We start from the raw sequence: 72089 nt of genomic DNA on the forward strand, positions 1-72089 counted from the left end.
CCTGGGTCAATGACTGAGAAAATTGTCCTCCCCATGCCTCACCCCCTAAAGGTAAAATGAAAGTTATTTTAAACCAAATATCCTGCATCCTTCTATGATCCTTCCCATGCCTCCCTGGCAGAGCTCTTCCCTTACTGTGAGATGGTTTTTAAAAGGCAAGCATTGCAATCTCCTGAAGGAAAAGCCACATTTACTTGGGAAACTTTAGTGAAATAGAAGAAGACTGCAAATTGTTTGGTTTGGTGTTATCTGATAGCATAAAAGAAGGGGCTTTGTTCAGTCTATGATGGATCCTTCTAGTGTATCTCCATTTCCATTTTTCATTTCTGTTTATTCATTTGATTTCTCGCCTTTCAACCAAAAACATCAAAGTAATTTATAATAAAATAAGACCATACTAAAATTCATTTCAATACAAAAAGAAAAGAAAAATAGACACCATATATAACCAACAAATATATTTTTGATCATGATTAAAATGGCCTCTCTTTTGCTGAATCTCTCAAGAAACTGCTTTTATGGTATTCACTGTTTGGAATTTTGGCTTTTTCCACCCTTCAGAAGCCCAAACCTATTTGGATGTATGAAGCCCTTAGTGCTGTAACACATTTGCCATAATCATTAAGGGCCTTTTCAAAAATGACTCTTTCCTATTAGGAAAAAATCCTTCTTGTATAAGGCCCTAAGAAATCCTAAGAAAACGAGTTTATGAAAATACTCTAGCTCTGGTTTTATTTATATGTCACAATACATGATAGAACAAGACCGAAGAGAAATATTTAACTTTAAAGAATTGAATGGCACAGGCTTTGAAAACAAATGCTATTCTACTTCTGGAGCTGAAAAGCAAATAATTTCCAGTTAAGAATGATTTATATAGACTCTTTCTAATATGCTTTTTGCATGGCACAGCTGATGAGAATCTGCTCTAGAAACTGGTATTTTTGACATATTTATCAACAGACTTCATTCTGCTTACAGCTCTTTTCAAGCTTCTAGCACATAAATAACTACAGAAAGCTGCAGGGGCTACAATTTATAGATTAGAAATGGAGAATGCAAAAAATGAAGAAAGTATTTGTTTTTTCTTTCAGAGTCATTTCAGAAGAAATCACACAGCATAGTATAGAAAGATTCATTTATGCTGATATTAATGATAAACTGTAATAAAAAAAATGAATAGGGAACTAAATAATTTAAGAGAAATGGCAAATCATCACAGATATTTTCATCTCTAGATCACCTGTTCAAATCCAGTTCAGGATGGCAGGGACTTAAAAAGGCAGCCCTTGTGCAATGAGTGAGTGCTCTCTGTCTAGGTGTCCATCATCACTAAACTCACCATCGCAGATTGGCAACCATGGGCATCTTTGCTGGCCATCTCAGGAGTGAACCCAAAGGTTGCAGAAGCACTGAAGTGTAATGACATTGTCATCCTTAGAAGTGGTCTCTCCAGAGACTGTTGACAGGGCAGTGTAACGAAAACCTGCACTACTGCTGCCTCGCTGGACCTATTCTGTGGATAAATGATGCTGTTAGAAATGTAGATAGCAGGGTGGCTGGTGGATGTGAGGGCCGCCTGGTAACTTGCCTGCCTGGTGCAAAGGTGGCAGACCTCATGCGTCACCTAGATAAGATTATAGACAGTGCTGGAGAGGAGCCTGCTGTTGTGGTACATGTGGGCACCAACAACATAGGAAAATGTGGGAGAGAGATTCTGGAAGCCAAATTTAGGATTTTAGGTAGGAAGCTGAAACCCAGAACCTCCAGGGTAGCATTCTCTGAAATGCTTCCTGTTCCACGTGCAGGTCCCCAGAGGCAGGCAGAGCTCCAGAGTTTCAATGCGTGGATGAGACGATGGTGCAGGGAACAGGGATTCAGTTTTGTAAGGAACTGGGGAAATTTTTTGGGAAAGGGGAGACTTTTCCGAAAGGATGGGGGTCCACCTTAACCAGAGTGGAACCAAGATGCTGGCACTAACTTTCAAAAAGGAGATAGAACAGCTTTTAAACTAGAACAAGGGGGAAAGCCGTCAGTCACTCAGCAGTGCATAGTTTGGAGAAATGTATCCTTGAAGGATACTAATGAAACAGGAGAGTTAGGGCATCCCAACAGAGAGGTTCCATTAAAAGCAAACAAGTCTATGTGCCTATATGTAAAAAATCACCGAAGCTAATGATTTCCGAATTATCCCTAACAACTGAAAAGCAAGTTGTTAATACAAACAAAAAACATACTTTGAAATGTCTGTCTGTATGCCAATGCCAGAAGTCTAAGAAGTAAGATGGGAAAGTTAGAGTGTATAGCAGCAAATGATAAGATTGACATAATTGGCATCACAGAGACTTGGTGGAAGGAGGATAACCAATGGGACAGTGCTATATCAGGACACAAATTATATCACAATGATAGGGAGGATCAACTTGGTGGGGATGTGGCACTTTATGTCCAGGAGAGTACTGAGTCCAACAGGATAAAGATCATACAAGAGACTAGGCGTGTGCATTCATTTGAAACGTATTGGCAATCCGCAACGTATAGGGCCATATTCGTTGTATTCGTGGGGAAGCGAAACGTATCACGATTCCCCACAAATACAACGAATCTTCACCGAATTATTTGGCCATCTAAAGGAGCGAATTTAAACAAACCCCCCACCCTCCTGACCCCCCCACAAGACTTACCAAAACTCCCTGGTGGTCCAGCGGGGGGTCCAGGAGCCATTTACTGCACTCATGCCGTCGGCTGCTGGTATTCAAAATGGCACCAATAGCCTTTGACCTTACTATGTCACAGGGGCTACTGGTGCCATTGGTCAGCCCCTGTCACATGGTAGGAGCAATGGACAGCCGGCCTGGAGGTCCAGCGGGGGTCCGAGAGTGATCTCCAGCACTTGGGCCATCAGCTGCCAGTAATCCAAATGGCGTAGATAGCCTTTGCCCTTACTATGTCACAGGGGCTACTGATGGCACATTGTGTGTCAGGAGACGTGCTAGAAGATGTAGAAAAAGATGATGGTTTTCCCAATAGTGCTTGTAAATCAGCATCAGTAAAGCTCAAAGTCTTCAAGGGAATAGGTGCCTCAGATTCCATGACTCGAAAGAGTGAACCACAAATTTAATGTCAAGGAGAGTCAATACGGCAACCCAAATGATAAACTTAGCAAAAAAAGGGGCCAAACTTTTTTACATATAACAGAAGCCTAAATGACGGTGTCAGCAAGCCTGTCATTGTGGTTTTTATAAAGAAACCCAACCGGTCTTCTCAATCATTCACCATCATTATCAAAATTTTTATTATTTCCAAAAAATCTTTTTGTTGTGTACTTTTCTTTTTTTTCTTTAAAAATGTAATAAACTTTTGTCCGTGAGAGATATGTGACCAGCAGTCTCTTTGTCAGAATAGTAAACACAGCCCTACACGGCCGGTGTTTCACAGTACACTGCTTCTTCAGGGGCATATGAAGACATTGTTACAAGAGTCTTTGCCTACAAATGTTAAGAATAGTGCACTTAGTAGAATATTATAAATTGGAAATCCAAAAAATTACTTATCTGAACACCGGAGGCTACCGATTTCAAAATGGACCCAAAGTCTCTGTAGTTGTCTTCTCAGAGGAGAGGAAACAAGGCTGACGTGGAATGTCTCGTTATATACTCACGGTGTGATGTCACACAATGATGTCACTAAAATGCAAATCTCAAGTTCATCATTTGCTCATCGAAAATGGCTCTTTCATTCCCGTCCTGATGAAGACTCTTCAGTATATACATGTATTCTTCCATTTTCCACTGAAGCTCATACCATTCGTCAGTCTATTTTTAAAAACCGGCATGTTTTGCAGATGCAAGAGATTTTCAATCTCCACCACGGATTACTTTTTCTAGAGCTCCCAATTTGAGAAATGTATTGGTTCATTCTGATTTTTCCAGTTTTCTTAATACTGATAATCTTCTAACTGGATCCCACCACCCATGTAACAACTGCTGTGTTTGTATATCTTCAATGACAATATCTAACAAATTTGTGTTATCTACAGGTTACACAATTTTTTTGAAGTACATGACATCATGTTTGTCCACAATGGTTGTTTATCTCATCCATTGCCCTTGTGACCTAGTATACATTGGAAAAATTAAGCGGGCACTGAAGACACGTATGATCGAACATCAGTCTAATATCAAGAATTTACGTGTTGATGAACCTCTGGTGACACATTGTGTTGCACATGATCATCGTTTTGAAGATTTATCATTTTGCGCTATTGACCACATACCAGAGCACTGGTGAGGGTGTGATCGCGAATTACAGCTCCTACAATCCGAGCAGAGATGGATTTACCATCTTGACACTGTCAGCCCGAAAGGGCTAAATACTGAGCTTGATTTACACATGTTTCTCTGATGTATTTTGTCATATTGATTAATTCAATTGACATTTTGAAAGCAAATGATGAACTTGAGATTTGCATTTTAGTGACATCATTGTGTGACATCACACCGTGAGTATATAACGAGACGTTCCATGTCAGCCTCGTTTCCTCTCCTCCAAGAAGATGACTACAGAGCCAAAAAATATCCTTCAAAAATTGGAAGAAGGATCCATCTGAAGAAAATAGGATAAAACATAAGCATTGTCAAGTTAAGTGTAAAACATTGATAAGACAGGCGAAGAGAGAATTTGAAATGAATTTGAACTTAGAGGCAAAAACTCATAATAAAACCTCTTTAAAGTATATCCAAAGCAAGAAACCTGTGAGGGATTCAGTTGGACCATTAGATGACCGAGGGGTTAAAGGGGCTCTTAGGGAAGATAAGGCCATTGCAGAAAGACTAAATGAATTCTTTGCTTCCATGTTTACTAATGAGGATGTTGGGGAGATACCAGTTCCGGAAATGGTTTTCAGGAGTGATGAGTCAGACGACCTGAACGAAATCACTGTGAACCTGGAAGATGTAGTAGGCCAGATTGATAAACTAAAGAGTAGCAAATCACTTGGACCGGATGGTATGCATCCTAAGCTACTGAAGGAACTAAAAAATGAAATTTCTGATCTATTAGTTAAAATGTGTAAACTATCATTAAAATCATCCATTGTACCTGAAGACTGGAGGGTGGCCAATGTAACCCCAATATTTAAAAAAGGCTCCAGGAGCGATCCAGGTAACTATAGACCAGTGAGCCTGACTTCAGTGGAGGGAAAAATAGTGGAAACTATTTTCAAGATCAAAATCGTAGAGCATATAGAAAGACATGGTTTAATGGAACACAATCAACATGGATTTACCCAAGGGAAGTCTTGCCTAACAAATCTGCTTCATTTTTTTGAAGGGGTTAATAAACATGTGGATAAAGGTGAACCGGTAGATGTAGTGTATTTGGATTTTCAGAAGGCGTTTCACAAAGTCCCTCATGAGAGGCTTCTAAGAAAACTAAAAAGACATGGGATAGGAGGCGATGTCCTTTCGTGGATTACAAACTGGTTAAAAGACAGGAAACAGAGAGTAGGATTAAATGGTCAATTTTCTCAGTGGAAAAGGGTAAACAGTGGAGTGCCTCAGGGATCTGTACTTGGACCGGTGCTTTTCAATATATATATATATATAAATGATCTGGAAAGGAATACGACGAGTAAGGTTATCAAATTTGCGGATGATACAAAATTATTCAGAGTAGTTAAATCACAAGCGGATTGTGATACATTACAGGAGGACCTTGCAAGACTGGAAGATTGGGCATCCAAATGGCAGATGAAATTTCATGTGGACAAGTGCAAGGTGTTGCACATAGGGAAAAATAACCCTTGCTGTAGTTACACGATGTTAGGTTCCATATTAGGAGCTACCACCCAGGAAAAAGATGTGGGAGTCATAGTGGATAATACTTTAAAATCGTTGGCTCAGTGTGCTACAGCAGTCAAAAAAAGCAAACAGAATGTTGGGAATTATTAGGAAATGAATGGTTAATAAAACGGAATATGTCATAATGCCTCTATATCGCTCCATGGTGAGACCACACCTTGAATACTGTATAATTCAGGTCACCACATCTCAAAAAAGATATAGTTGCGATGGAGAAGGTACAGAAAAGGGCAACCAAAATGATAAAGGGGATGGAACAGCTCCCCTATGAAGAAAGGCTGAAGAGGTTAGGGCTAGGGATGTGAATTGTTTTTGAACGATTAAAATTATCGTCAGATAATTTTGAAATCGTCCAAAATCGTTAGAGTGCAGATACAATACAAATGCCCCCGATTTATCGTCAGGGGCATTTGTATTGTATCGTTAAATAGGGTGCGAGAAAACCGGCACACCAAAAAAACCCTAAAACCCACCCCGAACCTTTAAAAGAAATCCCCCACCCTCCCGAACCCCCCCAAAATGTTTTAAATTACCTGGGGTCCAGTGGGGGGGGGGGGGGGTCCTGACGCGATCTCCCTCTCTCTCTCTGGCCACGGCTGCATTGAGAAATGGCGCCGGTGGCCCTTTGCCCTTATCATGTGACAGGGCAAAGGTAGCGCCGGCGCCATTTTGTTTCCTGGCTCCCGACGTCACGCCTGCTGGAGATCGCCCTCGGACCCCCACTGGACCCCCAGGGACTTTTGGCCAGCTTGGGGGGGGCCTCCTGACCCCCACAAGACTTGCCAAAAGTCCAGCGGGGGTCCGGGAGCAACCTCCTGCACGCGGGCCGTATTGCCAATCTTCAAAATGACGCCGGCACTACCTTTGCCCTCACTATGTCATACGGGCGACGGTCGCCCGTATGTCGCCCGTATGACATAGTGAGGGCAAAGGTAGCACCCGCGCCATTTTGAAGATTGGCAATACGGCCCGCGTGCAGGAGGTCGCTCCCAGACCCCCGCTGGACTTTTGGCAAGTCTTGTGGGGGTCAGGAGGCCCCCCCCAAGCTGGCCAAAAGTCCCTGGGGGTCCAGCAGAGGTCCGGGGGCGATCTCCAGCAGGCGTGACGTCGGGAGCCAGGAAACAAAATGGCCCCGGCGCTACCTTTGCCCTGTCACATGATAAGGGCAAAGGGCCACCGGCGCCATTTCTCAACACAGCCGTGGCCAGAGAGAGAGAGGGAGATCGCGTCAGGAACCCCCAATGGACCCCAGGTAATTTAAAACATTTTGGGGGGGTTCGGGAGGGTGGGGGATTTCTTTTAAAGGTTCGGGGTGGGTTTTAGGGTTTTTTTGGTGTGCTGGTTTTCCCGCCCTCCCCCAATTTACGATTTTTAACGATTTTTTAAAACAAAAAAACCCGACGATAAGATTTCCCTCCCCCCCAGCCAAAATTGATCATTAAGACGATTGATCACACGATTCACACCTCTAGTTAGGGCTGTTCAGCTTGGAGAAGAGACAGCTGAGGGGGGATATGATAGAGGTCTTTAAGATCATGAGAGGTCTTGAACGAGTAGATGTGACTCGGTTATTTACAATTTCGAATAATAGAAGGACTAGGGGGCATTCCATGAAGTTAGCAAGTTGCGCATTTAAGACTAATCAGAGAAAATTCTTTTTCACTCAATGCACAGTAAAGCTCTGGAATTTGTTGCCAGAGGATGTGGTTAGTGCTGTTAGTGTAGCTGGGTCCAAAAAAGGTTTGGATAAGTCCATTAACGGCTATTAATCAAGTTTACTTAGGGAATAGCCACTGCTATTAATTGCATCAGAAGCATGGGATCTTCTTAGTGTTTGGGTAATTGCCAAGTTCTTGTGGCCTGGTTTGGCCTCTGTTAGAAACAGGATGCTGGGCTTGATGGACCCTTGGTCTGACCCAGCATGGCAATTTCTTATGTTCTTATGTTCTTAACACCATTCAGAAGCACTAAAATTTGCTAAAATAAAAAATGGACATGGTGTTTTACCTGATCTAAATTTTTACTGCATGAAGGCCAAGCTTCAGGCATGAGGAAAGTTTGTTTTAAAGCATTTTACAAAATAGAAAAAAATACATTAAATTTTTGAATTTTGATTTTGCACATTTTGTTTTGGTCCAGTGTGAAAATTTCAGCTATATACAATCATTTCAGTGTTCTCTTCTGTGAAAAACATATATTTTGTGTCCTAAATTAAGATCCATTTAATGAATTTTCAGTCCACAGTTACTAGAGTATATTTATTTATTTTCTATACCGACATTCATGACACAAGTCATGTCATATCATATCAGTTTACATCAAACCAGGGTAAAATTCACATTAGATATTTATAACAATATGTATATGATATTTATAACATTTGAGCAGATTTAAAAGGATAACAATTGATTAAAACCATGGAAAGTCATTCCTTTGGGGCAAAAATTCACCATACAAAAATTAGATCTTTAGATTTATTTATTCTAATGTCTATTTACAGTGCCAATATGGCAAAAGTCTCAATTGAATTGTGTTTTTGCTTTATCTACTATTATGGAATCCTCTCCTGGTAGAGACCAGGCTGACAACTGATATTATTCAATTTAAAAAATAGTTAAAATGTGACTATTCTCACAGGACTTTGCAGTATAATTGGTTTATAACTTGTTAGGCGTATATTTGATTATACTCAAATGACTATGTGGGCTTGTGGGATGACTGAACAACTTCAGGTTGGAGACACACTCCACACTGACTCCAGCTTCTTTCACAAAAGATTCCAGCTTTATTATAGCATGTCAAACAGTATTCACAACATAGCATGTAGACTGCGTACCTTTATCAGTGTACTCACAGCTTCAACTTAGTTCAGAAATATTATGGGAGCTGCCTTCTCCTGGAGATGCAGGGCCCCCTGATCCCAGCAAGCCTCTGTCTCATATCCTGCCCAGCTGGTCCTGCCCACAGAGCTCTTCCTGCTCAGAAAGGTTACGCCCACAGAGCTCTCTCCTTCTGCAAGGATTTAAAGTGGACCAGGCATCGACCCTGATCCCACACAGGTTAAGGAGAGGTAATAAGGCAACTCCTTCACATACCCTCCCCTTAGCTTGAACCTGTTGGGGCTAGAGTCTTCACTCATCCTGAATCCCATTTTGGGAAGTGGCTTCACTCTCCAATAGAATCTTTCTAGCCTCCCACCAGCTAAACTCTTTGTTGAGGCTACAGGGACATGCACCCCACCTCTTGCTAGGCTTATCTCAAATACCAGTCTTACCACCACCCATTATGCCCTTTGCCCAGTGTCTACCCCCAGTCTTTCAACTGAATCCATTTGTTGCAGTGGGGTCCACTCTTTCCCAGGCTGGACTCTCTGGACTTTACTTGAGAGTTCCTGTGGTGCTTCTTCTTCTTTCTTTCCATGGCATCTTTTGACTCCTCTGCGCCATCTCCAGCTGCAGTTTCTCCCTCTGACCATTCTGCAGTGGTTGCATCTGGGCACTCTACAGCACCTCCAACTGGCTCCTCTGCAGCAACTCCCTCTGGGATCTCAACAGAGCCTATCTCTGACTCCTCTGCAGCAACTCCCTCTGGGATCTCAACAGAGCCTATCTCTGACTCCTCTGCAGCAACTCCCTCTGGGTTCTCAACAGAGCCTATCTCTGACTCCTCTGCAGCAACTTCATCAGGTCAGGCAGTGCTGCTTCCAACCAGCCACTCAATACTGCCTCCTTCTGCCTCAGTCTGTGTTGCCTCTTTCAGGCTGGGCTGTAAAGCTCTACTATGAGCTGTCTTGTATCTCAGTCACAATCAGTGCATGTTCAATCAGCTGATTCTCATTTTCTTTTTGTAAGTCGGGCTTCTCTTCTGCGACCTATTCCCATAGGGGTAGATTCTAAAAGATGCGTGAGTGCATCCATGTGGGCGCGCGGTTCCTGGCGTGCGTACATGGATGCGCTAATTTTATAACTTGTGGATGCCGGCGCACACGTTATAAAATTTGGTGGCTGCACACACGTGTGTGCAGCCACATGTGTGTGTGCAGCCACCAGATTTACAATCCGTGCGGACGACGCATGCAAAGGGGGGGGGGGGGTGAATGTTTGTAAATTATGCGTGGCGATGCAATCGGGCCTTCCCCAGTTCCCTCCCAGTCTGCTCCAATTAAGGAGCGAAGTGGGAGGCAATTTTCCTACCCCTGTACCTAAACTCCCTTCTTCTTCCCCTCTCCTCTCCTCTCCCTAAACCCTTCCTATCCCTTATTTTAATTTGTTTTTTATCTTACTTCAGGGCCGGAGCTGAAGTAAGTTGTGCATGCCAGCTGCCTGCCGGCGCACGAGTCATCGGGACAGCTTACAATGGCGCTGACCTGGCCCACCCCCTTTTTAAGGGCCCGGCACTTGTGCGCATATCAGCAGTTGCACATGCGGTTGGGCCCTTTTGAAAATGCACGCAACACGCGCAGGGCCTGGCCACGGACATAACTGCCAGAATTTGCGCGCGTGGCCGATTTAAAATTCAGCCGATAGCGTGCTCACTGGCTCCATGCCAGGTTTTCTTTTTACACCATCCACAGGCTGTGCTCTGTCAGCAGCACCTTTGCTGCTTTTAACTTCCACTGAATATTTATCCCTCTGAAGGGAAAAACACCAGTCATGTGGTTCAAAGAACTGCTGTGCCTTCTTCACTTCCAGCTTCACCTCTGTCAGACTGACAGTTATATGTACCTAGGTTGCTTCCTGTTTTTTCTTTTTTTTTTTAACTCTTTATTTTCAGAATTTTTCACAATTTTACAAGTCAATAAAATAGACATCCAGAACATGGATAACAAAATAGAAGAAAAAGAACAGAGAAATTCAAATGCCATAGAGATGTATATCCTATGAGACCTCATAGTGGGCACCTGTTTAAATATAACTGAAAAATTAAGAAGAAAAGCACAAAATTATTTTAACTCGTGACACTGTTAAATCAAATTGCATCATTTAAGGAAGAAGAGGGGATGGTCTTTCATGATTTTGAAGAAAACTGTCCAACTGATCAGGATCAAAGAAAATGTGTGACAAATTTACAAGGAAATCGCAATAAAAATGAAGCACCAATATCTAATACACGTTGCTTTTCCCCCCAAGAATAACTTCCATCTCAATTGGGTCACCTTAGCGACATCAGAAAATAAGGCCAGTTGCTGTCCAAGAAAACTCTTGTTAGGGGAACGAAAAAACATTTTCATAGTCCAAACATGATCATGTTCCACGGAAAATACTACAAGTATAGTAGCAGTACCCTACCCTGTACTTCAATCTGGGATTCTTGCATCGGCATGTAAGTGCAACTGACCACTAACATTACCACTCTGTTTAATAGGTAAATAAATGCCTTAGTAATAGGAGGAACCGATTCATGGGGGGCTTTAAGAATCTCAACATAGAATTTCTTTAACAGTTCAATAGGAGAAATAATAGAAGATTTAGGAAAATTAAGTACTCTCAAATCAAGCTTCCTAGAACTATTCTCAAGAGCTTCTAACCTACGTTGTATAAATTCCTGACCTTTAATCAAAGACAAATCACATTTCCCAAGAGACTCACATTGTTTTTCTAAAGAAGAAATACATTCCGTATTGTTAATTACTTGACCATCTGCAGATACAACTGAATTAACATTGCCTAAATTAGACATCAAACACTGTTCTAAAGCTTTAATAGCAATGGTTATCTGTGGAGGAATCTCAAGAGCTGAAACTGAAGAAACAGTTCTCATAATGGGGTTTGCCAGAGTCACATTGATATTCCCATACAGTTCTTGAGAACCTATCAAAGCAGGTGGCCCCACCACTGGAGAACTCAAAATACACTGAGGTCGAAGCGCCACCTCCAGAGAACTTGCTGAAGCCACAGAGTTCAAACGAGGTGGCAGGTGAGAGTCAGGGCTGAGGGAGATGCAATTCCCCAGAGGAGCGGCATGGACTCCCAAGCCGAGCTGAGCAAACCCTGACGGAGTACTAGGGCTGAAAGACTGCATAGAAACTTTCAATTAACAGCTGAGAGGAAGAGGATGGTCCTGCAGGCATTTGGTGGGGGGTAAGCAAACAGTTCCCTTCCTCTTTTTCCCCATTCAACTAGAAGGGATAACAGGTAAGGAAACAAAATCAGAAAGAGAGAGAGAGAGGTCTTATTCTGGATGAGTCAAACCTCAAAATCCAATTAAGAGGAAAATACAAAGCCGCGTGCCCCTTTGGCGACGTGCCGGCGGTGGCAGGGCACCACTGAAGAGGTGATTTATAAAGGCCCATCTGACGTCCCCAACGGTTAGCGTCAGACGCAGGGACCTGCAATGAAACCTCTGCCACTGCGACCACAAGGAGGAAGGCAACTCCCACGATGTCCCTGGGCATACACAGAGTCTTAGACAGCTTGTCCTCTCTCTGCTACTCCCCCTGGTTTGTTTTTTCGTGAGATTTGCCCAGAACATCTGGTTCCTCTGTCCTTCCTGGAGGCTCTGGATTATAGCTTCCAGTACTTGCTCATTCATGCTTGTTGCTTCTGTTCAAACTCCCAGCAACTCTGGCAGCTTCACTTCTCTTTAGGGACCATGCCCTGTTCAAACACAGTCTCTCTGCGATACTGTTCCCCCTTTTTTTTTTTCTTGAAAAAAGGCAAAAAAAACCCTTCCTGCTTTTCCAGCCCCTTACTCACTGTTAGTACTGACTACATAAAAGGAGCTGACCCCTCTTACTTGCAAACAAACATTTAAAAGTTTTTACCATTTCCTTCAGGCCCAAGATACAGCTCTCTGTACTGAAGAAAACTTTTAAACTGCTTGGCTTTAATGTGCCCTTTCCTGAGCCACAGTCTTTTACAGTCCTCAGTGCTCTGTGCCCTTCTGTGCTCTGTACGCTGTTTAGAGCCACAGGTCCTCTGCTCAAATCTTTGTGTTCAAACAGAAAGTTTTGGCAGCTGTTTTACTTCTGTATGCTCCCTGAGCCACACTCTTTTCAACTCTTCAGTGCTTTGGTGCACACACAGCCCTGCTTTGCCCCCAAAGTGCTTCTTTGGCAGGCCAGACATACAACAAAACATTTTCTTTTTCTGTTCCTCCCCTTGGAGATTTGGTTTTTCTCTGTGCCTTCATAATGAAAAAGTCCATGAACTGACACCATATGTGGGATAACCAAGCAACTTCAGGCTAGAGACACATTCCACATTGACTCCAGCCCCTTTTATACAACGTTCCAGCTTTGTTGTAACAATTCAAACAGTATTTACAACATAACATGTAGACTGCTTATCTTCAGCAGTACACTCACAGCTTCAGCTTAGGTCAGAGATATTACAGGAGCTGCCATCTCGGGTATGCAAGGCCTGCTGATCCCAGCGGGGCTCTGCCTCTTAACCTGCCCAGCTGGGTCCTGCCCACAGAGCTCTCTCCCTCTGCGGGGATTTAAGGTAGACCAGGCATCTAGCTGGTTAAGGAAAAGTAGTAAGGCCACTCCTTTACAGGGCTACTTACTTACTGGGATTTAAGCTGTTCTGAGTTTTTTCTGACTGCTATTATATGATTATTTACATGTATTTTAATTTTGGATTTTATTATTTGTATTTGTTTTATGAAGAATGTTTTATTTTCTTTATTCTATGTATCTTAGAATGTGGTTATTCATTGTGATTTATGTTTATTGTAGATGTTGTTAAATTTATATATGATTTGGAATTATTTGTAGTACTATACCATGCTCTGAGATGTACTTAGTAAATAAAACTGTTAAATTGTTAATAGACTAATGATACACTCGTATGTTGCTAGTAATGTAACAGCCGTCACAACTAGCCATGCAATTTCATAAGAATATAAAATATGCTATGCTGGGTCAGAGCAAAGGTCCATCAAGTCCAGTATCATGCCTCTGACAGTGGCCAATCTGGGTCCCTAGGAAGCATCTGACAAATTCCAAAATGTTCCTCACTCCTAGTGATAAGCAATGGCTTTCGCAAGTCTACCTGGCTAATAAATCTTTCTGGACTTTTCCTCCAGGAGCTTGTCCAATAGTGATGTGATTCGGTAGAACCTTTCGGTTTGGCCTTCGTTATTGGCCCACCATGGGAAATTTTGTTTCCTGCGGTTCGGACCAATTTTCTTTCATACTCCCCCCCCCCCCCCCCCCCGAAACGAAGCCTGAAACCCGCCCCGAATTAGAATGGGGGTTGTAAAAAAAAACAAAAAACCCCAAACCCACCCCAACCCTTCAAATTTAATTAATTGCACCCTCCACCCTCCCGAACCCCCAAAACCTGCCCGACTGACCCCCCCAAGACTTACCGAAAGTCCCTGGTGGTCCAGCAGGCGTCCCGGGAGCGATCTCCTGCTCTCGGGCCATCAGCTGCCAGTAATCAAAATGGCGCCGATAGCCCTTTGCCCTTACCATGTGACAGGGGCTATTGGTGCCATTGGCCAGCCTCTGTCACATGGTAGGAGCAATGGACGGCTGGCGCCTTCTTAAAAAATGGTGTGGGCCATCCATTGCTCCTACCTTGTGACAGGGGCCGACCAATGGCACCGACAGCCCGTCACATGGTAAGGGCAAAGGGCCATCGGCGCCATTTTGACTAGAGGCAGCCAACAGCCCGAGAGGGGGAGATTGCTCCTGGGACCCCACTGGACCACCAGGGACTTTCGGTAAGTCTTGGGGGGGGGGGGGTCAGGCAAGTCTTGGGGGGTCGGAAGGGTGGGGGGTTGCAATTAATTAAATTTGAAGGGTTGGGGTGGGTTTGGTTTTTTTTTTTTTATGTGCCCTTTCTCCCCCCCTGAAATACGATAAGAAAGCCACATGAAATTTTGTGGGGTTTCCTACAGTTTTGTTGCCCTGCCGAAACGCGACGAAATAGGAAATATCGTCTCTATTTCCTATTTCGTCGCCAACGAATGCACATCCCTATTGTCCAAACTCCTTTTAAACCCAGCAATGCTAGATGCCTTGATCACATCCTCCAGCAACAAATGTCACTACTAGATTGCACATTGAGTGAAAAATGTCTTTTCTGATTTGTTTTAAATCTGCTAATTGTTAGTTTCATTGAGTGTCCCCTGGCCCTAATACTATTTGAAAGCGTAAACATTTGTTCTCTATTTAACTATTCCATCCCACTCATGATTTTATAAATCTCTGTCATATCTCATCTCAGTTGTCTCTTCTACAAGCTGAACAGCCCTAACCTTTGTAGCCTTTCATTAGTCCCTTTATTATTTTTGTTGCCCTCTGTTGTACCTTTTCTAGTTCCACTATATCTTTTTTTGTGATGGGATGATCAGAAGTGCACACATAGTGCAGTTGCATCATGGATCAACACAGAGGCATTTTGAAACTCACAGTTTTATAATCCATTCTTTTCTGAATAATTCCTTTTCTGAATAATTCCTAACATTGAATAATAATAATAATTGAATAATAATAATAATAATAATAATTGAATAATAATAATTCCTAACATCTGAATAATTCCTAACATTCTGAATAATTCCTAACATTCCTAACATTGTGTTTGCTTTCCCTGGGTGGTAACTCCTAGCATGGAACACCAATTGTGTGCAGAAAGCTGGAGGGGTACTGGAGGCCTTTCATTAAGCAGGTTTGATGGGCAGGAAAAAGGATCCAGACCTGGACTCAAAGAATATTTTTATTTTAATTTGATGGCAGCTGCATATTAAAAACAAAATGAAAGAAAAACGAACAAAATTGTGTTTGGTTTTCTATCATTCCATTTTGAAAATTAAACAAAACACAAAAGGAAATGTCATTGATATTTCCTTTTTCATTTTAAATGACAGCATATGCCTAAGCCTTCTGCAGTTCCTCACTGTTTTAATAATTTTGTATCATCTGCATATTTTGTCTCCTCACTTCTTAGCTCCCTTTTCCAGATCATTTATGTTAAACAACACAGGTCCCAGCACAGATCCATAGGGCACCCAACTATTCACTTCTTTCCATTTGGAAAACTGTTTTCTATCTTTTAACCAGCCAACCCACAGTAGGATATTGCCTCCTATCTTATGACTTTTTAATTTCCTGAGCAGTCTTTCATAAAGGACTTTGTCTATTGGCCTCTGAAAATCCAGATATACTATATTGACTGTCTTGCCTTTTTGAACAAGTTTATTTACACCTGCAAAACATCCTAATAAATTGGTATGGCAAAACTTCCTTCTGCTGAATCCCTGTTGGCTTTTCTATCCAATTGTAAGGGAACTCTCAAACCTGTCCCTTACCAGTGTAGGAGCCCTATAGTTTACAGTCAGTGAGTTCAATAGACCCTGCCCCTGTCCTGTGCAGGTAGGAGTGTGTTAGGAGATGTGATACTCCCCAGCAGGAGGGGTCTTAGTTTTAATAAAAATCCAGCACTCCTGTGATGTTGGATATAGCTGCACTGGAGAAAGTTCAGAGAAGGGTGACCAAAATGGTAAGTGGCATGGAATGGCTGCCCTATGAGGAAAGGCTAAAGAGGTTAGGGCTGTTCAGGTTGGAGAAGAGACGACTGAGGGGGGATATGGTAGAGGTCTACAAAATCATGAAAGGACTTGAACAGGTTAATGTAAATCAGTTATCTACTCTCTTAAATAATAGAAGGACTAGGGGGCACTCTATGAAGTTACCAGGTAGCTCATTTAAAACAAATCAAATTATTTTTTTTTTCACTCAGCGCATAGTTAAGCTCTGGAATTCATTGCCAGAGGATGTGATTACAGCAGTTAGTGTAAATGGGTTTAAAAAAAGGTTTGGATAAGTTCCTAGAGGAAAAATCCATAAACTGCTATTAATTAATAAGCAATAGCAGCTTGAGATGTTTTTAATGTTTGGGTACTTGCCAGGTACTTGTGACTTGGATTGGCCACTATTGGAAACAGGATGCTGGGCTTGATGGACCTTTGGTCTGACCCAGTATGGCATCTCTTATGTTCTTATGCAAGAGGATTCCAGAGACATTGGAATTGGAGTAATAGCCAATCTGCCAACCACACTCTGAGGGTTTCACATCCCATGGAGTGTGCTAATGGGTCTTTCCTTGCATAGAGTAAGTACCTGGGAAAGGAATCTTCTTTCAACTGGAAAAGAAGAATTCTTGTCCAGTAAAGAAGGCTTGGGCCCAAGTTGGGAATTCTCAGTACTTACAGAAAGGAAAAAGGTCCTGGGGTTCAACAGGGAGAACCCTAAGAGATAAGAAGAGGTTACCTCAACTATTAACTATTGAATTTAGCCTTCTTTGCTCGGTGAAAGCCAGGTAGCATTCATATGACACCGCACAACATTTCAGTTTGCCTTTCAGGTTTCTAACTTTAAACCCTATCTTGATCAGGCTACTTCACATTCTATATTCAGACTTTTAATCTGATGGGGCTTGCCCTGGTGTTCTGATCTGAAACATTCCTTTACGTCTGAAAAAGCAGGCAAAAGGATTTCTACAAAAGAGACTGATACCATAGAAATCTCAGTCTGACGGCTTGTCTCAGAGAACCGCAGAAAAGATTTAAAATCTACTGAGGTGGTTTTCAAAAGGATTTACATGCATAAAACTGGGTCACGTGCACATAAATGGACTTTACGCACATAAACGGGCTTCTGAAAATTTCTATGATATATGTTGCTCTTGCACGCATAGGGGCGGATTTTCAGAGCCCTGCTCGCCTAAATCCGCCCAAATCCGGGCGGATTTAGGCGAGCAGGGCCCTGCGCGCCGGTAAGCCTATTTTACATAGGCCTACCGGCGCGCGCAGAGCCCCGGGACTCGCGTAAGTCCCGGGGTTTTCAGAGGGGGCGTGTCGGGGGGCGTGTCGGGGGCGGGCCCGACCCGCGTGGCGTTTTCGGGGCGTGTCGGGAGCGGGCCCGGGGGCGTGGCCGCGCCCTCCGGACCCGCCCCCAGATCGCGTCCCGGCGTGCTAGCGGCCCGCTGGCGCGCGGGGATTTACTTCTCCCTCCGGGAGGCATAAATCCCCCAACAAAGGTAAGGGGGGGGGTTTAGACAGGGCCGGGCGGGTGGGTTAGGTAGGGGAAGGGAGGGGAAGGTGAGGGGAGGGCGCGTAGATACTGAAATCCAGCGTACTTTTGTTGGCGCCTGGAGCGCCAACAAAAGTATGCCTATTCGCGGTTTTTGAAAATCTACCCCATAGGGGCGGATTTTCAGAGTCCTGCTCGCCTAAATCCGCCCAAAACCGGGCGGATTTAGGCGAGCAGGGCCCTGCGCGCCGGTGAGCCTATTTTACATAGGCCTACCGGCGCGCGCAGAGCCCCGGGACTCGCGTAAGTCCCGGGGTTCTCCGAGGGGGACGTGTCGGGGGCGGGCCCGGTCGTCGCGGCGTTTAGGGGGCGTGTCGGCAGCGTTTTGTGGGCGGGTACGGGGGCGTGGCTACGGCCCGGGGCGGTCCGGGGGCGTGGCCGCGCCCTCCGTACCCGCCCCCAGGTCGCGTCCCGGCACGCAACAGGCCCGCTGGCGTGCGGGGATTTACTTCTCCCTCCGGGAGGCGTAAATCCCTGGAGAAAGGTAACGGGGGGGGGGGGGGTGTAGACAGGGCCGGGCGGGTGGGTTAGGTAGAGGAAGGGAGGGGAAGGTGAGGGGAGGGAGTTAGAGGATTCCCTCCAAGGCCGCTCCGATTTCGGGGCGGCCTTGGAGGGAACGGGGGTAGGCTGCGCGGCTCGGCGCGCGCCGGCTATACAAAATCAATAGCCTTGCGCGCGCCGATCCAGGTTTTTAGCAGATACGCGCGGCTCCGCGCGTATGTACTAAAATCCCGCGTACTTTTGTTTGCGCCTGGAGCGCCAACAAAAGTATGCCAATGCGCCTTGTTTGAAAATCTACCCCATAATTCCTTTGAGAATTCACCCCTAAGCATCTTAGAAATAAAGTTTCTATGACACCTGAGTAGGACCTAGGTTGTTATTATCGACTATTACAACTTTTAAGTGGCACCTGTGTTTGCCTGATGTATTTCCACCAACAAATAGGAAAAGGTCAAGCAAGAAAACATTTCATTTACATTTGGTTTACATCAAATGGGTATTGTACAGAGCAATGGTTCTGGTAGCTGCTTACCTGAATCCTGTCCTCCCTATTTCTGTTATAAGAATATTTTGTTTATAGAAAGCACATATATTCCCCATTGTGCTTTTGAATGAGGAAGAGGTTTCTGCTTGCTGCTGTGCTAATGCTCCATGCATAATTACAGGGCCTGGTTTTAAAGGCTCAATGCACTGGGTACTTCCAGCTGAGCAGGACTGGCCACCCTTAGAGACAGGATGCTGGGCTCAATGGTCAGCTTGTCTGACCCAGCATGGCACTTCTTATGTTCTTATGCTGACTCTTCTGTCACTGAAGCTGAAATTAGAACCTGTACTGCTAGAAATAATTTCATTTTCAAGTGTTTTTTTCCCCTCACATTCAGATCAATACAGTAAAGTGCGGCCGCGGTTACCCTGCTCCAAACCTGCTTTCAACCCACTTTTCGGCCGCGTTAGTCCAACCCGCGATACACTATCCCCTTTAACCTACTCTTACCGCGTCCTTAAATCACCGGGTAACCCCTTCCGCCCGCGCATGTATATTACATGTAAACGATCGAATTAGCTATTCCCTCCCATACAGTAATGCGCGCCCAGACTATCGCTTTTTTTACCCTGCTGTTTTGTCGCGCATTTAACCTGCTAACTTACCGCCTACCCGTACCCCTGTGTTAGAGGCAGGGGTAAGGGTAGGCGGCAAACTTTCCCCCAGCCCCCGCTCACCAGCCCTGGCCGCGTCCATGGGTGCTGGTCTCCGGGGCAGCCCCAGTCCTCTCCCCTCCTCCCGAAGCAATGAAAGCAGAAAAAAGCGAAAAAGCGAAAAAAAAAAGCGAAAAAAAAAGCGAAAAAAAAAGTTGCAAGAGAGAGAGGGGAGAGAGGATGGGCAATCCTATGCTCGGGATTGCCAGTCCTCTCTCCCCTCCTCCCGAAGCAAGGCTGCTTTTCGCGCCTTGCTTCGGGAGGAGGGGAGAGAGGACTGGTAGTGTAAAGCAACGAAGCGACTTACTTTTTCTGCAGCCCCCCTCCGGAGACGGACATCGGCGAAGACGACCACGGCTCCCCTGCCTCCAGCTGCCCGCAAAGATGGACGCCTGCACGGGCGAAAGCGGCCCCTGTGCGTGCAATTGGGCCGCTCAAGGCGTGACGTCATTGTTTTACATACAAATCATGTACTTTATGCTTGTATTTTTGTTACCTGCCCTGAACTTTGAAGCATGTGGGATAAAAGTAATTTTAAATAAATAAATATATACAAAATAATTCGAAATAATTTGCATCATTCATATCCAAGCCCTAATGGGATCTCCATACCACTGTAATTAGCATATATATCTGCATTCCTATTTGAAAGTTTGCCTCTTTCAGTTTAATTGTTGCAACTAAAGTCTTTTTCTTGCAGGTCCGTAGTTTAGAACAGCAAAATGCTATCCTTAAGGCTCAGATTTCCATGTTTAGCAGCAATGACCAATCGGGGCCAGCTAATACTGCAGTGGTAGCAGCCACAGCCACGGCTGGCTACAAAGGTCAGATTGACACCCTGACGCTTACCAAGGAAGCTCTTTTAGCAGAAATAAATCATTACAAACAGATTATCGAAGAAATTCAAGACAAGTAAGTCTTCCCTGTTCGCTATTACAGAACTCCCTTTTGATATAATAAAGTTTCAGGTGCTGTAATTACTAAATACAGTGATCCTGCTTTTCAAACCAGTCTTACTTAAAACAAACTACAGTCTTCTTCCAAAAGTCATTTTTGCACATTATATTCTGTAAGTCAAATCATGAGGAACACAAAAATATATTAAAACCTGTTGCTTTCCAAAGCATTTTCAGTTTATTTGAACACTTAGTTTTCCATACAAAAGAAATAAAATTCATGCTGAAATATGGGAATTGTAATGATTTAACAGTCAACTAAATTATATTTGACAGTTTTTAGTAATGATTCTTTAAAAATGGTGATCATAGATGTGAATTTTCTAAAAACATTTGGAAACTAATTTGGTGAACCTGCAAGTATTTTGGGTTTTTTTTGTAAAACTCCAATGTGGATTTCTGTGATTTAGCAAATACACTTTGGATTTCAAGTGACTTGGCACCTGGAAATTCACAGCAGGCAGATTTAATGTGGACTTCCACAAATCATTCCCCAGATTTGCTGGAAAAAAAATCTTCCTGTCCCTCCATGTCATTTACCTGACCTCTCAAACCCTTTTCTACCAGGACCTTCCAAATTTGCAGTATAATAAGACTGAGAGTCCCTGGATGCTGTCATCCACCCACAGTAGAATGACACTGGGAGTCCTTGGGTGCAGTTATTATCCAGTTAATAAGCTGGAGAGTGTATGGGTGCAGTGCTCCATACAATGCAGGACTTAATTTGTGGGGGAACAGACTGGAACTGAGTTCTAGGGATGTGAATCGTTTTAGGACGATTAAAATTATCGTCCGATAATTTTAATATCGTCTTAAACCGTTATGGAACACAATACAATAGAGATTCTAACGATTTATCGTTATAAATCGTTAGAATCGTGAGCCGGCACACTAAAACCCCCTAAAACCCACCCCCGACCCTTTAAATTAAATCCCCCACCCTCCCGAACCCCCCCCCCAAATGACTTAAATAACCTGCGGGTCCAGCGGCGGTCCGGAACGGCAGCGGTCCGGAACGGGCTCCTGCTACTGAATCTTGTTGTCTTCAGCCGGCGCCATTTTCCAAAATGGCGCCGAAAAATGGCAGCGGCCATAGACGAACACGATTGGACGGCAGGAGGTCCTTCCGGACCCCCGCTGGACTTTTGGCAAGTCTTGTGGGGGTCAGGAGGCCCCTCCCAAGCTGGCCAAAAGTTCCTGGAGGTCCAGCGGGGGTCAGGGAGCGATTTCCCGCCGCGAATCGTTTTCGTACGGAAAATGGCGCCGGCAGGAGATCGACTGCAGGAGGTCGTTCAGCGAAAACGATTCGCGGCGGGAAATCGCTCCCTGACCCCCGCTGGACCTCCAGGAACTTTTGGCCAGCTTGGGGGGGGGCCTCCTGACCCCCACAAGACTTGCCAAAAGTCCAGCGGGGGTCCGGAAGGACCTCCTGCCGTCCAATCGTGTTCGTCTATGGCCGCCGCCATTTTTCGGTGCCATTTTGGAAAATGGCGCCGGCTGAAGACAACAAGATTCAGTAGCAGGAGCCCGTTCCGGACCGCTGCCGTTCCGGACCGCCACTGGACCCGCAGGTTATTTAAGTCATTTGGGGGGGGGGGTTCGGGAGGGTGGGGGATTTAATTTAAAGGGTCGGGGGTGGGTTTTAGGGGGTTTTAATGTGCCGGTTTTGCGATTTTACGTTTTTTTCACGATTTTTCACGATATTTTACCCCCCCAAACGGCAACAATACGATTCCCTCCCCCTCCCAGCCGAAATCGATCGTTAAGACGATCGAGGACACGATTCACATCTCTACTGAGTTCTGCCATTTTTTTTACTGACTTAAGAGGCAGAATAGCAGGGGTGTTCTGCTCCAGCCCCCTCCCCTCCAGGGTTAGGAAAGAAGAGGAAAGGGGTTGAGCCTGGAGGAGACAATGCAGAGGACAGCCACCCTGTTCCCTATAATCCAGCCCATCCTCCTATTCTGTTGGGAAGAGGTGAAGGTGAGTGCGATCATGAAGCAGAGCAAAGAACAGACACAAAAAGAAGTTTGAAACTTGCAAGCAGCAGTGCCAATCATCAAAATTTCAGCCCTGACAATTGATGACTGGTAGTACTGCTCACCAGTTCCAAACTTGTGTTAATCCAACACTTTTTTGTGTCTGTCACTCAGGCCTTAATTTCTGGCAGAATGACCCACAGCAGATGTTTTGCCACCTTTTTCTGGGACCTGACGAAGCAGGGCAGAGCTGGCAGTGTAAATCTGTTGTGGCTCCCCTGCAGAAATGGAGTGTGAAGAGTGTGTTTGCACACATATATGTGTAAGAGAGAGAGTTCACACCCAGCCTGGCCCTACTCAGGGCTGGCGCAACCGACTGTGCAAGCCGTGCACTTGCACAGGGTGGCGGCCTGGAGGGGGTGGTGGCCTGAGGCCGAGTGAGCTGCTGTCGCAGCGAAGAAGAGGAGAAGCACAGGGCCAGGTGGCTGTTCCCAATCTGCCGCACGGTGAAGAAGAGGAAGAGGACAGGGCCGTGTTTGTGAGTGTGTGTATGTGTGTCTGAGCATGTACAAGTGAGAAAGAGGAATCTTGTGTGTGTGTGTGTATGTAAGAGGGAACTTGTGTATGTGAACATATGTATGTAGGAGGGATTATGTGTGAGTAAGTGTGTGAGAATGTGTTTGAGAGAGAGGGAGCATATGCATGTGAGCATGTGTATGTAAGGGGAAGTGAGCAGGTGCGTGTATGAGGGAGAGGGCATATGTATGCATGTGTTTGAGAGAGGAGAAAGATTATGCATCCCTTTCTCACTGATCCACAATAATCTGAATGACTGGAAATGTAAAGTTTCCAGGTTTGGCGAATGTGAATTATTTTATCCTTATTAGTTTTAATTTTTGGATGCTATTTGTGTCTGCTGTTTTGAAATGTTTTATGAATTTTGAATTAATGGATCTTCTGTTCAGCTGTTTTGAAATATTATTTTTATTAGTATGTTTATATTATTATGACTAATGTATTTTTTAAATATTTTTTTATTTATTGTTAATGTCTGAGGATTCACAATGTTTTCTGTTTTTCTATTGTTACTCCTGCATAGAGACTGACTTGTTGCAGTTTTCCTATTCAGTTTTTGCCTGCATGTTTCTATTTATACTTTATGGTTTCTATTTCCTATCTTTGGTGAGAGTCTGCCTGTGTTCTGCATATGTGATTGAGATGAGAGATTCTGCTAGCATGTAGGAATTTATAACAGCTTAGTTTGTTCGGTTTCCTAATATGAGGTGTATTGGTGTTTTAGGGCCTGGTGTAATATTTGCAGTGTTGCCTTTTCATAGGTAGGGTTGTTACATTTTTAAGTGCTGGCAGAGCTGTTTTGGTATGGGAGGTTTATTATATTTTAATTGTGATTTACTCATTGCTTTCTGAGGGTCAAGCCCACACCTAACACACATCACAGTGGTCCTAATGTCATATGGGTTCCAAGTGTCATTTTTTGTAAGGTTTTCTGGTTGGCACCAAAGAAGTGCATGCAAATACTTGTGATATATATATATATATATTTACCTCAGAAGACTACTTTGAATATTCTTTTTCATGTAAAATCTATTATAAATGCATAATTTGTAATTGTGTACTGTGGCGAGAGCAGGGGGTGGGGGGTGCAAGGGTATAAGATTTGCCTAGGGCACCTAATTCTCTTGCACCAGCAATGGGCTCCAGGGGAAGGGTGAAGACCCAGAGGGTAGAGGGTGACAGTATTTAAACTTTAGGTGGCTGGAAGGAACCGGGCTTTTTTTGGCAGACCTGAGACAGAGAGAATGAAATGTGTGTGTGAGGGGGCCGCCACAATAATTGTTCCCACAGGGCAGCAAAAAAGCTAGTACCGGCCCTGACTCTACTCCTCAGATCCGCTTCATTTTTGTCTACAAATTAAGCCCTAATGGAATCAATGTATAGGACAGGGGTCTCCGAGTATAGCTATCTACTTACCGATAGTAACCGCGTACTGCAGCACAGAACCAAAGAAACCTCTGAAAAATAACTTTGAATAGCCCTTGAAGGTCAAGAAACGCAGAGTCTGGAAAGTGGGGGGACTTTTACTGTGCTGCTAAGGAGTTAATGAAAAAAATGCGCAGACAAAAAGCCCCTAAAGACATTTCCCTTTTATCAACCTGACAGCTTGCAGACTTAGCAAAATCTGGATGTTACCTACGTGGCAAATATGTTACTTTATTCTTCTTCTAATTACCCTGTGTTTCCTTACTAACCCGGGGGCTTGGACTTGTCACTGCGATGGGGGCTGGCTGGCTGCCCTGAGCCCGCCGCCAGGCGCGTGCAAGTCGGAGCAGGCTGCGGACGGGGGGAGGGGAGCGGGGGACCGGGCAGAGCGCGAGCCTCACGAACCAGAGCCCCGGGGCCCCCAAGGCCGCGCGCGCGGCCTGGCGGGCCAATGAGCGACGGAGCTGGCGCGTCCCCCCGGGCCGGCGGAGAGTATTTAAGGGGAGCCCCCCGGCCGGAGCAGGGCTCGCTCGCTTCGCGCTCCTCTCTCGGCACCATGGATAGCAAACCGGTGAAAGTGAGCAGCAGCGCTGTGCGCTTCGGCGCCTCGTACGGCGGCAACCGGCTCTTCGCCAGCGGGGGCGGCAGGCTGAAGGCGGGGGCGGCAGGGGGCGCCGGTGCCTACGGAGGAGGTTTCGGCCTCGGGATCTCCAGGGTGCTGGGAGGAGGCGGCGGAGCCGGGTTCGCCACCGTGAGGGCCGGAGGGGTCGGGCTGGGCTACGGAGGGGGGATGGGCTACGGAGGGGGGCTGGGCTATGGAGGGGGGATGGGCTTGCGAGGAGGGGCAGGGCTGGCCCTGGGCTCGGGCATCGGACTGGCCCTGGGCTCTGCCGGGGCTCTGGCCGGCCGCGGGGGCGCCTTCGGCGGGCCCCTGGCGGCCCTGCGGGGCCGCATGAGCGGCCGTGGCTTTAAGGTAGGCAGCTACGGCTACACTCCCGCCTTCCTGTTCGCCACCAAGGCCGGGGGGCCGGCGATCCCCGACATCCCGTCCATTGACCCCACGCTGCCCTCGGTGGACACGGTGCAGGTGACCAGGCTGAAGGAGAAGGAAGAGCTGCAGAACCTCAACAACAAGTTCGCCTCCTTCATCGATAAGGTGAGACAGGCGCAGCTTCTTGCGCTCCCCGGGTCTGTTTTCTCTTAGCAGAAACCGGGGTGCAAAGTTTTCCGGGAGCTTTGGAGAAAGCGTTTCCTTTTTTTTTTTCCTTCCCTCCCAGAAAAAGACCTACATGAGAATTATTCAAAGAAAGTGTTGGACATGAGCTTGCTTTATTTATTTGCATTTCTTTCTCCCCCCTATAATAGTGTGCTCAAGGTTAGTTAAAGTGAAAATAAAACAAGGTAATTCAGTATAATCGACGAATTGCAATAAAATATTGTCAAAGATAAATAATAAGCACATAACTAGGTTAAAAAAAAAAAAAGATAAGTCCCACTAAAATAAAAACTCACCGGTTAGGTGGCTTCTACAAGTTTGACTTCACTTGGTCACACATCTGTAGAAGGTTTATATGATCTTGGAAGCTCATGCACGTTAGGATCTTTGGATGATTCTTATGTTAGCCCTATAAAAATGTCACCAAACCCGAAAAGATCAGAGCAACCAAAATGACCTTGTCAAAATTAGTAGTTTGAGTTAATTTCCAGAAGAGCATTGGCAACCTTTAACTGGACTTTTTCAGCTGGAAAAAATTCTAAAACTGCCCAAAGGTCATTTGAAGTTCGACTATTAAGCATTGACCCTTCATCTATCACTGAAGAGTTATAATATAGTTACATATATCAACTAAACCTCAATAGTGAATCATTTTTTTTCCACTAGTGGATGCTTCAGGATATCAGGTAACAACAAAAGGCGAGGAGTACTGAATACATTCAGGCTGAGGAAATAAGGTGCACCCTGCCTAGAGCACGGGTTTACTCACAGTTGGGTGCATGTTTGGAGCACACAATAATAGCATCTGATGCAGCAAGGAGACTAGCGCATCTGAAATGCATGCACCCTAACAAAAGCATACCAGATAGCATCCATCTTATTTAAATTCCATGTAGATGAAGACACTAGATATTACCTCCTGATGCAGAAAAGCGTGCTCAAAGGCTGGGCACCCAATGCACATTTTTAACGCGAGGCATGTAACTCCAGCTCCAGAGGTGGAGTTAAGTTAAATCGCAGTGAAGGGCTCATGAGAAACATAAAAAATATGGTCCTCTGTGTTGCGATAAATATCCTTCTCTTTAGTATCATCCTGACTCTTGAATTTACTGCTTCCAGTGGAGAAAAAAATATATATATACATTGATTTGATTAAAAAGAAGCACACTCTTATTATGACTGTACAATTTAGATGCTTATAGCAATGGGTGCTTTATATAATAAAGTTTAATATTAAAATCAGCAAAGTCTATGAACCTAAGTTAAATAACCAAAAAGAAGCGCACATAAAATGGATGCTCTTATTGAGCACCCCTTGCAATAAATTCCTTTAAGCACCAGAAATGCACAATTATCCCTCAGTGTGCCTTATTTTACGCCGCCCCGATTTCACTCTTTTAAATACTGTAGCAAGCATAGAGGGGATGTGGATGTGCACGAATTAGGAAACGGGCACTCAATATGTTTTGAGCGTGTGTCTTATTGCATTGGCCCGAGAATGTTTGCTGTATGCTGAGAACCAACAGGTTCTGCAGTTATCAGAGGCTTAGCAAACATCTCTTTTGCTTCAAACTCCAGAGATGCTGTTTTCCCTGAATATGTCTGGAAGTCCAACCCATCCATAACAGGACACATTTTCTTCCTTATCTCCTAGGCTCAGGCCACTCCCTTCAATGAGTTACCTTATGTTGAACCAGCCCTAATCCAACATCAATTTGAATTTCCTGGCTGGGATAATCAGCAGCGGCAGCTCTTTGAATATAAATTATCAACCCTGATATAGTTTTATATCATCTTATTTGTCTACTATTTGCTAACATATGTTTGTTATTTTTATTGTTCCATTTTTTTTTTTTTTTTGCTTTGTTAGGTTGTTTTGTCATTGTTTTACATACAAATCATGTATGTTATGCTTGTATTTTTGTTACCTGCCCTGAACTTTGAAACATGTGGGATAAAAGTAATTTTAAATAAATAAATAAATATACACAAAATTATTTTGGGATAATTTGCATCATTCATATCCAAGCCCTAATGGGATCTCCATACCACTGTAATTAGTATATATATCTGCATTCCCATTTGAAAGTTTGCCTCTTTCAATTTAATTGTTGCAACTAAAGTCTTTTTCTTGCAGGTCCGTAGTTTAGAACAGCAAAATGCTATCCTTAAGGCTCAGATTTCCATGTTTAGCAGCAATGACCAATCGGGGCCAGCTAATACTGCAGTGGTAGCAGCCACAGCCACGGCTGGCTACAAAGGTCAGATTGACACCCTGATGCTTACCAAGGAAGCTCTTTTAGCAGAAATAAATCATTACAAACAGATTATCGAAGAAATTCAAGCCAAGTAAGTCTTCCCTGTTCGCTATTACAGAATTCCCTTTTGATATAATAAAGTTTCAGGTGTTGTAATTACTAAATAACAGTGATCCTGCTTTTCAAACCAGTCTTACTTAAAACAAACTACAGTCTTCTTCCAAAAGTCATTTTTGCACATTATATTCTGTAAGTCAAATCATGAGGTACAAAAAAATATATTAAAACCTGTTGCTTTCCAAGCTGTTTTTTTATAACATGGGTCAGCTAGACATACTAGTAAACTAGGTCAGAGATCCAGAGATTTTCACTTCGAGGTCACTGGTTCAGATGTTGCTCAGCTTGGCAATAACAAAAAGCCATTGCCTTCTGAAATATGTTACATAACCTGTGTTAAATGAATTGGTAGCTGTAGTGCAGTTCCTGGTTGATTTTTTTTTCCACATCACTGAAACCATTATCCCATCTGACACAGGCATGCTTGTTAGCAGTGATGGCAGAGAAACCAAGAACCGAATCAGCTTGAAAATGGAATTAACCTTTCATACCTTGGACGTTGTCCATCAGGAGTAGTTTGGGGAAGTTTTATCTGTTGTATCCGTTCAATGATGAGGAGAATGCTCACTGCTGACATATTTCACAAATGCTGCTTTCAGCTGAAAAGTGGAATAACACGCCTTCATTTTAAAAGTAAAGTTGAGGTCACTATTTTCAGATAAATTCAGCATAAAAAATTGATATGTGATATTCCAGGAATTGCAATGAATGGGTGGGGAGCTGCATCACACATTTTCATTACTCTCCTGCCCTCTATCTCTCTCAACATAGAGTATTATGATGACAGATAAGGACTCAGAGGTCCATCTCATCTACCCAACTCCAGTCCTGCTGCAGTGCCATAGACCCCAGTTGATCTTTGGCTTTTCTGCCATTACTTCAAACCCAGGCATCCTTTGTTCTTGTCCCAAGTTTTGTTTTGTTTTTTAAATTTATGTTTCTACCACTTCCCTGAGGAGAGCAGTCCATGCATCCGCCATCCCTGGACTGCACTTTGTAAACTCGTTGACTGAGAGGAAGGACCCTGGATGACTCCATACCAGGGTCTTAAAAATCTTTAATATAGCATAGTGACCTTCTGATTCAGCTCCGGCTCTGCCAAAATATAAAATCAATGCTATTATCCCAGGGATATCATCTGAACTCTCTCAGGCCATTAGCAAACACAATTAAATATATTCTTAAGGAAAGCCCTGGAAGGTCGGATCCTGGCGGGGCAAATCAGGCTCTCTCTGTCCCATTTCCCATTCGCTTGCTACACGTTTCATTGGTTTCCAATCAAGCACTCATTTAGCATGATATTCTTGATTTTATTTTGAAGGCATTTACCTGAAGCTGATGGCGCTGTCACTTCAGTAGCCCTCATTGAAAAAGCAAATATTTTAAAGAGGATAGAAACATAGGCCATGCTGAAAATATATTTAAACAATAAACAGAGTAATATTCATTTTCAGGTACTTGTGGCACCACCATAGAACTTTTCATGTTCAGGTTTCTAATACAGAACAGTGTAGCCAGAACTCTTCAATTCATCCATTACCTTGTAAATCAGTTGTTTACTTGTTTTCTATGGTTTTCTAGTTCTCAAAGTTCTTGAGATTCTCACATCTTTGGATATTTCAAACTGCAAAAAAAGCAGTATTATATATTGGTCTTTTATTAAGCCTTAATTGTGTCTGTAGTCCATTGTGAAGCACTTTCAGGTAGATTTTAAAAGCCCTGCCTGTGCCAAAAGCGGGAGATGTGCGACACCGAGCGGATTCTGTAAGCCGTCCATGGATGCGCGTATCTCCCACCGCGGAAGGAAAAGGTTTGCAAAAAGGGGCGGCAAGTGGGTGTGGTCTGGGGTGGGGCATGGGCCTGTTGGGGGGGGGGGGGGCCAAGAGATGTGCATGTAAATACTTGCTCGTACCGCGGACCCCTGCCACATAAATGTACTTTTGCTATGGAGGCCGTGTAAGTAGTAAAATAAATATATTTAGGCCAGGCAGTGGAGTTTGAAGGGTCTGGACTAACGGGGGGGCTGGGGGAGAAGGGTGGCTATAAAATTAGGGGGGGTTTGCAAGTCCTATCCCTGACCCGGTGAACTGGGAACGAACTGGGAAAACTATCTATGGTGTCGGCACAGGTCAGTTGTAAAATTTCCCCGACTTACGGGGTAGACGCCTGATTTGTGCGCCCATGCGCGGGCACATATGTACTCGTGTCCAGGTTATTTTATAACACGCGTGAGCCGGTATACGCGCGTACATGTGTGCCCGTGTGGCTCTTTCAAAGTTATCCTGACAGATTATGCGGTATACAAGTTTTAAAAATACAAATAAGAAATAAAAAGCTATCTGGGTTAGCTCGAGAGATGTTAGGTTTGTCCTTAGGGATTTTACTTCTCTACATACCTTAAGCTGCTGAGGGACAGATGAATTAAGCACTTTCCAATAGACACAAAACAAGGAAAAAAGTTAGCAACTCCAGTGTTAAAAGTACGTTCACTAGAATATCATGAACCACCAGATCATTGGTTTAGTAAAAATTTTTAGGGGCAAAAATTTTTTTTTTCATCTTGAGGGATTATTTTTGGGATTCAGTTCATTTAATGCTTATTTCTGTTCATCCACCAAACTGGAATAAACATTAAAATCACTCAGAGTAATATCCCCCTCTCCCCTGTGGCTCTCCCTTGCCCCATTACCTCTTCCATTCATTACCCTTCCTGGTCCAAGGGTGAAAGGGGCAGGAGCTTGTTTTGCAGCCGTATTGCTTTATAGTCATGTTTTATGGCTGTAAAACGTGGCACTGGCCAGGGCTGAAATGGGCACCTTTTTTTGAAGTAGGACTGGGCGGGCAGGAGTAAGTGAGGATTACTCTTGCCTCTTTCACCCTTGGATCAGTGCCATGGAAGGCGGTGGTCGGAGGTGGCGAAGGGTGACTGGGGGATCGTGGGTATTTCTTGGCAAATAGTGAGTCTATTTGCTAACAGCACACACTACTTGCTGAAACATTTGGGGGGTATTTTGGAGCTATTAGGAATTTGCTTTGTTTGAAACAGTCCAAACCAAAAATGGGCATTGTTATTGGTGCAGCTTGCACATTTGTCTCAAATGAATGGACATCCCAACGGTTTAGTGATTTAGAAAGCAGCTTACCTAAGAGTAGTGGGAACCGTGGCACATCATGAGACTTTCATTTCTTTGTTTTCTGTGTGGAAATAAAGGCCAATAAACAAACAAAAAACATTATATAAAGTCACACCTTTTTTAATACATTTCGTGACTTGCTTCTGGGAGTTACACTCCTTTCCTCGAGTCAAAACAGAATGAGCCAGTCAGCGAGAACAATGCCTGATGACCCTACAAGTGAATCGTGGTGATGATGACTATGGTTATTATCATCATGATTCATATAGTGTGTACGACAGATTACATTATGATGAAGGGGGCTGGGGGTGAGGAGGACTGCTGTGTTAGAGGTGACAGAGGAAGCAGAATTAAGTTAAAAAACCCAAGTCCCTGTTAAATTCTTTGTCAGATTTTCTTTGGACTTTCTGTTTAACAGGTAACTAAATCAGTCATTTTTGCCTGTCCTTAATTGTCCCCTGGTTGGATTTACTGCGCCAGAAGGCATTTTGAGTGAAAGGGGAGAGTGAAGGTCAGACAGCCTCTAATTTTTGAAAGGCAGGGGCGGTAACTTTCAAACCGGCATGCAGGTGCGCTTAGCTGCGGGGGCATTGGCAAGCGCCAAGAAACACAGCCATTTTATAACGTGCGCGCATATATACGCGCACGTTATAAAATAGCCTAACCGCACACACATGTGGGCGCGTGCCTAGGTGCTTAAATCTCACTTCTTCCGTGTAAGTTGGGGAATTTTAAAAGGGGCACATGTCCACGCCATTGCCAGTTTAACCAGTTCGTCTACCAGTTTGCCCAGTTAACAACTAGGTCCTTCAAACCTCCCTGGTTTGATAATCTGCACTCCCCCCCCCCCCCCCCCCCCATAACCCTCCTGAGAAATGGCTCTTTTTATTTTTAAACTTATACCTACTCCATTCAGGTGTGTAAGTATTTATACTCACATCTCTTGGCCCTGCCCCATTTGAAAACTTTTGAGATGTGTGTGCAGCAGGAGATACGCAAGCATCTGGGCAGCTTTTAAAATTCAGTGGATGCACACTAGCCCGACTTGTACGTGTATCTCCTGATTTTGATGTGCGCCAGGCTTTTAAAATTAACCTCTGTGTGCAAAAATGTTTTTTTGTCACAAATTTTTATACGTTCAGTACAGATTTGTGTGCTACAATCCAGTATAATGCAAATAATATCAGGATTTTTGGTCCATCCTGTGTCTTGCTGTGTCTGCAGGATTCACAACCTTTGTGCATGCGCACAGCTTAGAGGGAACAGTGACAGTGGTGTATATCTAATTTAGGGGGTCATTTACTAAGAATATCGCATGCAAAAAGTCCCTTATCGCGTGCGATACCAGAATGGGGGCGGAGTCGGGGCGGCGTCAGCCCCGGAAGAGGAGGAGTTGGGGCGACACCAGGGCTGACGCTGTGAAGACTGCGCCGAAAGTGAAAGGTAAGCACCTTTATCGCTGCCGGCGCAGTGCAGTAGAGGTGTGATCGCTGCCGGCTAGCGCAGGACTGCCCCCCGCTTTGCCGCCCCCCGTTACCGCCGGGATTCAAAGAGCCCGGCGGTGTTAGTAAATCCAACCCTTAATTGCTATAAACCTCTTATTTTGAAAAGTTTAATTTTCAGCCTACTGTAAAGCACACAACTTGTAAACATAAATATTTTTTCTACTATAGTTTTCAAAAATACTACTATAATTCTTTAATGCAGAAAAAAGTTTAACAAATAAGTTGTAGGTGATTTCCTTTTATTAGATTTATTTAATAACATGTGTGACTAGAATTTGGGAGTCTGTTTGAGAAAACCTGAGATTTTAAGTGGTTATTAAATATTGTAAAGGTCCATGGAATGCAACAGAGCTGAGTTGTTTCAACATGTGTTTGCAGGTATGATGAAGATATATCCTCAACCAAGGCCCTGGAGGTAGAATGGACTTCGTTGAAAGATGTGAGTTCCATAAGCATGCAACAGAGCAATCAAACTCTATAGCCAAGGATTCATTTTCTATTTACAGCTTTGAAAATTATTGGTTTGCTGTGCAATATGGTTTTCTGTCATCTGGTATAGTACCAGGCCAGTGTATGTGCCTCTTTTCTGAAACCCTGAAAGACAGTTGATTGATTTTCAAGATTTGGCACGCAGCTGAGATTCTGCTGTTGCAGATGCATTCCCAGACCTCCTTTTCTTTCAGTCTCAAGCAAATTAATTGTGCCTCATTTCTTTACAGGATGTCGACCATGTTTATCTGACAATCTTTGAACTTAACACAAAGATAGCAGGCATTGAAGATCAGATTACATTTGCTAAGCAAATTTATGATGCTGTAAGTATCTGACAACAACTGAATTAAGTAGAGTTTTTCACAACTTTATTTCCTATCTCAGATTTAGCCAAGTAGGTTTCAATGCAAGTTCAGTGTACATTTAATTTAGTTTTCACGTGACCTATGATACTGTCTAAAAAATGTTAAGACATATCAAAATACTTTCAGGTTATGATGTTAAAATCAGAAATGTGCTACCAATTACTTGTCACGTATCTGTTGCTCACCGAGACATTAAATAATTTAGCAAGGGTTTCCTTGGAGCCCCCAAAAGCCTCTTCCAGCATACCATTGGCTTTAAATATTGGTCAGGAGAGTGTAGCAGGTGTTAGTGGTAAGGTAGGCAGGTGGGTAAGAGGAAGCAGCAGCGAAGAGCTGGCAGAGACAGCAGGCAGGCAACTTGTCAGGACTTCATGGCTAGATGCAGAGAGATCCTGTTTTTAATGCTTTTCAGTCATTTAAATCAATAACCAAACACAGAGTACAAATTAACGGAAGTGTACTTGAAGAAGAAATATACTAGTAAGTGTTCTTACAGTGTCTATCACCTAAAATACCTAGCATTAGAGCTTTTTTTTCCTGCTGGTATTTGATAGTACTTAGTTCTGGCATCTTTCACCCCACCCCCGCCCAGCGTCGGCCCCTAGGAAATGACAGGAGGAAAGGGGCTGGATTAGAGAGCAGAGTAGCTCTGCTCCAGTCTGGTCTTTGGCCAATGGGACACCAGTCCTGTACGCGGTGATCTGTGATCATATAGAACAGCTCCAGAATCTGGTGACTGTCAATACTATTAACCATCCTGAACCCTGTAATTTTAATTACTACTATTAACACTATTATAATTTTCTCTTTTTTTTTCTCCTTTTCACCACTTTTTTTGTATTACTTTGGCAACGCGTACACATTTTCCTGGGACTAAATCTGAGAAAAGCACCAGTGATGCCTCTCTTTCAATCTCCTTCCCTCCTGGGTGCTTTTCCCATGCCATGACACTGGCAGAGGAGGTACAGCAGGTAAAAGCACTGCTGTCTTATGCCTCCTGCCGGCAGGAGGGGAGGAGAGGATCAGGTTGTGAATGAACCCTGCAACCAGTTTAGGAGCTGGGCTACCTTGGGGGGGGGGAGGGCACTCTTGGGGGGGAGGGCTACCTTGGGGGGGAGGGCTCTCTTGATTTCACTGCCTCCTCCTCCACCCCTCCCCACCCCCTGTATCCGAGTACCAGTGCCTTTCTTTCTAGAAAAAAAAGCACTGTCTAGCATAAGTGGATAATATGAATTAAACCACCACTCATGAAAAGGTAACATAAAGGTCATGCTCCCTTTTAACTGTGCATTAAAAGAGTGACTGGTTTCTTTTTTTCTATGAAAAAAAAATTACCTACAGACGCACTTGAGAGAGTTTTGCAACAAAACAGCTAACAAATGGTCTGTCTTTTAAATGTTCAGCTCTCCTTTAGATCAAATATCACATTCATAAAATATGAGCCTGCAAAATGATTTTATTTCTATTCTGTTCTTTTACTGATTGAACTAAGTGGCCTTTTCTGCTGAAATCTTTGAGTTCCATATTCAAATGCCAAAGGCAATCTGTCTAAATAGCAAATGTGGCATATTCAGCCATTTATCTAAATTATAGTCAGATAAGTAGTTATCTGGCTGTAACTTAGCTGGATAAAAAAAGGGGTGTTCTGGGGGCATTTCTGGGAGGGGTTTAGTTATCTGGCTAATTTAGCCGACTATTGCATGTATCCAGCTGAGTTAGCCGGCCAAGTGTAGCTAAGTCGCATTTGGGCCGAACCAGTAAATCCTGCGGGAGAGCCGGTGCTCCGAGGCGAGCGCCAGCTCTCCAAACGTGCTCCTAGGTCACTCTCCTGGGCGCGCGATCAAGTATTTAAATGAGGTCCCGCAATAAAAAGAGGCGCTAGGGACACTAGCGCGTCCCTAGTGCTTCCTTTTTGACAGGAGCGGCGGCTGTCGGCGGGTTTGACCGCTGACACTCAATTTTTCTGGCGTCTGTTCCTGAGCCCGCTGACAGCCACGGGTTCAGAAAACGGACGCTGGCATAATTAAGCATCCGTCTTCCGACCTGCGGGCACATTTAAAAAAAATTTTTTTTTACATTTTTTTTTTATTTTTAGGGCCTCCGACTTAATATCGCCATGATATTAAGTCGGAGGGTGTACAGAAAAGCATTTTTTTCTGTACATGCAGGAATAACTAATAGTGCAATCAACATGCATTTGCATGTTGCGGGCACTATTAGTTTCGGGGGGGGTTGGCCACGCGGGCTAACAGTGTACGCCACCAGAGCGCACTGTGCTGTATCGGCCTGATAGTCATAAGATCAAAAAAGCTATAAAATGTAGGAGCCTCTGAGGCAATCCCCAACAGTATCTTATGAAGGTTCTCATCTCAGCCCCTCAAAATGTTTTTTGGAGCCAAGGCTCCCTGTCCTGTGTTTTTGTTTTTGTTTTTTCATTTTCACTAGCAGCCTTCCCCCCCCACCCCCCCTCATAAAGAAGAGAAATGGTGCGGATTCCCCCCTTCCTCCTGACACTCCCCATCTCTCCCCCTCCCCCCCCCCAGTACCTTCATGTTTGTTATTGCCAGGAGCCAGGGACACAGGTGGCGCTGGGAGCTTAAACTTGCATTAAGCTTAACTCCTTTGAAAATGACCTCTATAAGTTTTTAGAAAATGCAAAAAGTATTCATGCAGTGCCAAACCCTGCCCATCAGCACATCTTTTTTTTTTTTTTTCTTAAATGGTAAATAAAAAAACCTTGCTCAGCGGGCGCAGCAATTCTTCACAAATACCTCTTCCGGATACTTTATCTGTTTCCTCTGAGAGTTTGAGGTCAATTGATTGTCTTGAACAATCAAGCTACTTTGTTAATTTTGAATGCTTCTGAGATTAAAAACCCTATATTTAGTAATAGAAAAATTTCTTTCATGGGGAGGAAGTTTGGGTTTGTCCAGCTGTGTGTAAACTAACGCAGAGTAGAAGATCTTTCCTTCCGCTGTGTGAAAACTCAACAGCCTTTAAGGGGAGGGGGAAGGAATTTTTCCTTCCATATCCTGTGCAATGATTGATTAAGATGGCTGGCAATAGGTTTTATCTTTCATGAACCCCTTAGTTGAAATCCTTCATGCATGGTAGGATTGCTGTGGTTCCTGCCTCTATTCCAGAATAGGTCTAATATTGGCTGAATTTAGTGGCTATGTAAATGCCTTATTTTTCTGTCTTACTCCATGCCTTTTTCCTGTATTATATTAGGCTTTTTTTTTTTGTATGCTTTGCCTCCTTAGCATTATTGCTGTGATTCCCTGGTCATTGTGGGCTTGGTAGAAGGTATAATTAATTGATTATAGTGCATTTGTACTATGTTCTTACTATTGGTTATGACTGCATTTCCCTATTTTCTATCAAGCAGTTTACCTGTATTGTGAATTAAAATTATAAAGCTAAATAGTTTTGAGAAAAAGAATGTCTCTTCACTCTTTGGGTAGAAGTAAATGCATGCAGGCCCTATGGATGTACTTTTATCCACATAGCAGGCAATTTTTAAAAAGTCCATTTCCGCAGGTAAAGCACTATTTCACACATGGAAATGGCTTTGCTGAGATTTGGGGATGCATCAGCTCTGTGTGGGATACAGGACAGCATAGTTATGGTTTATGTATGCAGTTTACTTACAGCAGTTTTTTGTTTGGTTTTTTTTCCCCCCTGTTTTCAGAAAGTGAAAGAGGTTCAGACTGTACTTACAGGTGGCACAAAAGCTGCAGTTTCCATTTCTGTCGATAACTATGCTCAGGCTGTGGATCTGAAAACGGCAATTGCAGATATGCAGCTTCAGTACGAAGCCCTGGCAGCACAGACTAAGCGGGAAGCATTCAATGCAGTGCAAAACAAGGTACAGTAACTGCTCAGAGGCTATTTATTTGTCCTTTCCCTGAGCCCTTAATAATGAAAAAAGAGAAGGACCATGAAGTCGTCTTATAGTTTTCCTCTGATTCACTAGAGAAGATACAATATTATCCAGTGTAAGTGATCAGGCTCTGACACCCCCCCCCCCCCCCCCCCCCCCCCCCCCCCCATCTCTCGAAGTGAATCTCTTCGAACATGGACACGTCTGGACTTTTTGATTATGGCAAGTATTTGTGTAAGCAGGATTTATGTGCTGGAACACCCCCTACCCAAAAGAGCCAAACTGGAAAACCGATTCAGCCTTCTGTGACTTTTTCTGCAGTGTGAGACATGCAGGATGGGCCCAAAGATTTCACATTGGGCTCTCTATCTCTCTGTGCTTCAGTTTATCCAACTATAAGAATATAAGAGGGTTTTTTTCCCCCCCCCCTTTTTCCCCCCTTGGAAGGTTCTTACAGTCTGGGTCCATTCTAGAACTGACTGCACCTGTGTTTCGGAGGAACTGTATAGTAAAGCATTGTGTACATTCAAACTATGATACTGAAGGAAAATAAGATCTTCAGATTGTCTGCACTTGACTGCTGTGTAAAATGCAGCTCCTACTTGTCTGGGGTACAGGTTAAACTGCCCTTTTTTTTAATACAATAATTTTCTGTAGCAGGAAAACGGTGGGTAGGGCATGATGCTTCCACAGTTGTCATCGTCATGAATATAAATATGCATTAACCATTTGTTAAACAGTGACTATCCTATTATCTGATGGCATTATCCACATAGTTTCATTTGTCAATTCGGTATTCTGTGTTTTCTATTTACTTACTTGAAAGCAGAATCTGCAAACAAGTGTCAGACTTGCTGGTAAAAAGAAATACTTCTTCCCAAACCTTTTGACATAGGCAAATAGGCTTATCAACAAAGTTTGCATCAAATTGGTTTATGCAAGTATAGTATAGCAAAACATTTTGTCAATGTGCAAAAACTCTCTTCCCCTTTTAAGTTATGACATACCAATACTCTCTCACACTCCTTAATGCGCAGATCAGTACCCCAATGCACAATCTGTTTTACATGTTGCCCTGTTTTAAGTTCTTATCATGTGGTCTATTTATAAAAGAGTTGGGAGCCAGCAAATATGCGTAACTACATTAGTTGTAGCAGACTTGTATTGTTGTAGCACATATTGTACATTTGTTTTATGGGACATTAAATCACTTTGCTGTAACTATCAGTGTCATGTTATAAAGGGGAATGTGATTGGGAAAAATGGAGGCAATGTCTGTAACCCCTGGTGGGAAGGAGTTGGTCTTTGCTCAGCAGTAGCGCTTATTGACCAGACACGAGAGACGATGCATTAAAGCGTACCCAGCCTAGTGCACAGGCTTACACGTGGTAGGATGCACGTTTTGGACGCGCTAGAGTTGCACCCTATGCAATAAGGAGACCAGCATGGCCAAAACACGTGCCCAAACAAACAGGTAGCCGATAGCGCTCATCACATGTAGATTCCATGTAGTTGAGGCTATTAGCTGTCCCCCCCCCCCCCCCCAATGCAGAAAATCGCTGGGCACACAACACTCACTTTTTAATGCGGCAAATTTAACTCCAGCCCCAGAACTGGCGTTAAGGAGAAATTTAAAAAAATACTGTCCTCTGTGGTTCCTCCTAATAGTATCGCAGCCATACTTAAATCTACTGCTTGTGGTGTTTAAAAATTCTGGGCACACAATATACACACACACACACACACACACAATAGACATGCTGCACATCAGTTTTGCTCCTTGATATTGTGAGTGTGTATACTGTGCAAAATTGACCTGAAGCGGGATAAAAAAGACACTCATTTTGAGTGCCTGTTGCAATTGTGGGTGCCTGATGGATTTGAGCCCTAGGGACGTGCAAGTCTTCCCTAGCGCGTCCTTTTAACGCAGCAGCTCATTTAAATAGTGCATCGGGCGCTCTAGAGACGTGGCTGTGCACACACGTTAGGCAAACAGGCCGATCAGTACAAGCACCCGTTTTTAACACGTCTTATTCCATCAGCTTGTCAGCATGCATGTAACTTTTGCCACTGGCCAAGAATGATTGTTGCAATGCTGAGCTAGATGGAAGCTAAAAACTGGTGATAGAGCTGTGGAATTTAATGAAAGTTCATGGGGCTATGGCTCGGTAGCTGTTGGTTCTAAATAAGCTAGAAACCAAAGGAACAGGAAAAAAGTATTAGGTCAAAAATATGAACATAAGAAATGTCATGCTGGGTCAGACCAAGATCCATCAAGTCCAGCCATCCTGTCTTCAACAGTGGCCAGTCTGGGTCACAAGTACTCAGCAGATCCCAAAAGATCTATTTCTTGTTGCTCACTCCCAGGGATAGCAATAGCTTACAAGTACAGAAAAATAAAAATAATAGGTGCTATTAAATAAGGACCTCTCTGTATTTAAATCTTGGGAATAATCTAGCAGTGACAATTTTCTTGAATTTTTTTTTTTTTTTTTTTGTAACACTTGCTTTAAGTATATATTTTTATCCCACACTAAGATCTCCTTGGTGTCTGGCTCTGTACAACCTGGAGTGCAAGCTCTCACATCATATAAAGAAGATTATAGAGTCCTGAAGCTACAACTTGAATCAGTGCAACGGGAAATAGATCGTATAAAGGCATTGGTAAGCAATTTCTTTTAAACAAGAACATTTGAGCCGCAAAATAATCATTGAAACAAAGTTAACCAATAGATCCATATTTTTCATAGATCTGTCCATTTAAGTATGCATTACTTAAAGCTCCTAACTTTGAGGCACCAGCACTGTGGTACTAGCAATACGCTAAATAGAATCTGATGTGCAGTTTGGGGGTGGAAGGACAAAAAGTTTGCTAGTTTTGATATTGCTTTATTAACACACACACACACACCGATTCCAGACCATAGCGATATTTGTAATAGCCAAATTTTATCTAGATAGCACAAAATATCATTTTGGGTTTCCAGTAAGGTTTTGTCTATTGGTGAAACTTTTGAAAGAATAAATCAAGCTTGGATTACTTGGATGCTGCTGAAGGATGGAAAAGAGGGTAGACTGAGTGACAATAGGGGGTAAATTGTGAATTTAAGGAAAAGACTAACAGTGAATAGCTATTTGGTTTCCTTTGTGTTCAACTCTTTTTACTTCAAAGAACCCATTAAGTTTAACCCATGAGTGAAAAGTGTGGGTCACAATTGCCATGAAAAAGTATCAAATGTTCATAAGAATTTCAAAATTAATCGACTTGATGATAACAGTTCTTTATATGTTTTAAAGAATCTGCAGTTGGAGACTCAAATTTCAGAGGCTGAATCTAGTAATGATAGTGAAATAGATCAATACCAAGATCAAATCTCAACACTACGGTCTCAGTTGGATGATATCAGAAAGGTATAGTAACTTATTGAAGGCATGCTTATTGAGTATTACTGTTGTCTGCATTGTCTTAAATCTCATGAAAGGGATATTGAGGGGCAATTTTCAAAGGGTTTAGCCATCTAACATAGGAGTTAAGTGGCTAAAACAGCCCACTTGAAAACTGAACCACATTGAATTCCTAAAATTAAGTAACCAAAGAGTGGACTAGGCCAGGTATGGGGGTTATGTCGGTAGAAGCAAGTTAGGACCTTAGCACAGTTTTCAATGTGAGGCATCTAACTTAGGTGCTCAGATTTAGGTGCATGAATAGCAGGCATAAATGTAGATGGCCAAAATTTGATGTCGATTTAGCAGAATGTTTAGATTTTTAAATGGTCAAAATTTGGATCCCTAGGTGGATTTTAGGTTGAATTACTTGCCTTTCCAAATATAGCTCAAGAGGAGTTAAAGTAGGTAACTTGCTGTTCCAGCAGGCATACATTCTGAAGGCTTGATTTATTAAGGACCTTCCCTGTAGACACAGAATGGGGAGAAGTAAATCAGGCCCTAAGTTTGTGCCTGATGCCATGAAAGGTGATGTGACTTGCCCAGGGATACAAAGAGCTTCAGTGGGAAAATCCCAGCTTCCCCGGTTCTCAGCCTGCTGCTGTAATTATGCTTCTCCCTCTTTTTGATGAACTACTCACTGGTTTTTGAAAATTGATCCCTTAGTTGTCTACAGACTGGAATGTGGAACTAAGGTTAATTCATCCAAATCTGGGATTTTGGAAAATTTCTGGCAGAAAGCTAGTTGTGCAAGCTAAATTAAAACCTACAAAATAAATTATAAGTTAACCATTATATTAAAGTGAATTAATGAATTACCCATAACAAGTGACAGTTTGGTTCACTGGACCTTCATAAGGGTTGAGACAAAATGTCTTTTGCTATAGGCAATGAAACAATTAGCTCATTGTAGTAATTTACTACAATTCACTTTGCTGTGTATTTTGACTCACTCCCCATGTAAGTGGGTGGACTCCCCACATTAGAGACAGTCTCCAAATTCTTGTCTTAGAGAAACAGAAGATGTTGATGGATAAGGACCCCTTGGTACATCTAGTCTGCCCACTGTTTCTGACTTTTCCTGCTAATATTAAGAGTTCCTCTTTGTTTCTGTACTTAGTTATTCATGGACCTACAATGTGATTATTTTTATTTACCAGTGTTAGAAAACATGGTTTAGAGGCCCTTCATATTTTGGGAAAACTGAGTAAACCCCTTTTATGAGGTTGATTTTAGATCAACACCTGGTCCAAATCAAGTATTTATTCGATGTTGGATCAGCTTTACAATAACTCAGCTATTCAGAATGCAATATCAGCTTCATTATCCATTTTTGGATGTGCAAAGTCATTTTTCAGATGTTACCAACATTTTGAATTGGGCAAAACAATCTGCCACAATGTCAGCTCAAATTAAGGGCAAGAATGCAAAAACACTTCAACACACTTCAATCACAATACTGCCTCCTGAAACATATTTCAAAAACCTTTAACATGGCCCAGCTTCATAAGTCAAAATAAGAGCTTTGGCCAAATTGATATGACTGATGGAAAATTATGTGTGTACAAATCCTATGAAAATTGTGCGTTCCAGTTAAAGCCAAGCATTAAAGGAATTTGACAGAAGCCTACCAAATCTGTTGAAAGAAATTGAAAATAAGAAGTGACAACATATATTTCAAGAACATATTTTGTGACCATTTATTTTTATTTATTTTAAAAACTTATATACCACTTTCCTAAAATTCTAGTGATTTGCAAATGCACATTCATAAACATTTAAACTAACATACATTTACATAAAATTGAATGATATTATAGTAACACATACTTAGATTTTAACTGATTTTATAAGTATACAGCTGTCGATTTATGGAATAACCTTGAAACTTATCATGGAATTACTTCATTTTGTGTACATCACTAATACATTATCATGGGATTACTTCACATCATTTTATACATATCACTAATACATTTAATGTAAAACAGAGGTTAAAACCTAAAACTGATGACTTTCAAAACGATCATATCATGAGATTGCACCACATCATTTCATGCACATCACTAACACATTAAAACAAAAGACATAGGTTAAACCTTAAAACCTAAAAACCTAAGACATTAAACTGTCATATATCTAAAACATTAGACACAAACTAAAAGGCAGAAATACCATTGGACAATTCGGTTATATGCTTGGTTAAAAAGAGGATTTTACCATTTTCATGAATTTAAGTATAGAGCATTCTGTTTTCACTTCAGAAGGAAGAGTATTTCAAAACAGTGGACCCTGTATGCAGAAAAGAAGCTCAAGTAATTTGTCCAATTTTATAAGCTTAAAAGAGGGAACAGAAAATAGATGAGATGCTGATCGTAAATGATTAATTGCACACATCTAACTTGCAATTGATTTTATAATGTAAACATTTTAATATCTAAAAACGCTGGGCCCAATATTAAAAAATAAATATTTATTTAAGTTAACCGGATAAGTCTTATCCGGTTAACTTAAATGGGATATTCAGCAGCATAGCTATACCGCGGAATATCCATGTATAAGTCTTTACTTAGCGAGATTAAATCTGCTTTATGGCAGGTCTAACTTACCCAATTAACTTAACCAGATAAGTAGTGCTTCTCCAATCCACCCATTCCCCACCCATCGACTATCTAGATAAGTGACATCTGGTTAAGTGGGAGCTGCTAAACATGGCCGAATATTCAGTGGCTGCCACTTAGCCGCATAAGTCCTACTTATCCAGCTAAGTAGCATTTCAATATTGGCCTCACTCATTTTTGGAGAATTAAGCATGTTCTTGAAGAATTAAGAAGCATATATGGTACTCTACAATAGCCCTAGTGCACCTTACAGAACTAGTAATCATATAACACCATGATGAATTAGGTTTAAATATTCTAATTTTTAACTATTTCTTTCTTGAAATTCCCACAATACAGCAAATTGCTCATTATGGTCAAGAATATCAAGAACTTTTGGCAGTCAAGATGGGGTTAGATGTTGAAATTACTGCCTACAAGAAGCTTATGGACAGCGAGGAGACAAGGTAAAAGATGTAATGTGTTGCACTGATTGTATTTTGTGCTCTGTGGAAACAATTTTTAGCTATTCAGAGCATTGTATATGACAGAAATCCCTAAACTGGGTTTTGTTAGACTAGGGTCCTGAAACTTATCACTATGGTCCTTTTGCACTAAGCATTTTCCCTATAGTCACAAAATGGAAAGAAACTGTTAGTACATCTGGCCCTATATTTGGACCTAATTCAAATGCTCAAATTTCATATTTATGGATTTGTTCAATTCTCCCACGATATGCAGGGCTTCTATTCTGTGCTTTTTTTTTAAATAAAAGTTTCCATTATTTTTATTTGCCAAACTTGGTAAGTAGCTTTCTGGTGGACATGTTTCTAAATCCCAAGTTTGAGTGAGTTGAACCTATAAGAATCCTTACAGCAGGGAAACAGCCTTTACTGGACCAACATAAGAATTCACCAAAGGTAACGTAAACATCCTCTGAAAAAGGAACATGTGTGATTCTAAAGCTCATGATGTGCATAAAAAAAAAATTTGTGCCTGTTCGTTTTTCGGTTTGAGGGTGGGTCATTTCGGTCCACGCCCGAATCAGAAATTTTTTTCATTGCCAATTTCATTTAAAAAAAACAAAACAAAAGTCCCGATCCTTCAAATTTAACTAAATGGAAAGCCTCCCACCCTCCTGATCCCCCCCAAGATTCACTCAATGTCCCTGGTGGTCCGGCAGGGGGCCTGGGAGCTCAAAGCGATCTCCAGCTACCGGGGGCCGTCAGCTGCCAGTATTCAAAATGGTGCCAGAGGCCCTTTGCCCTTACCATGTGACAGGGGCTACCAATGCCATTGGCCGGACCCTGTCACATGGTAAGGGCAAAGGGCCGCCGGCACCATTTTGCATACTGGCAGCTGACGACCCCCGGTAGCTGGAGATCACTTTGAGCTCCCGGGCCCCCTGCCGGACCACCAGGGACATTGAGTGAATCTTGGGGGGGGATCAGGAGGGTGGGAGGCTTTCCATTTAGTTAAATTTGAAGGATTGGGGTGTTTTGGGGTTTTTTTTTCTTAGATGTGCAGTTCCTGGAAAAAAAAAAAGATTGAAACCCTATGAAATTTTGTGGGTTTTGCTTATAGGTTTTTTTTTCTTTCCGAAATGTGACAAAATAGGAAATTTCGTCTTTATTTCCTATTTCGTTGCAAACGACTGCACATCTCTAATGTACAACATCTTTGAATAATACTTATGTTGGTTAAATAAAAGATAAGAACAGCATACAATCTAGTTTCTCCAAAAGAAGTACAGCTACTGGAATCGTGTGTAGTAACTACGAGACTTTTATTGGCCTTCTGAGTGCCAATAAAGATTTTTACAACTCGGACTTCAAGAAATGAGAGCATCTTGGCTTATTAGCATACTTCAGTTTTTCTTTTCTAGAAAAAGGATAAGCATGTTAGTGCAGGGAAACTCTACAGGTTTTTAAACTTTCTATAGGAACTATGCCTCTTTAATGATCACGCTGGCAAAAGTTATGCCAGCTTTATTTCAAGACCAGACAAAACAATTTTCCTAACTTCCTCTCTTTGTACTTCGCCTAGCAAACCTTTGCTATAGACTTGAATAATAAATAAATAAATGTCATAATCACAAAACAGTTGAGCGTGCAAGATAGGCTGCCTTGAAGAATTATAATAAAAAAGATTCTGTTGTGAGGAATGGATCCAGATGGATCACCAGCTGTCCCCTTCATAAAGAAAAACACTGAAATCTAATTAAAACATACTTGGGGTTATATTTCAGTAAGTTTGCTGAAATGAATTTCAGAACTGTGGAAAACAGTCACTGCCGTTTGTAAAACATGCCTGCTTTCCACCAGTTAACCTTATGCTTCCTTCCAAATATTGAAAGTGAAGATGTGTGAGCCCCCTGCTGTTCACCCTCCTGCTTTCCTATCAGCATTGCCAAATATCCTACAGGAGTAAGCAGCCAGGAGAACAATTAGCAAAAATAATTCAGTGGCATAGATATATCATCGATTTTTTTTTTTTTTTCCTTTAGCTTTGTCACAACTCTTCCCAATTTAAAATCTGAACCTGGAGCAAATGACACTGGTGCAGAACTGGAACAGAACCTTGCTCTATCTACTCCTTGACATGGAGCAGACTTTTTTCTTTTTTTTTTGCTCATGGAGTCCAGCATTTTGTGCATGTGTGGCTGAGTGTATTTATCACAAAGACCATTTTCAGTCCACTGTATTTCTTCAGTCTTTTTGCCAGTTATTCAGCTTTAGACCCTTCACACCACTGGTGTCACACTCAAATTAATGAGTGATGGAGACTTGAATTTAATATTGAGCACTTACACAAACCACTTGCATTCATTTTCACCAAGAGTGGTCATTAGATTTGCAGTGGGTGTGTCATTTAACCAATACAGTACATAACATAATATATAATATGATATGCATCAACAAGTATCAATAGGAAACACTGAAATGCCTTGCACGGCCACAGTTTTTTTTTTGTTTCATACCATGTTCTGTTTCCCTCATTCATTGCTCACCCACTCAGAAACTTTTTATACAGGCCCATTCTAAACATCCAATTCAACAGTCACACACACAAAACCCATTCCCCCATCTAATGCTTACCGCTCTGCATCCAGAACACACACCCATACAATCACTCATTCCATCCACTGAGAGAACTTCACAACACTAATGCGGATGCAAAATAAAGATTTGCAGCGGGAAGGGTAGCATGTAAAATAGCAAAATGTAACACTTCCCTTAATATTTTAACAAGGTCAGTCCTCCTTCCTTTAGTTTTCATTGCTCCTCTTTTTCAGATGTGCCATAAAGACTGTTAGTTCTCTGTGTTTAGTCAAGAGTGCCAGGTAAACAAACCCATAGAGAAAGAGAGAGGCTCCGCTGGATTGTAGCCAGTAATGCCATTATAATACATCTCCCAATGAAGGATAATTTGCATTAATAGAAAAAATGGAGGTCAGGAGATGCTTGTTGTGGGACTTATTAGTGCCATGGAAAGTTGTGTTAGATATTCTCCTGGCAGACTCTCAGAATCCCAGCAACTTGCTGAAACATCAGGAGGACAAGACCTGAAGTAGCCCATTCCTTGAGAAACAACTGGCCCCAATGCAACTCCGTGACAAAGCTTTTGGTAAGCAGCAAACTCACACTGTATATAAGCACTGTCCACAATAGCCACCATTATCAATATTGATTTAGGAAACAGGACTTTTCCATGGTGGCAGGAACAGTTTAATAGTAGACAACATACTTAGTTGCTGACTTGTTATCACTGGTAAATGGAATTTGTAATGTATTGCATCAACCTTGATCTTGCTGATTTAAGGGGTTTTTTGGTATGAAAGCTTTGTGTATTAGGAACCTTTTAGACAGTTGTCAGCTTGTCATGCATGTCACTAAGGGCCAGTATACTAAAGGGGATTTCCCACTGTGGGTGAGGAAAACAAAGCTTAGTACCAACTGGCCCTAGATATCTCATTTATCAAAGGGGAATTGTTGTCATAGGCACAAAATTAGGAATGTCCCTAAAATTTGCCCAGCCTTGATAGAAATGCACGCACAGAAGCAGTGCAAAAATATATATTTGAAGGTGATTGTTGCAGTTAGATTATCAGTGTAAGTCAGTGCACACAGCAGCCAATTTCTGCAGCTTAGATTGGCAGTACAGAAGTTAAGAAAAATTCACTCATTCCTAACCACACCCTATATAATCCAAATTGGTACTGGTTCACGGTAATAAACGATTATCTGTTAGCCACCAAATACCACGTTTAGCATACGGCATACACCTCAGCTTGTCCGGGAACCAGTCAGGTTTTCAGTACATCCACAATGAATAAGCATGAGATAAATCTGCATGCATTGGAGATCCATTATGTGCAAATTTTATATCATGCATCCCCTTCACAGGGGGAAACTTTTCAGAGACAAACTCATTGTAGCATCTAGAAAACACAAAGATTCATGCTATGGAGGGCATTATAATTTAATTTGAAAGGCCTAGAGGATCACACTTCGGTCATTTCAAAGAAAACAGTCCTCATACCAAGTGTTGTGTTCCAAAACATGAATGAAGTTATATGGCTAAAAAATAAAGCCGTTCAGCAATACAAAAATAATTATAGTTCAAAGTACAAAAAAACAGCTCCTTATATAGTCCACAATCTCAAAATGCAGATCCTCATTCATGGAGTAGTAATAAAAGCTGGAAAGCGGGTCTTCCCTTTACTGCTAAGGGTCTCCTCACCAGGAATCCTCTTCCCAAAGCAAACAGTAGCAAATATCCCTCTCCTATCCTGGAGCCCAGCAAGCAAATGGCCTTTTATTGCCTCTTTCCAGCTCTCTTGTTAATGACTTCCCTCAGGACTCTAGGAGTCCCCCTTTGGAGCACTCACCCTCCCCCCCCCCCCCCCTTTGTGGGATAGACCCTCCTAATAAATCATAATAGCCACTAACCCCACTTGAACCTCCCACTGCTGGAATGTTCCTGCCGTTTAACCTACAGTAAAGCCTGGCCAGCTGTACACCATGCATTGTGGAGACTGGTTGAGGGGTTACCAGGACAGGATTGAGAAGCCATGTCCTAAGATTCCAGGAGAGAGACTGATAGGAACATTCTTCAGGAATGGGGCAGCTGTTGTCTCTGGTCTCCCTGCTGAGTGAGCACATGGTGTCTTTGCTTCTTTTTGCTTACTCTAGAACAGTGTGTTTCGACCTGGTCCTTGAGTATCCAATAAGCAGTCTGGTTTTCAGAATGTCCACAATGACCATGCATGCGATAAATGTATATATAATGGGGCCCCCAGTGCATGCAGATTTATCACATAAATATTAGTGGACTGAGTTGGGAAAACTCTGCTCTAGAATTCCACTACTGAGCTTCATCCCTCTAAAAAAAAAAAAAAATTATATTCATTTTACTTGGGGGGGAGGGGGGGGAGCAAAATAGCTCTGAATGGAGTTTTGGAAGGGACACAAGGACCAAATTATCTCTATTGCATTGCCACACCTACTTGGTCATTTTTCCATTCATGATGACCAATGGATGCTTAATCTATGATTCAATCAGAGAAAGAGTATCGTAACTATTAAAATAGATCACAGGGACAAATCATCCAGCCTGAGCAATACAACATCTTGTCATCAGGCTGGCCCAGTGGCTCAGCAGCAGTGCCATGCAGAAGGTTCCCGATTTGAAACCAAAGTTGAGTTTTTCACTCCGCCGGTTGGTCCATAGGTGGGGGAGAAAGGAGCTGTGGTCCTTCCTTAATGGTGACTCATAATGGCCAGATTCAGTGCGCATGTTGGCCGGGATCTGGAAGGAGTCCTGATGGACAGCCTCTGGCCCAGGACAGGCACTACAATCACCAGAGTAGGTGAATCGGGGGTGTGGTGGGGGGGATTTCCCTAGTAGTTGTGAATAAAGGCTCGTGGGCAGCAGCTTGCAGCCCTGGTTCCAACTGAGCTAGAACTACAAAGGAAAAGGAGGAAACTGCTGGGTTATAAAGAAGGAATTAAAAGACCCAGTCATTCAATTTGTGGTACATCTATAAACATTAAGGCGGTAATTTTCCAACAGTGCAAAATCTGTGGGTTTACATTCATTTTTGAAAATCACATCAGGAAAACTGCCCCTCACATTTGAACCTGGTAATGTGTGGCTAGCTTTCCCAGCAAAATTTACAATAGAGTGTGTGCAAAAGTCGGAATCCCTTCCCAGCCTCAGCCCCAGGATGCAGGAGCACATACTTTTACCCACATAGCAGGTGGGCAGTGTTACAAAAGCCCGTTTTCACAAGTAAAGCACTGCTTTACCCATAAGAACATAAGAAATTGCCATGCTGGGTCAGACCAAGGGTCCATCAAGCCCAGCATCCTGTTTCCAACAGTGCTTTTCGCATGTGTTAAGGTGGTTTTTGCATGCAAAAACGCCTTATCGCATGTGAAAAGGCCATAACGCGAGTTGGAAAATAACCCCCTTAGATTGTAAGATCTCTCGGGATAGGGAAATACCTACAGTACCTGAATATAATCCGCTTTGAAGTGCTGAAAAAAGTGCGAAAAGCAGAATATACAAATCTAAATAAATAAAAATGCCACTGCACTCCCCCCAGTTATCCCAGACCATTTAAACCCCTGAGAAATGGCTGTTTATTTTTTAACTTACACCTCATCCCTAGCAGAAGTAAACTTATGCACCACTGGACCTGGGTGCGTGCCGAGGCACATAAGTGATTACACGCATATCTCTTGGCCACACTCTGCCCCTTTTTGGAAACTTTTGAGATGTGCATGCAGAAGGAGATACACGCATTTCTGGGCGGCTTTTGAAATTTGGTTGGTGCACGCCAGTCCGACTTGTGTGTGAATCCCACAGTTGATGCATGCGCCGAGCTTTTAAAACTCACCTCTTAGGTCTCACAAAACCATGATTTATGTGTACAAATCATATTTTCTGTGAATAAAATATTTAAGGCACAAAACTTTTCTGCACGTACATCCCCAGTAACTTGAGTTAGTAGTACAGCTTTGTGCTCCTAACTCATGATGTGGCTCTAACTGTCTTGTGCGCGCGATACAGTAAAACAAAATATTTAAATTAGGGCCCGCGGTAAAAAGAGGCGCTAGGGACACTAGCGCGTCCCTAGCGCCTCTTTTTGGACAGGAGCGGCGGCTGTCAGCAGGTTTGACAGCCAACGCTCAATTTTGCCGGCATCGGTTCTCAAACCCACTGACAGCCATGGGTTCGGAAACCGGACGCTGGCAAAATTGAGCATCCGGTTTTCAACCAGCGAGTTGCGGGCTGATTTAAAATGTTTTTTTATTTTTTTAACTTTTGGGACCTCTGACTTAATATCGCACTTCCCCGGCGCCGGCAGAAAATTAACGGTAGGCGCTAATTTCTTAAAGTAAAATGTGCGGCTTGGCTGCACATTTTACTTACTGTATCGCGTGGGAATGACTAATAGGGCCATCAACATGCATTTGCATGTTGCGGGCACTATTAGTCTCGGGGGTTGGATGCACGTTTTCGACACACTATTACCCTTTACTGAATAAAGGGTAAAGCTAGCACGTCAAACGCACGTCCAAATGCGGGTTAACAGTGCGCTCTATCGCCCTGTGTGTCGGGTCCTGTACTTGGGATTTATGCACAGAACATTTGTTTTGTGTGCACAAAGTATGTTTTCTGCACATAAAATCCCAACTAAAGATCCCAGTACCAGAACGCCAGCTTCTGCCAATAGACTAACATTAGCTCTAGAAACTTTACTCCAGCTCTGACCAGGAACTAAGTTTCCAGTGCTAAGAAAACACAAGTTAAGCCAGTTCATCTCTCTGCATTGGGGCTAATAGCTAATGCCTTCATTACCTTTAAGTTTACATTGGGGTCCTAACTTGTATGCACATTTTTTATGCGCAAACTTCCTTCCTGCATTGGCAGTAAAGTTTGCACATGTGTACACAGAACTGTGGGTAAACCTTTGTGCTCTCCTGAGCACAGCTTATTACATTGGCCCCAGTGATAGGTACCACATTTTTCTGCAAGTACTATTTCCAGGCACAATAACATCTGTATTTTTCATAATCCAAGACTACACACATTGTTATCCTGCCCACTATGCTTTTTACACTGTGCCAATAAAAGTACATACATTATTCCACAATGCATGAACTTTTACCTTCATAGAGGGTATGCAACTTTCAAAAACGTTTACCCTGCTAAAACACTATTTTATCTGCAGAAATGGCTTTCATTATTGCCCCCTCAGAATTAAAACCCAGGATCAGATTAGTTTATTTCAGTTAGAAGTTTCTACTGGTTATTATATGCTAGTTGATTCAGTGACAGATCCTTGGAGTCACATATTAGGTTTAATAGAAATAATAAAGATGAACTGTATTTTAAATTGAATTTTTACTATTAATGCAGTTAAACAAAGCTGAATATTAGAAAAAAGCCTTGAAAAAAATCACACTGGTTTAGATTTCTAGATTGTCAGTCACATTTATAAACATTTTTTTTCCTCTTAACAATAGCCAATTTTACTTAGAATAAAATTTTCTTTTTGGTATGCGTTTCCATTGTTTAACTTACTAACAGACTGCTAAAAATAGAGGTGCTTTATTCCAGTAAAAATATTATTGCAGAACTGGAACAAAACCATGGAAACAAGGCAGGCTTTTCTTTGAGCTGTATCTTACACCTCAGCAGAAATATGCCATATTATAACATTCACTGATACATTTAAATGTTTTTCAAAATAAAGTGTTAAAAATTGACACTTTTAAAGGTACTCATTTTTGAATATGACTGTGAAAGGTTCCTAATTCTTAGAAGGAAAGCTGAAATGAACAAACTCTTCTGGCACGGACTGTGAAAAGACTATTTTGAGACTGAAGTTAATTAATATAACACTAACTGGGATCATCTGTAGTTAATGTCTAATTAGATATGGGGAAATGCTTGACTGTAGTGCTTGGGTTGCTTTGCTTTAGAACCACAAAGGAAACTTTCAAACTGTGCACAGAAGCATAAAGTCTAGGGGTACGTTTTTACCCTTTGAAAACCCGAGTCGGAATAAGTATGAGCACAGATTTGCACCTGATATTTCTGCGGCTACTTTTTTCCAAGAAAGTTATATGCATAAGTGTTTGCCTATATGCATAAGTGCTAATCCTGCCCAGACTCCACCTCCAAGAACGCGTCTACTGTCTTTGGGGTAGATTTTATAATTTTGCGTGAGCGTGTACTTTTGTTCGCGCACCAGGCGCGAACAAAAGTACACGATCACGCAAGATACACGCGTAGCCGCGCGTATCTTATAAAATCCGGGGTCGGCACGCGCAAGGGGGTGCACATTTGTGCAACCTGCGCGCGCCGAGTCCAGCTCGTGCTGCCTGTTCCCTCCGAAGCCGCTCCGATTTCGGAGCGGCCTCGGAGGGAACTTTCCTTTGCCCTCCCCCCACCTACCCCCCCCTTACCTTTGTTGGCAGATTTACGCCTGTTGAAAGCAGATGTAAATCTGCGCGCGCCAGCAGGCTGCTGGCGCGCCATCACCCGACCCGGGGGCTGGTCCGGAGGCCTCGACCACGCCCCCAGGCCGGCTCCATGCCCCTGGGCCCCGAAACGCCCCTTTTACGAAGCCCCGGGACTCACGCGCGTCCCGGGGCTCTACGCGCACCGGCGGCCTATGCAAAATAGGCATGCCGGCGCGCAGGGCATTTAAAATCCGGCCGTTTGGGTAAAAATTAGTGTATACACATGTAAATAGCCTGTAATTAGTATTTGATAAAAATTGAAATTATGTGCATTATAGTGGTTTTCGTGCACATATATATGTGGGGAAAAAGGGCGGTCTAGGGGAATTCTGGGGCGGGACCAACAGTTGGGCACATAAGTTGCTGTTTCATAAGAGCTTATGTGCATAAATGTGGGCAACTTACATATGTTTTCACCCACAAATAACTGTAATCGATAGACTTGTTTATTGTGTACTGTTGGGTGGGTGGGAGGTCTGGATGAACGGGGGAGTTCAGGCTGCAAAACTAGAAGGGCCTCGATGACCTGGAGAAGGTCTGGATGAACTGGTGGAGGAAGTGGGAAAACTAATAATTTCAATTGCACGCACATATTTTCAAACATAACAACTTAAAACGCGTAAATCAGGTTTTATGCGAGCAAGTCCTACTTTATTTTTGTGCCTAAAATATATGCGTGTATATTTTTAAAATTGGTAGGAAAGGTCCGTGCATTCAATGTATTGGAATACTTGCTCTCAATGCCTTGCATGGATTCTCATGAAAGCATGCAAATGCTCGCATGTTGCTGGGTAGAACTGCACGTATTTTATAAAACACACATATCTGAATCACACGGGTTACAAAATGCTGTCGTAGATCTCTTGAAGTTGTTTGAAAGTTATCCTCTTTGCACATATATGTATGTGTGTGCTAGCACTGTGCACATATTTTTATGAACAGCTAGGGCAATTGTACGCATACAATTACATGCAGATAGACAATTTTCAAAAACTCAATTTTCATGGGTAGGACACTGATTTATGAATGGAAATGGCTTTGAACTTGCCCTCCCTATGTTTTCTGTTTGCATCCAGTAGGGTAACTAAATTCATAGGGTTGGCAGTCTCTCCATTACAATAAGATATAGGAAACAGATTCTTCCAAGGTGACCCCTTACTTTTTGTATTTGATGGATTAGATTTAAGTTACAAAAAGTAAGAATCAGATATTAGTAATTCTGTGTAAGTATAACTTTTGACTACAGTATCTGTGAACCTGAATGGCTTCTGTGTATTATCATTGCTGCATGTAGATAAATATTTTTTTTTAAAAACTGAGCTTGATAGACTGATAATATTTCAAAGGCTTTTATCTGAATAACTCAACAGTTATCTGGATAAATGCTAACTTTTGAATATTGCCACTGCTTATCCATATACACCTTCCTCCCCTGCTCCTCCTCCTCCTTCCACCAAAAGTCTACAAATAAGATCTGCCAAGGTCCCCAACAGGAGGCCACCCTGCTCACCATCCCATCATCCTTACCCTAACCTTCCACCCACCTGGGAGCTTGGAATAATGGTCCGGTTTCTGGTACATCTCATCTTGCTCTGACAGCATTGTGCCAAGCTTCTGGTCACTGAAAACTGCTTGGGGGAATTCTGAGTGGATGTGGGGGGTTAGGGTAGGTGTGACCAGGGTAATGGCAAAGAGGATGACCTCCTGATGGGGTCCTTGGCAAAACTTTAGTTGTAGACTTGGTAGGGGTAGGGCTGGGGAGAAGGGCTTTTTGGGCCTATAGGTCCAAGTTACCTACAATTTTGGACAGGGGGAGGGGGATCAGCCTATAGGGTCGGCTGCGCTTTCTGTGGGGTGGATGGGGGATCAGACCAGGAGCCCTGCTTGGCTGTTTGTTTTCCCTAGTGCTGCTTGAACAGTTATATTCTTTTAAAGAAACCGGTTAGCTTAAAGTTTGAAACATAACTGGCAGTATCCAAAGACAGCTGGTTAGGTTTCAAAGTTATCCCGATATGTATAACTGAATAAGTTTATTTGTTGATATTCAGTGGAACATTTATCCTATTGAATAATATCCCAGATAACTTATCTTGCTAACTTTAGCCAGATAATTTATCCACTGAATCTTTTTTTTTTTTTTTAATTGACTTGGGAGAGATGATGAGATGCAACTACAATTACTATAATATTTTGTTGTTCCTAGATATTTTTTTAGGAAATGTTGCAGACATTTTGAACATGTTGTGGATCTGAGAGGATATGTAGAGAGGTGCCTGGTTGAAAATAGATCTTTCCTACAACTGGGAGAGGACGAAAAGGTTATAGAATCATAGGGCCCGATTTTCAAAAGCATTTACATGCATGTAAACTGGGTTTTATATGTGTAAATGCATTTGTGTATGTAGGCTTTTGAAAATTCCTATGATATTATGTTACTTTACATACATAAATCCTTTAAAAATTCACCTATTAATTTTTAAATCTTATATACTGTAAACAAATTGAATTGTAAGAAACAATTATATAATTTTTGGCACATTAAGTAGGAGAAAAATCAAGCATCATAAAAAAGTGATTGTTCATTTGTAATTGGATATGAACCCCTCTTTCATTCTTTCTTGCAGACTTAGCTCTGGAGGTGGAATCACAGTTCACATGTCCAAAAGCAGTATATCATCTGGAGGTGGATTAGGAGCTGGTGCCGGAGCTGGCGCCGGAGCTGGCTTTGGAGTTGGTGGTGGATTTGGGATAGGAGCAGGCCTTGGTGGAGGCTCTGGTTTCGGTGGTGGTTTAGGTAGTGGAATAGGCTTTGGAGGAGGCCTCGGCAGTGGCCTAGGCGGTGGTTTCAGCACATTTGGAAGCGGTCTTCAGTTCGGAGACAGACTTTCTGGAAGCTTGAATTCCAGCACAAGTAAGTCACTGTATAGTATTCTATTTTTTTCTCTGTTTAATTAGCAGACATATTGCACAGCAAAACATATACAATCACAGGATGTTTCAGGGGGTCATTTTCTAAAAAGGGGCGGAGTCGGGGCGGTGTCTGCCCTGGAAGAGGAGGAGTCGGGGCGGACGCCGCGAAGACAGCGTGGATGGCGAAAAGGTAAGGAACCTTTTCGCTTCCAATTTCTCGCCCAATAGCACCACCTTTTACGATGGCGCTATTGGGTGCGAAAGCCAGCAGCGATCACACCGCAGAGGTGCGGTTGCCACTGGCTATCTCAGGTCTGTTCCCCACCTCGCCCCTCCGCCCCCCTGTAACGCGCAATTCACGACGCCAAGGTACGTTAGAAAATCTAGGCCTTAGTCTGTCATTTTTGCAACATAATCATCCATTGCCATATCAACAATTTCTCTATTAGTTAAAACACAACCTATCTGAAACACCACATGGGGAGGGTAATTTTATAACAGCTCGCATAGGGCTAAAATCTGTAGGTCCTTTGTATATGCAGGCTTTAGGCTGAATTTTCAAGTTGACCTTTATCCACATACGTTTGCTCTGAAAATTTGTGGGTTGTCCTGGTACGCGTATATACATAAGCACAAAACGTAGTGCCTGCTCCCAAGCAGCTGTAACTTTCTGCGTGTACATTTATTTGCATAATTCAAAAGCATGCACATGAATTCTTCCCTGCCTCAACTACAACCCCGCCCCTGCAGTGCCTCTTGCTAGGGCAGGTACAAGTGCATGAGCATTGGAGTTTCACATAATTTTAAAGCACAACTCTCCCTAATTAATTTTTAAAGCACCACTTACATGCATAAAAGTAAAACAGTTTTATGCATGTAAGTCTCTGTGAAAATCAATCCTTAATTCTTTGAAGAAAATAAGTAAAAAATTAATGATCACAAATGCCATTAAAACCAATGATTAGAAAATTAAACATTTCAGCTACAAGCAGTTTGAACATGGTGGTGTCCATGGTAGAATCCAGTTAATTCCTTGAATTATTGAATTATCCAGTTAAATCCTTGAATTATTGCACTCAAAGTGTTAAGTTCTGTAGCTGACTGATACATAGGCATTGAATGGTTAATTTTCAAAGCCGTTTATGGGCATAAAACATGGGTTTGTGAGTGGAAGTAGCTTGTTATAAAATTGTGCAGAAGTGGTATGCATAGAAGTATCTGTGGCACCCAATTTCGCACATATGTTTGTGCACACAAACCTATAGGTGTTCTGAGAGACAAAGGTGCTATTTATACCCATACCTTTTGATTTAAAAAAGCGACACATAAAATAACATGCACCAGCTATGCCTTACAAAGAGTAGGTTAGTTTGTCATATTTTACAATTTGCAAAGTGAACTTACGTGCATAAATTTGCTTTGAAAATTGGTGTAATTTATGCATTTTTCAAACGCATAAGTTGCGTGGCTTGTTATAAAATTATGCGCCTTATAAATTTGTTTGAAAATCATATTTGCAGTAAAATCTAGAGAACTAAGCTATACCATACTGGCTGTCTATAAAATGGATATTACAAACATGTAGATGGTGGGAGAAATGACCCATTGATGCGATTGAAAAATCTAGTAGCTTTGTAAGTTCTCTCTGAAAAATAATCAAGTTACATACATTCTGATAACACTAGTGAAGGTTAAACTTGATGATTGTTTGATAAAACTAGATACCTCATTATAAGCTCTGTGCTAATCAACCTGTTAAATTTATATTATCAGTCAATGAGGGAAAAGATGAATCCACCAAGATGATGGTCATTGTTACACAATGCCACACTGCAGGAGGGATGGTTACGAAGCAGCATCTTAACACCCAGGGTTGGACAGCACCCTTCTCCAACCTTTCCATCTCTAGGCCATGCCCCTCTGCGTTGGCTGCTTCTGCATGCCATGATTGTTGAAGGAGGGGGAGCAGCTTCAGGAGATGGGAAACATGTTAGTGTTTTCAGTCACCTGAACTTGGTTTGCTGGCATATGGCAATGGCCATTGCTGTGGTTAGTTTCTCCAGAGATGGTAGCAGGTGTTCTGAGGTTTCAGAATGCCATTCCTGCCCAAACACTACAAGTTGCTCTTCGGGGGGGGGGGGGAAGATGGTTACACACTGGTATCCTGACTCAGGGCTGGTAATTTCCTTTTCTGGCATCAGTGGCATGGATGTGCCAGAGCTGGCTGAGGAACCTTCTGATGCCAGTCATTCCCCACCTTGGCAGATCTCTAAGCATATGCTTTTGAGCTGGGCTTTCCTCTCCAGGAGGTCTCCTCAGGTCCAGCTGTTCTCCTGCTTCTGCTCTCAGCATTGTCAATCTGATATGTTAGGTTTACTTTTATACAGGTTTACAGCAAGGGGCCTAAGACCTGTGGGAAAGAGGACTGTAATGGGTATATGCTGTTTAGCACACAGGTGCTATTATTGCAAAGAATCTACAGTTTTAAGGGTTAGTGTGCACAGTAATAGTGTTCACATGCTATGTAGGCTATTTTGTGTGAACACATTAAAATTTAGTGCTGTCATGTTAAATTCTTACCAATGTTAAAAATGTTTTAAATGCATTGGCCCCCTTTATATATTTCTCAAGACAGGTTTTATTGAAACTTTGGATAAAATTGTTTGAAAAATGCATATAATTAAAGAAGCATTGCTTGTATGTTGTGGCCTTAAGGTTGACTTGTTTTCTGTGGTTTGTTTTTTTTTCAGTATCTACTTCAACTGCATACTAAAGAAAATAAGGAACACATTTCTGGCATGATACATAGAGGCAGCAAGGTTCACCATTTTCAATTATGATCCTAAACAATGATGACCTAAAAAAACCAAACATCCAGCACTTTGCAAAGATTATATCTGGATTAACTTTGAGCTTCTCTGGACATCATCTTAAAATCTGTATTCTTTTCTTAATATTTTCTAATCTTTGTATTTTGGGTTTGTAAGCAGTATAGATTTTCCATTCATCCAAATAATCTTGTAGGTAGAAAGGTTTCCTTTTTCTGTATAGTTTTGGCTAATGATTTTGGTTATTTTGGAATGAAAGTTAAATTATGCATGTGAGCCCCAGTCTAGTCCACAAACCTAATTAGAGAGCTGCAGGATGTTCAACTGATGGGAGATTGCTCACAGAGCTGTGGATTTCAAGAGCTCTGCCGGGTGACAGCTGCATTTGTCAGGCTTTGAAAAAAGTGCAATAATGTAAATTTTCAGTATTTTAAATGACTACTGTGGTTAAAACATAACGAAATGCAGCCTCGAGCCTATATATTTTTCATAGCAATGTGCACTGTTTTTATTTCTATTGTTGACATTTGTAAACCATTTGTAGCACTAATCACATGCAGTGCAAAAGTATTTCCCATCCAGTAAACTGTTTCTAGATTGCAAAGAGCGAAAGGTTCTTCAAATAACCGGGACAGATTTCAATACTGTACAGTATTTTGTTGTATGAAAATAAAAAGCCCTGCATTTCTTTAGCTTGCTGTTTGTGTGATTATATATATACAATTATTTTGGTTCATTTTCATGTGCAAGAAATATGTTGTGCTGGAACCCTATTTAAAGTAGTAGTGATTGGCAGAGGAGATGCATCTGGTAGTTGATGTTCTTGTGGGATTTATGAGTTTGAGGTGAAGCCAAAGGTACTATACCTACCAGTGCATAAAATGGAAAAGTCAAACCGTTTACATGATTGTTTGTGTTATCAATTTTCTTTTTTTTTAACTCCATTTTGTTGTATACCTTGAAAAGTTATAAATAAAAAGAGTATCAAAATATAATAGTTATAGACAGCAGCAAAACCAGGAGTGAAGTGCATCACCCGTGTTCAAAGTCAATTTATCCTACCCAAAAGCAGCAATTCAGCATCACAGGAACAAGTTAAGAACTTCCTGACCCCAAACAGTGTTGATAGTCTGAGCTCCATATACGATTATATTTGAATTGTTCATTTTTCAAGGCATAGAGCAAGGGTTCAATGTCTGTCAATTCCCAGACTTGGGTCCTTCAGTAGTCGATGATGGGGTTATGTTTCCAGGATGAAGCTATGGTAAATCACACTGCAAGGAGTAATTAGCTAAGCAGCCCTCTAAACTTAACTGGGATTAGAGACCTGTTACAAAGTGGTCAGATGGCCCCAGCATACACCATCCAAGGGGCGGTATAGGATGACAGGGCAGGACATGGACCAGTCTTCCACCTAGCCAACCCCCTCTCCCACAGGTTGAGCCCTTCGGTTCTGGGGGCCAGTAAGGCTTTGCTGCTGCTGCAGCAGTACATAATGGCGAGGCTGTGGATTGGCCGTCAACCGCACTGCGGCTAAATCTTTTCATAGGCCATGGCGTCGGGGTTCCACCGATGCCCGGACTGCACCCGTACAATGTCCATTACTGACCCTCACCAGGTATGTGCAATGTGTCTGGGTAGTGAGCATGATGTCCTTACTTGCACCAAATGTGCCCTTATGACACCTAAAGGTCACAAGGCTAGAATGGAGAAAATGGAACTTCTCTTTCGGTCAAAAACCCCGACGCCGACCATAGCATCAACGTTGTCTGAAGCGACACCATCTACATCGCACCATCATCAGGCACCGGCCAGTGTCCGACCAACATCGACAACTCCACAGCCATCGACACCCTCTGTTCCCCCGCATGAAAAGGACAGAGGTGACCATCGAGAAAAGCATCGGCATCAACATCTCAGGTCTTAGACCGTCGACGCAGGCAAGGCCTCAACGTCGTCATTGTCTGAACCACCATCGAAGAAAGCCCGTCCAGAAAAGGCACTGTCCCTATCTGGTTCAGGGTCACCGAGGCAACCTTCACCGGGACCGGTGATAGGAGCTGCGATTCCACCTCCAATGGTGGTCCCTCCAGCTACGCCTCCACCTCCTCCTCCAGCATCGGGATTCCATGCTCCAGGTTTCCAGGAGGAACTGGATCAATAACTCAGGAGGTCATCGGCAAAGCAATGCAAGGCTTCAAGTTCCATTGATGCCGGTACCGATGCCTGAACCGGTAGCCAATCCCATTCCAGTAGCGCTAGCACAGTTACTCACGAGAATGGAAGTGCTGATTGCTGCTTTTCCTCTGAGGGATCCGATGACTCCAATGGACCCGGTGCCTTCCTCTCCGATTCCTCTTTCATCGGTAGATGAAGGAGAAACACCGTTCCTTCCGCCATCGGGAGTGCTTCCGATGCCTAGATCATAGGTTTCACTGATTGCATCTTTGTTTCCATCTGTGCCACCACCCCGTCCATCGATGCCCTCTGTGCCACCATTGGTGCCACCAGTGACACCATCGATGCCTGGGACCTTCAGCTATACCAATTTTTCATCCCTCCAAGGACACTGGGGGTGCTGGAGATGATCCCTACGATACCTGGACTGATTCATCCTAGGATACTGATGACTTGCCATCGCCACCCTCTCCTGCTGAAAGCAGGAAGCGTTCTCCACCAGAGGACTTGTCCTTCATTAATTTTGTGAAGGAAATGGCTGAATTGGTTCCTTTTCAACTTCAGACAGAACAAGATGATAGACATCAGATGGAGCTTCTTCAATTTTTAGATGCTCCTAAAGAACTAACATCTATTCCCATCTACGATGTCCTCCTGGATCTTCTCAAAAGAAATTGGGAACATCCTGGTTCTGTGACACCAGTCAATTGGAAAGCTGACACTACATACCTAGTCCAGTCAACTCCTGGTTTCCAGAAGTCCCAATTGGACCACCATTCAGTGGTTGTTGAGTCAGCCCAAAAGAAAGCCCGAAGATCCAAGCCTCATTCTTCCTATCCTCCAGGAAAGGAACAAAAATTCCTGGATGCTATAGGTCGTCGTATCTTTCAAGGGGCTATGCTTATATCCCGCATCGCCTCTTATCAACTTTATATGACCCAGTACAACAGGGTCCTCATTAAACAAATACAGGACTTTGCTGAGTCCCTACCTCAACAGTCTCAAGACCAATTACACGCCCTAGCTCAAAAGGGTTTAGAAGCGGGCAAGCATGAGATAAGATCTGCCTATGACATTTTTGACACCGCTTCCAGGGTTTCAGCAACAGCCATTTCTGCAAGGCGATGGGCCTGGCTAAAGTCGTCCGACCTATGGCCTGTGGTCCAGGATAGACTATCTGATTTGCCTTGCACTGGAGATAATCTTTTTGGTGAGCAAATACAAAAGTCAGTGGCGCAACACAAGGATCACCATGAGACTCTTCACCAACTCTCCTTGCTACCTTCTGAATATCCTGCTAAGCAAAAATTCAGAAAGGAGCCCAAGAAATCCTTTTACCACCAAAGGAAAATCTTATCCTCCTCCGTACAAAGGTCGCTCTACTAAGCCTTATCAGAAAGGCCAGTCCAGGCAACCTCGCAGGCAAAAGCCGCAAACAACTCCTCAACCAGGTCCAGCATCTGGTTTTTGACTTTTTTCTAGAGAGCAGCATTCAGACTCCACTAAAGCATCTACCAGTGGGAGGCCGATTGTGCCATTTCAGCCACATCTGGCACTCAGTCACCACAGACCAGTGGGTGCTCACCATAATAACTCAAGGTTATCATCTCAACTTTCTTGCCATTCCACCGGACTCCCCACCTCGACTGACGTGGGGAACATCAGACCATTCACCTCTCCTGGAACAGGAGATTTCCCTCCTCCAGTTCAGAGCGATAGAACCAGTGCCCTACTCCCAGAAGGGCCTCAGATTCTACTCTTGGTATTTTCTAATCCCAAAAAAGTCAGGTGGTGTCCGCCCGATACTAGATTTTCGGACCTAAACAAGTTCCTCCAAAGAGAAAAGTTCAAGATGGTGACCTTGGGTTCCCTCCTCCCCCTTCTACAAAGGGGAGACTGGTTCTGCTCTCTAGACCTCCAGGATGCTTACACACATCGTAATAACTCCATCTCATCGCAGATTTCTATGATTTCTCGTAGGCCCAAAGCACTACCAATATCGAGTGCTACCATTTGGCCTAGCCTCTGCTCCACGAGTCATCACCAAGTGCCTCGTTGTAGTAGCAGCGTTCCTCAGAACTCAAGGTGTTCACGTCTACCCCATCTCGATGATTGGTTGATCAGGGCTCCCACACAGCAAGCTGTTTTGATGTCCCTACGTCTCACCTTGCACACCCTGGTCTCTCTGGGGTTTCTCAATTATCCAAAGTCCAGCTTGGTCCCATCGCAAACCCTGTCATTCATAGGAGCAGACTTGGACACCCTCAAGGCAAAGGCATTTCTTCCTTGAGAACGAGCTCTCATCATCTCCTCTCTTGCCCATCAGCTGCAGTCTCGACAGCACTCTACTGCACGTCACTTTCTGGTCCTGCTAGGACACATGGGCTCCTCAGTACACATCACTCCCATGGCTTGCCTCGCCATGAGGATCCTCCAGTGGACTCCAAGGTCACAGTGGATTCAGTCATTTCAACCTCTATCAGCTGTTGTCCACATAACCAACCCACTTCTTCTATTTCTGGCCTGATTCCTCCACCAAGCTAATCTCCTTCAAGGCCTGCCTTTTCAAGCTCCAGACCCTCAGATAACTCTTACAACAGATGCCTCCAACATCGTTTGAGGAGCACACGTTGTCAACTTACAAACTCAAGGGTCTTGGTCTCCAGAGGAAGCCAAATACCAGATAAATTTCCTGGAGCTACGAGCAATCAGATATGCTCTCAGAGTATTTCAGGATCGCCTCTCCAACCAGGTCATCCTGATTTAAATGGACAACCAGGTGGCCATGTGGTACTTCAACAAACAAGGAGGAACAGGCTCCCACCGCCTGTGTCAAGAGGCTGCGTAGATATGGGTGGAGGCCCTCTCCCACTCGATGTACCTCAGGGCCACCTACTTGCCGGGAGTGGACAATGTGTTGGAAGACAAGCTGAGCCGCACCTTTTGACCACATGAATGGTCTCTCAACCCCACAGTAGCAGACTCGATATTCCAATGTTGAGGTTACCCTCACATAGGCCTCTTTGCGCCACTTCAAAACCGCAAAGTAGAGAACTATTGCTCTCTCACGCGCAGCCAACACTCACACCCAAGAGAAGCGTTTTCCCTCTCATGGGACGCCGGTCTCCTAAATGCATTCCCTCCATTTCCACTTCTCTCGAAGACTCTCATGAAGCTATGTCAGGACAGGGGAAGCATGATCCTGATAGCGCCTCACTGGCCACGTTAAGTGTGGTTTCCGATTCTTCAGGACCTCTCCATTTGCAGGCACATTCCCCTGGGGAAGGACCCGCTTTTGATCATGCAGAACAACGGGTGCCTACGCCACCCCAATCTTCAGGCCTTATCCCTGACCGCCTGGATGTTGAAAGGTTAATCCTACAGCCTCTCAACCTTTCAGAGCCAGTTTCCCATGTCCTGATTGCTTCACAGAAGCCTTCCACAAGAAAATCTTATCTTTACAAATGGAACAGGTTTAAATCAAGGTGTTCTTCCCAGTCCCTTGATCCCTTTACCTGTTCCACCACGAAGTTTCTAGACTATCTCTGGCACTTGTCAGAATCAGGTCTAAAAACTTCCTCCATCAGAATGCATGTCAGTGCGGTGGCTGCCTTCATAAAGGTGTCGGGGACGTTCCTATTTCGGTACAGCCCCTCGTAACACATTTTCTGAAAGGCTTGCTTCACCTCAAGCCTCCACTGCGTCCTCCAGCCCCTTCTTAGGACCTCAATCTGGCTTTGGGTCGGCTCATGAAACCACCTTTCGAGCCTCTCCATTCCTGTCATCTTCGCTTTCTCACATGGAAAGTGTTATTTCTTTTGGCAATAACATCTGCTCACAGAGTTAGTGAGTTACAGGCCCTAGTTACCTATCCGCCTTACACTAAACTTCTGCAGGACTGGGCGGTACTCCGCACTCACCCTAAGTTCTTGCCTAAGGTAGTATCGGAGTTTCACATTAATCAATCCATTATACTACCCACCTTCTTTCCCAGGCCCCATTCCAATCCAGGGGAGCAGGCTCTGCATGCCCTCGACTGCAAATGGGCTCTAGCATTCTACCTAGACCATACAGCTGCCCACAGGCAAAGTACTCAATTGTTTGTTTCCTTTGCTTCCATCAGATTGGGTCAACCTGTGGATAAGCAGACTCTCTCCTCCTGGCTAGCGGACTGCATTTCTTTTTGCTATCAGCAAGCAGGCATTCCACTTCAGGACCGTGTTAAAGCACACTCGGTCAGGGCCATGGCAACTTCTGTAGCGCACCTTCGCTCGGTGCCACTTCCTGATATTTGTAGGGCTGCTACCTGGAGTTCTCTCCATACCTTTACAGCCCATTATTGTCTAGACAAGGCTGGAAGACAAGATTCCATCTTTGCCAATCTGTCTTGCGCAACCTTTTTGCAACTTGATGTACCAACACCCTTCCGCCTACCCGTTAGGGTTCAGGATGCCCTCTACCAAATTCCACCCCAGTTATTGTGCCTGTTGCTCGTCTTTTGCTAATCCTTGAGTTATACAAAGAATAATAAACTTGTCCCATTACCCCTCTTCCTCTTTTCATGTTCCATGTTAGTTAAATGCATTTCCCTCAACATTAAAATTTGCACTTTTATTCTGTGAGCAAACTGCAGGATCTGCTTTCTTTCAATTGGGGATGAAATTCTCTGGACATTTAGGGAGATAAACCTAAGCACACCCATCTGTTAACTATCCATATGATAGTACATCACAAAGAACCATTTACATATGTTCCAGTATCCCCTATGTACCACTGCTGTGATGCTTTGACTCATACCACACATCAAGCACAATATCTAAGATTCCTTGTTTCTGGCTCAATGCTGAAAGTAGTGTTATCAGTTTTCTGGTAGAAGTTATATAATTACAATTTAAAAAGTTATTTTCCTTTTAAAAATATGTTGAAATGGTTCTGATAAATATTCCGCAATCTGTACTAGTAGGATGGACCACGTCAGTAAAAAGAATGCTTGTGTAGCAAATCAGAATGAGTTTCCTGATCCAACATTCCTGCTATTGCATCCAGCCTAATCGTGTTTAGGGACCTTCGTTTTCAGTTTTTATTTTATTTTTCATGGGAATTCGAATGCAATAAGAAAAAAATCAGTAGAAAAATGATTTTCTCCACTGATTTTTCTCCTGTTTTTTATTAGAATTCATGTTTTCACAGATTTTTTTTTCTTACAACACTGAAGGTCTCAGGAAAAAATAAAATAAAAACTGAAAACTAAGACCTAGATTCATCAAAAAGCTATACATATAGTGAAAATAGCACCCGCGATAAAAAGGGCCATGTTTACGATAATTTCTCTGTTCCTGCATAGAGCAATACATTTATTGCACTAGTGCTAATTTTCACCTGCTGATTAATGAGAGAGAGAGAGAGAGAACACCTGTGTAGAGACCAATCTGTAACTTTACTATTTATACCACTGTAAGAGGGGGCACTTTTAACTCAGAGTGGGTTTGGGGGGAGGGGGGGTGGAGTAGATTTGGGAGGGCAGTTTTACATACACAGTCAGAGGTACGAACAGCAAAGTTTTCAGCACTGAAGATTTTCTGTCATTTTGAGTGATGAAAGGTAAAAGAGGAGTTGATTTGTACAATGTACTCTCTACCTAGCTTGATTGAACCTACAAGGAGAGTGCATCAAGCTAGGTAGAGAGTACATTGTACAAATCAACTCCTCTTTTACCTGTAAGGTCCCTAATCATGTATAATGCCACATTTTTAAAAAAATCAAATTTGTCAGTCAGTCATCTTTGCATTTCAGAATTTAGAACAAACTTGAAATGCAATAAAAATTGTTAATTTTATTTGTTAAATTTCATTTTTTAAAAGCTACATGTTCCTTGTTAGAGGACTTTTGCCTTTGAGTTAGATGCTCAGGCTATCTTACTTAAGTCACAAGCAATTATCTGTTGACAGAAAGCTCTGTCACAGGGATTGTTGCTAGAATAATTCTTTTTCTAACTATATAATCAAATGTGCCACACCACAGAGGGAATAAAAGTTTAAAAGACATACAAACCTTCAGAAGTTGGAATTATTTTAAAAGTAGGGCCTCAGACTTGAATCTATTTAGAAATGGTTGCAGCCATTGAAACCTCACATCACAGACACATCAAAGCTATGTAAGTTTGTCCAATTCATACTAAGGGCCTGATTTGCTAAGGCTTTTCCCTCGTTGTGTGTCTTACTTTAGTGAAGCAGACCCTGAAAGACATTTAGCTGTCTAAATGCTATTCTGCTGAAAGGAGAAGGAGAAGGAGAAGGAAGCAAGGCATATGAAGCTAGTCATGCACAAATGCTGCCCGAGTTAGTATGCAAACTAGAAAGCCAAGCTTTTTCAAATTCAGTAAAAGCCTATTCACGTTGATCCAGCATCTTCCTATTTAGTTTGATGTTTTTGTTATTTCGTTGTCAAAAAAAACCATTTAATTTTTACTTTTTTCAGACTAAGCTGGACATGAGCTATCTGGTCTGATATTTGGGAGTATGACTGTCATAGTTAAACATAGAAGAAAGCCAGCCACTATGTAATGTTATCTTCTGTGATTTTTATCTTATCTAAATTGCAGTGGTTAATGCCCTTTGCACTGAGATATCTGGTTGGACTTCCATGTTTACATTTTTTTGTTGTGAGGGTAGGAAATGAGAAATGTAGTTGTGCATGCCTATGATGTGGGCCTCTTAAAGATCCCCAATTAGCTTAAGTATTTGAACCCTCTTGATTTAAATCATGCAACTGAACTAAATCCTTCTCCCTTAGAATTCCAAATAGACTGTCTTCTTTCTAACATCCAGTTTGTCCAAGGGGAAGAATATTTGCTCTTTGGCTAACTTGATATGCAGTATATCTTTAAACAGGAAAACCTTTCAGAAGATCACTTTTTTTTATAATGGATACAAGTGAAATAGTGTATGCAAAGAAATTCCTCAAAATGTAGTATATTATTTCAACATTGCGGCAGACCCTTGTTCTGGATTTGACACCAAGTATTCAGTGGGTCATTTACCCATGTGCCCAGCAGAGCTCAACTTCCTGCACTGAAGCCTGACTTGGAAACAAATGTGAGGGCTGTCAACTATTATACATAACAAATACAGGGGGTAATTTTGTAACATTGAACATAAATCAGACCTAATTTCATAAGTCTGTGTTGAAAATTATCTCACCAGCTCTACCCATACAATTACACCTGCTATTATGTGTGCAGATATATTTCAGGAAAATGTATATGCATACTTCTGAAAATACAAAAGTATATCTGTGCAAGTATAAACCCCTTTGCAACCCTGCCACCATGACCATCTCTGCTCAGGGCAAACAGGACATATGTGTAACCCTACATTTGAGGAGGGGGGTCACAGCACTGTTTCCTCTAAGCTGTGCATGTGTATGTACGCCCACAAGTCATGAGCCCTGCACACATTGGCAAAATGTAGTGCACACAAGAAAGCCCAATTATTATTTGCATTATACTAGCTTGTAGCGCACAAATTTGAACTCAACTTGTGAATTTTCAAGAGAGTCATGCATGAAAATATAACATACTAACCTTCAAATACCTGAATGGTTTTAATGCACAATTGTCAAACCTTTTCCGTTGGAAAGAAATCAATAGAACTAGAGGTCATGAAATGAAATGCCAGGGAGGACGACGCAGAACCAATGTCAGGAAATATTTCTTCATGGAGAGGATGATGAATGCCTGGAATGCCTTTCCGGAGGAGGTGGTGAAGTCGAAAACAGTGAAGGAATTCAAAGGGGCATGGGATAAACACTGTGGATCCCTAAAGGCTAGAGGATGGAATTAAAGAAAAGAGTGCATGGGGGTAACTTGCTGGTGTGGCAGTTGCTACCCTTAACAAATAACGGTATCAAGGCTTAATGCAACTCCATCATTGCTTTCTGCTTCAACAGCAGTGGGAAAAGAGGTACTGGATTCACAGAGAAACCAATGAGGGCCCCAACTTTTACGATTTGGGGAACAAATAAAATTGGGGGTAACTTGCTGATGCAGCTGTTACTACCCTTAATCCTTAAGCCTGATACTTTTGATGCAGCTCCATCATTGCTCTCTGCTTCCATGGCAGAAATTAGGGAAAATTGGATTCGGACAGCATCCGAGGTCTGGTAAACTGATAAGCATGAGGGTAACCTGCGTCACACGTGCCATCACAAACCCATCCCCTCTCGAGGAAAGAACCTCTATCTATCACTCCACTCACACCTCCCTTGCACTTCCCATTGTCGGAAAATTCTTCATATTAAGCATGGTACACACTTCAACATTATAGTAAGGCCTAAGCAGCCTTATACCTGCATAGCAGGCAGGCAATTTTGTAAAAGGCTATTTCTGCAGGTAAAAACACTTTGAAATCCCTTTGAAAATTACCCTCACAAAGAGTTATTGCCATACACTTTTATTATCATACCATGGGTAGATGTAGACATTTACACTGTATCAGTGCAAAAGCAAGAAGATAACTAAAAAGGGATTGTGAGAAGAGAAAACAGAATAAATGACCATGCTTTCCCAATTACAGATTACAACTTCTCTTTTCCATCCTTAAAATGTGCTGCATACAAAAATAAAACAAAACTAAAAGCTGCAGCTCTTGTATGAGTGCAATAGTCTTATGAGTATGTCCTTCAGCTTTTCAAGATGCCTCCACTACTAGGTATTGAAGGGAAGCCATACAGAGGTTGCATGAATTAAATAATTCAACTAGTATGTTCATTTTGAGAATGGAATGTAAAAGAATAGAAGGTTAATTTTGCTGCAAAGCAGTGGGGATGACCTCTTTATGATTGCCATGAACATCTGAAAAGGCCACGGGGGCCTGAAAGGCCAGATATTTGGTAACAATCATGCTACAATAGGGATCTAATTATATTGTTGCGGACTTTTCTGTTTAGACATTGAAAGGTAGAGGTGCTGAATGACGTAACTAAGGGATTTTGTATGTTCATCTTCCCAATATGATAGAATAGGAAAAAGGAACATGACAAACTATCTTGGATAAGGAGTGATATCTAACCAACTGACGGCTGGGATACATTTTTAGCAGCGTGGACAGGCAAATCCGGGTAGACTAAATGTGCCAGTTCATCTCTTTCTGTCATTTTCTGCTATGGTACTGTGAATATTTTTGCTCAAAATTTATCTATTGCAGTACAGTATAGCTGATTCTCAGAATGGATGAGCATTCAGTGAAAGTTCAGACATTTGGTCTGACATTATAGCTACTCAGGAGTGTAATTAGTGGATGACAAGCAGAACATTAATGTTTCACAGACCACACAAAAACCTAGGGAGGAAATCTGAACGAAATTAGGGATGTTATGATTGATTTCAAGAGTAAGGTCATGCACTCAGGGAGCAAAAATAACTGCAATTATAAATTAGGAAGGATTGTTTAAAGTCTAGGCATGTCAGAAAAAAAAAGATTTGGCCATCTGGATAGACTGTAAACTAAAAATGATAGTCCGGTGTCAGTTGGCATCTGGCATTAAGAATCCGTGAGTGCCTAAATAGGATGCTAGCAATAGGGAAAAAGAGTTATATTGTCACCATATAGAAGACATTTGTCAAAGGGAATTAGCTGGGCAACTAAATAGTTGCCAGGCTAGATCTCCCTGTGTAAAACTGTCCCCATCATAATGGCTATGTGCAGGGGTGGACTGCAGGAAAATATCAGCCTGGGGGATTTTTTCAAAACTGGCCCACCGGTTATCTGACTCACTCATATGCAGTGCAGCACATGCTTCAGCAGCTCCCAAAAGCATACCAAGCCAGTCGTTGAGAGTCACCATCACATTACCTGGAGCTTGGCAGAACTGATAGAAAACAATCTCCCAACAAAAATGTCATGTTTTTTCCTAAAAATCTAAGTAGAGCACATCCTAGACCAAGGGTGAGCAAAGTGAGCTGCAGTCCCGCTTCTATCCATGCAATCAGTCAGTCTCCCCCCCACCCCCCCACCCCCCTTGCCAAGTTTGGTTACATCTCTCATATATCCTGGATTTCTGGTCTGGTGTTAAAGTCTTTTGCCAACCAATCAGTTCTTGAACAAGTTGCCAAATAATGAGACAACCATACTGCCAGCCAGTGGCTCATACACCCAAAACCAGACAAAGACACATACGCAGACAAAGTCATTTGCTGTTGCGCTGCTGCTCATGTACTCATTGAATGAGTACTCCCTGCCTCAGCACTGCTACATCATTATGTAAAAGTTGATGCTTGCTGCCAGCCGTTCCTCAGCCTGAAGCATTTCCCCCTCCATTTCCCATTCTCAATCCTTCTTGATACCCTCACGCTCCAGGAGGCTCGTTGGTTCCACAGCCGGCTGCCCCTCTCAGAGCTTAACCCAACCATTTCCGACTGGCTCATCTCCTCCTTTTCTGTTACAGAAGCTTGCCTCCACCACTCTAGCCAATTCTCATTGACTGTGTGCTACATAGAGTCCATTGCTTATATGGTTCCCTAGGCAAGTGTTTCCCAACCTTTTTTCACATCTAAGGTAAACCTAGATTAATAAAAAATGTTATGTAGCACACCAACCTCCATGGAGCAGACAGTGAACACATGGAGAGGACCCATATGGCCAAAAGGACTGGGGTACTGAAAATCCCACCTGTCTCTCTTCTAAAACAGAAGAGAGGGGGGCAAAGACAACCTGTCACAATATATCAGCTCCCAAGGGAGAGGGGAGAAATTGGTGTTGCGTGAGCAATTGGCTCAGTTAGTTACCTTGGCTGCTGCATGTGGCTGACAGAGCTCCTTTGCTGCTGCTCCCAGCATGCAAAATGAATCAAATCCAGTGCTCAGTGCACACTCTATCCGTCTTACTCAGCCTGAGGATAAGACAGAGGCTTCAAGGATTCAGACAGGGAAGATGAGGAGGGGCTGTGTGCACCGGGTGTACTGCACAAAGTGGCAACTATCACTGTCCTGCATGCTGCCCACTAATATCCATGCTCCAGGGTTCTTGCTGTAGCTAGAAAGTTCCCATCAGTTTAAGAGCCACTGCTAGAGTCTCTTGTTGC

At 42.8% G+C, this 72089-nt stretch overlaps 1 protein-coding gene across 1 annotated transcript; it reads left to right on the plus strand.

The window, feature by feature from the left end:
- The first annotated feature begins 24853 nt into the window (after positions 1–24853).
- On the plus strand, positions 24854–59524 carry LOC115092027 (thread biopolymer filament subunit alpha-like). Its single transcript, XM_029602479.1, has 10 exons — positions 24854–25697; positions 27895–28106; positions 33150–33210; positions 33491–33586; positions 37320–37496; positions 40050–40175; positions 40809–40922; positions 43916–44022; positions 55719–56005; positions 58755–59524. Exons 1-10 carry the CDS (start codon positions 24993–24995, stop codon positions 58775–58777), a joined length of 1908 nt encoding a protein of 635 aa, XP_029458339.1. The 5' UTR covers positions 24854–24992; the 3' UTR covers positions 58778–59524.
- Positions 59525–72089: the final 12565 nt, after the last annotated feature.

The sequence above is a fragment of the Rhinatrema bivittatum genome, chromosome 5 (genome assembly GCF_901001135.1).
Source record: "Rhinatrema bivittatum chromosome 5, aRhiBiv1.1, whole genome shotgun sequence".
NCBI lineage: Eukaryota > Metazoa > Chordata > Amphibia > Gymnophiona > Rhinatrematidae > Rhinatrema > Rhinatrema bivittatum.

Excerpts from the sequence above, each read along its gene's own strand:
- LOC115092027 (XM_029602479.1), top strand. The coding sequence starts at position 24,993 with ATGAGCGACGGAGCTGGCGCGTCCCCCCGGGCCGGCGGAGAGTATTTA. Across the intron at positions 28,107-33,149 it reads ATCGAAGAAATTCAAGCCAA|GTATGATGAAGATATATCCT; the intron begins GTAAGTCTTCCC and ends ATGTGTTTGCAG. Across the intron at positions 33,587-37,319 it reads CTAAGCAAATTTATGATGCT|AAAGTGAAAGAGGTTCAGAC; the intron begins GTAAGTATCTGA and ends CCCTGTTTTCAG.